The sequence below is a fragment of the Lactuca virosa genome, chromosome 2 (assembly GCF_052849685.1).
Source record: "Lactuca virosa cultivar CGN04683 chromosome 2, Lactuca_virosa_CGN04683_v6, whole genome shotgun sequence".
Taxonomy (NCBI): domain Eukaryota; kingdom Viridiplantae; phylum Streptophyta; class Magnoliopsida; order Asterales; family Asteraceae; genus Lactuca; species Lactuca virosa.
The window spans coordinates 61,624,520-61,696,608 of record NC_136427.1 but is presented as its reverse complement, the minus strand read 5'-3'; the positions used below and the strand labels follow the sequence as shown (position 1 = coordinate 61,696,608).

Sequence of the window (72,089 nt, the reverse complement as noted above, 5' to 3'; positions counted from 1 at the left end):
CTCTTTAAGTTTATCAATCAACAAATAATTTATTAATTTCAACAACCAAAAACAACCCTAATTACCCATTCCCATTATCCTCACCTTACGTTCCTAAAACAACAATCACAAGGGACCTATCCTAAGGATTTTGATTAGGGGTGACAACACTGCTTTCCTCAGCAATTTATGTCAAACAAGACAAGCTAACATAAAACAACCAATAAGGTAGCAACATTTCTTTCTTCAGCAATTTATGTCAAATAAGACAACCAATAGGGTGACAACATTGCTTTCCTCCGCAATTTATGTCAAATAAGGAAAACACCGGGGTGACAACATTGCTTTTCCTTAGCAATTTATGTCAAATAAACAACCAATAAGGTGACAACATTGCTTTCTTCAGCAATTTATGTCAAATAAGACCACCTGACATAAAACAATCAAAATGGTGACAACATTGCTTTCCTCAGCAATTTATGTCAAATAAAACAACCAACGCGGTGACAACACTGCTTTCCTTAGCAATTTATGTCAAATAGGCACGAAGTCACATCGTCGCCAAGGTTTACACAACAAGCACTAAGTCCATAGCTGCCAACATACTAAATCCATAGCTACCAACGTACATCTATACTGTACTAAATTCATAGCTACCAACGTACATCTGTACTGTACTAAATTCATAGCTACCAACGTACATCTATACTGTACTTTTATCCCTCATACTTTATCTACCCATGTTTTACCCAACATATTTGAAGATAAAATATTTATACATTTTAAATCATTTTAAACATGTATAAAACATTCATTCAACATCCATCTCAAATAAACAAACCACATATATACACATAGCACGTATTTTATATAAAATACTTCATATCTATGTGTAAGATGAAAGTGGCTACACACTCACCTGGTTTAATGAAAATCGGGCAACAATTCGTTTCCTAAAACGATCGTTTCTAATAAAACCGGAAGTTTTATTAAGAAACCGGGCTCTGCGAGGTTCGGGCTTTGAAACCAAAAAGATAAACTTTTCGGGTCTTCGGGCACTTCGGGGCGTATTCCGGGGGTGATAATCGATTACGGGGCTTCGGGGGACATCGAGATAGCCAAAATATTGAAAAAGGGGCCAAAATTGCCAATTTCCTAAAAGTAGCCGGGTAATCTCACAGGCCTTGTATTTATAGGCGAGGGTTCGGATCCGAAGCGAAGGGAAAAGGGCAGGTGGCTGCGAGGCTCGGACCAGGTGGCCGCAGGGCGAGGCTCGGTTCGGACAGGTGTGCGGTTCGGGTTGGGCGAACACCTCGGTGGAATCAGGAGCCAACACGCGGGTCGGGTCACGAGGATGCATGCAAGGATCACGTGACGTCTTCGGACACCTGTGGGACACACGTCGCTTCTCGGACGTGCCACGCAGCAGCTTCGGACACGTGGCCAGCTCCGAGCGAGGGTGACGTGGCACCACTACTCATGCGAAATTTCTCGAAAAATGTGTCCAATCTTATAAAACCCATAACTTTCTTATACGGGCTCCGTTTTTGACGTTCTTTATATGCACGCATAGAGAAAATTATGTTCTACAACTTTCGTTTAGACTTCGTCGGATAATTTTGATTTTTTTTTATATTATTATTTTTAACAGACCGGGACTGGTAAATCCGTTAAAAATTCATAACTTCTTATTCCGACGTCCGTTTTTGTCAGACTTTTTACCGTTGTGCTACTATTTACGAGGCCTTCGAATCTCGTTTAGTTCGTGTCGGCTAAAAATTATTCGGTCTAAAATTCGAGTTTTTTGCTGTCTACTACTAAGCTGAAACTTCGAAAAATCATAACTTCCTCATACGAAGTCAGATTTGGGCGTTCTTTTTATACATACTCTCGGTTTAACGAACACTACGAGTTTCGTTTAGATCACTAAGGCTAAAAAGTAGTTTATCAAAAACTCGCTTTTTACGACATTCGGCACCGTGTCGGTTTGTCGCGAAACTTCGACAGGTCATAACTTCTTCGTTATAACTCGGATTTCGGCATTCTTTATATATCCGTAATCCTTGTCACGACCACTGCAACTTTCTTAATAAATATCGACTTTATCTAATATTTATTTTCGACGTTCATTTTTAGTCTTAATTAATTAAACCCTAATAATTAAGCATAAAACACATAAAACACATAGTTTTTCACATAATTGCTTTTCATTTCCTCTAAATGAGTCACAAAGGTTAACCTAGACTATCATGTCTATATTAATGCCTAGCCTAGAAACACGGGCATTACAATTCTCTCCCCCTTAGAATGATTCCGTCCCCGGAATTACACATCAGCAAACAAATACGGGTAGCGACTCCTCATGTCACTCTCCGTTTTTCCCCAGGTGAGATTTGGCCTATTCGTATGTTTCCAACGCACAAGCACTAAATCGACCATCTTGCATCACAACTTTTTAGTCTTACGGTCAACGGTTGCCTCAGGTTCTTCAATTAACCTCTTGTTCTCATCCAACCTTAATTCAGAAATGGGAATTATGTCGTACACATCTCCCGTGAACTTCCTCAAATAACACACATGAAAGGTGTTATGAATACCCCCTAGTTCTTCTGGTAATTCTAGCTTGTAAGCTTGACTCCCTATCTTCTGAAGAACTTTAAACGGTCCAATAATCCTTGGACTCAACTTTCCCGAGCCATGTAACATACCTATATTAGTCGGACTCAATTTGATATGACCTCTAGGGTCGGAATAACAATCATCTTCTTCGTCATTACCGAAACGAAGGTAATGAAATACTCGAACAATAACGAAATCAATTTCTAGCTTCTTGGTAACCTTGTGACTTTCCTTGATCCAAGTATGAGTCTTGTGCTTCCGGTAGTATAGGCCTCTACTACCATTCACACCTACTCCTACTCGTCCCAAGTATTGTCTCACAGTTCTCCAAGTCACCATACAAGAATTTCACATAGTCATTCAATTCATCAGATGACAAAACCAGGGTTTATATTATTTCTTAAAATAATTACACAGAGGTCCGAGTTTACCCTATACTATGCCTCTAATACACCACAAGTTACTAACTGCATTGCTACTTTATATCTTGGCTTTGGGAATATAAGGTCCTTACTCCTGATCCCTTGTATTTCCATCTGCTTCATTAAGGATCGTTTGGAATGCCTTTGGTTTTGGTTTTAGTGGAAGATTAGGTATTGCTGCCTCTTTCTTCTTTGCGCAGTGTTTTGAAATGTGCCATTCCTCGTTACATCGATAGCACATCCTCTTGTTGGATGGACACTCGTTGGCATAATGCCCAGTCTTCCCACACTTGTAGCAGGTCACCTATTCGCTACCTTTCCTGAAGTGCTTCTTTTTGCACTTCTCGCAGCATTTTGCTTCGCCTTCTCCTCCTCCAGACTTCTAGAATTTTCTTTTCTCGTTGGACCCTGAAGTCCTTTCAAACTTTCTTTTCTCGCCAACTTCAATCTTGTTGGCGGCTCTTCCCTTAATCATATCTTCTACAGACTTGGCAGCCCAGATAGCTGCCTCCAAAGTAAGTGCCTGACGTACTGGCACCGCATACTCCCATGGAAGTCCCTTTGCGTACCTGTCAATTTTTGCCAGCTCATCTGGGACAATACGCAAAGCAAACTCCATTTTATCTGTGAAGTTATTTGTATACTCGTCAATGGTCATACTCCCCTTCTTCAATGTTAGAAATTGGTTTTCTAACTCAAGTACGTTTTAGGCCGAGCAGTACTTGTGCTTAAAGTGCACCGAGAACTCTGCCCATGTCATTTGCAGTGGCTCATTAGGGCTTAGGGTTTTCCCCAAAGTGTTCCACCAATGAGCAGCACTACCCCTGAACTGACGTACTGCAAATGTGGTCTGTAACTTGCCTTGGCAACCTCAAGTCATGAAAGCCAACTCCATTTCTGAGATCCAGTCCATTACTCCGACAGGATCTTCTTTTCCAGTGAAGGTCGATGGCTTGCAAGTCATAAAGTCCTTATACTTGCACCCATTTCTCTCCATTCTACCCTCGTGGTTATTTCTCCCAACCACAAGCGGTTCACTATGACCAACCGATCTGTTGTTGTTCCCTTCTTCAGATCGGTCGTCATTTAATTCACGTTGTTCAACAGGAACTAAAGGTTCATCCCTGTTGTTCAGCAACATTTTCCTCAATTCCTCCCTTTGTTCAGCCAACATGGTCTGAATCATAGTTCGCACTCCATCCATAGTGATGGGTTCTGGTGCAGCTCCTACTATAGGCACCTGTTCCACCACTTGGGGTTCTTGCCATTATAATCTATATGCCAAATTAGGTAAATTTTAAACCTTTGTCCATGACAGGTATTTAAATTCTCTTTATCACTCTGAAACGTTACATGTTAGTTCTAATATCGTAATCCTACGCTTAGAAACCTACACACATAAGGTTTCCAGACCCGGTCCGCAACAGATCATGGATCCGAACAAATAATGGCACATATGGTAAACATATAACATTTAGCACATAAAAGCATTTTAGGCATGTTTCCTAAAATAAACTAGTGCTTGTGTCTAAAATATGGTAGACACTCAACTCACAATCATCACTTAGCATTCTAGGTTTAAGTCTAGAAATCCTACAAATTCCTAATTCGCTTAAACTAATGCTCTGATACCAACTGTGACGTCCCCTAATTTCTCGGCCAGAAAAGACCGATTTAATTTATGCTTTTTAAAATAAAATCAGAGAAATCTTTTTAAAAGATGTTGCGGAATTGGTCCCCAAAACAAAACATGATAAAAGTTTGTCAAAACCTTTCTTTAAGAAATATATGAATTCCTTTTATATCAAAACCTAGGGATGTCATGTTCCGATACAGACCAAAAGCATAAACACGACATTATAAGCCCTACAACAGTTATTTATAACTACTGGCTTATAATCCAAAAATCACTCATCATCATCATCCGACTATGCTCGGGGTCAACTACCTGTAATATAAAAAGTTGAGTGGGTCAGGCTTGGAAGCCTGGTGAGCATATAGGGTTTTCAACCCACAATAAATAATAAACTCATTAAGTTTATCGATCAACAAATAATTTATTAATTTCATCAACCAAATACAACCCTAATTACCCATTCCCGTTATCCTCACCTTACGTCCCTAAAACAACTATCACAAGGGACCTAGCCTAAGGATTTTCTTTAGGGGTGACAACATTTCTTTCTTCAGCAATTTATGTCAAATAATCTATATGCCAAATTAGGTGAATATTAAACCTTTATCCACGACAGGTATTTAAATTCTCCTTATCACTCTGAAACGTTACATGTTAGTTCTAATATCGTAATCCTACGCTTAGAAACCTACACACATAAGGTTTCCAGATCTGGTCTGCAACAGACCATGGATCCGAATAAATAATGGCATATATGGCAAACATATAACATTTAGCACATAAAAGCATTTTAGGCATCTTTCCTAAAATAAACTAGTGCTTGTGTCTAAAATATGGTAGACACTCAACGCACAATCATCACTTAGCATTCTAGGTTTAAGTGTAGAAATCATACAAATTCCTAATTCGCTTAAACTAATGCTCTGATACCAACTGTGACATCCCCTAATTTCTCGGCTAGAAAAGACCGATTTAATTTATGCTTTTTAAAATAAAATCAGAGAAATCTTTTTAAAAGATGTTGCGGAATTGGTCCCCAAAACAAAACATGATAAAAGTTTGTCAAAACCTTTCTTTAAGAAATATATGAATTCCTTTTATATCAAAACCTAGGGATGAAAGTGACTACACACTCACCTGATTTAATGATATTTATACATTTTAAATCATTTTAAACATGTATAAAACATTCATTCAACATCCATCTCAAATAAACAAACAACATATGTACACATAGCACGTATTTTATATAAAATACTTCATATCTATGTGTAAGATGAAAGTGACTACACACTCACCTGATTTAATGAAAATCGGGCAGCAATTCGTTTCCTAAAACGATCGTTTCTAATAAAACCGGGAGTTTTATTGAGAAACCGGGCTCTACGAGGTTCGGTCTTCGAAACCGAAAAGATAAATTTTCCGGGTCTTCAGGCACTTCGGGGCGTATTCCGGGGGTTATAATCGATACCGGGGCTTCGGGGGACGTCGAGATAGCCAAAATATTGAAAAAGGGGCCAAAATTGCCAATTTCCTAAAAGTAGCCGGGTAATCTCGCAGGCCTTGTATTTATAGGCGAGGGTTCGGATCTGAAGCGAAGGGAAAAGGGCAGGTGGCTGCGAGGCTCAGACCAGGAGGCAGCAGGGCGAGGCTCGGTTCGGACAGGTGTACGGTTCCGATTGGGCCAACACCTCTGTCGAATCAGGAGCCAACACGTGGGTCGGGTCACGAGGATGCATGCAAGGATCACGTGACGTCTTCGGACACCTGTGCGACACGCGTCGCTTCTCGGACGTGCCACGCAGCAGCTTCGGACACGTGGCCAGCTCCGAGCGTGGGTGACGTGGCAGCACTATTCATGCGAAATTTCTCGAAAAATGTGCCCAATCTTGTAAATCCATAACTTTCTCATACGGACTCCGTTTTTGACGTTCTTTATACGCACACGTAGAGAAAATTATGCTCTACAACTTTTGTTTAGACTTCGTCGGAAAATTTTGAATTTATTTTTATATTATTATTTTTAACAGACCGGGACTGGTAAATCCGTTAAAAATTCATAACTTCTTCATCCGACGTCCGTTTTTGTCAGACTTTTTACCGTTGTGCTACTATTTACGAGACCTTCGATTCACGTTTAGGTCGTGTTGGCTAAAAATTACTCGATCAAAAATTCGAGTTTTTAGCTATCTACTACTAAGCTGAAACTTCGAAAAATCATAACTTCCTCATACGAAGTCAGATTTGGGCGTTCTTTTTATACATACTCTCGGTTTAACGAACACTACGAGTTTCGTTTAGATCACTAAGGCTAAAATGTAGTTTATCAAAAACTCACTTTTTACGACATTCGGCACCGTGCCGGTTTGTCGCGAAACTCCGACAGGTCATAACTTCTTCGTTATAACTCGGATTTCGGCATTCTTTATATATCCATAATCCTTGTCACAACCACTAAAACTTTCTTAATAAATATCGGCTTTATCTAATATTTATTTTCGACGTTCATTTTTAGTCTTAATAAATTAAATCCTAATAATTAAGCATAAAACACATAAAACACATAGTTTGTCACATAACTGCTTTTGAGTCACAAAGGTTAACCTAGACTATCATGTCAATATTAATGCCTAGCCTAGAAACACGGGCATTACATGTCATTTCTTCCTTGTAGTTAGTTGGTTCATCCAAATTTACCAATGTACTATAAGTGATAAATGTATCACCACCTGTAGTGATATGGAAACCATTTAACTCAGGTTGCAGTCTAGATCCAGTGGAACGCCTAAGCGGTAATGATTCGTCAACCGGTTCAAGATCAATGGTACTCCTACTATCCTCTTTGTTTGATTAGTGTCTAAGCCGATAACTATATTTGGTATGTACTTGACCCGACTTGGCATGGTCCATTTGGGTTGCACTTCACCGGAACAATTATTTATGGATAGTCTTTTGATAATAGTAAGTTTGTTATTTATATTAATATATTATAAGTTCTAATATATTAATATGGAATAATATTATTTAATTAGTATTGATCAAGAATTAATTTAGAATTAATTTAGTGATCAACAGGAACTAGTTAAATATGAACTCTTATATATAGATATGGAATGGGCCAAGTTCATTTAGGTTGGGCTAAGCTTTCATGGATAGTCCATGGAGTTTTTAACCCATGGATCCTATGGAAATGAAAGGTCATGGGTATTAGGGTTTACATGGATGAAACCCTATTACTCCATACTATATAAAGAGGTCATTGGCACTTGAAATTGCAACTAGTGTGTGAGTACAAAGGGTGGGCCAATTTCTAGAAGTGTTTTCTATTCTCTCAAGTTTTTCAAGTGTTTGTGGTGATTTGTGATTCCATTTGAGGCTTCCACACTATTGGGGCTAAGCTATTGAAGGTTCAAGACTACAAGCTCCATCAAAAGGTATATCATTCTACCAGATTCTTGTATTGTATATACTTCATATTATGCTAGTTAGGATGAAGCCTTGTAATATAGAATAATTGCATGTATAATAGAGAAAACATAGATCCAAGGTTTATAGGGTTGCATGTACACCATATGAGTGTTAGAATGCTCATAACCCATCAGTGGTATCAGAGCCTAGGCTTGTTTTCTTTTATACTTGACGCAAATTGCTGAAAATCGAAGTTTATATGCTATCTAGTCAGCTGACTCGACGAGTCCATTACGGGACTCGACGAGTCCATGCCTAAATTCATCCGACTTTTCGAGTTGGTTCATGCACTCGACGAGTTGGACCCCCTGACAGCATATCTTCGAGTTTTAAGGCTGGAATTGGTCTAGAATCATTACCACAAACTGTTTTGGACTTATAAACCTGTTTTTGATGTAGTAATGATAATGGTAAACCAATTTCAAAGTTCTTATCAAAATTTCAAGCTTTATGTGTGTTTATGTAATTCTTGAAATTGTTGATATGATTGTTCATACACTTATGAGTTTTGGTAGATCATAAGAATTATTTGCAAAAATTGTTTGTTAGTTAAATCTTGATCTAAATGTAATTTAATGGAGTCCATAATTTTTCCTCAAGTTATGGATTACCAAAAGTCATTTCTTTTAAAGATCCATTAAAATGCATAGGTTACAAAATTGAAGAGTTTTTATGTTTTATGAACTCCATAACTTGTCCTCAAGTTATGGATGTTCAAGAGTCTCTTCTTTAAATGTTTTAAAAACCTTAATTAAACTCATAAGTTATGAAAATCCAAAAGTTTTAGAATAGTTCAAAACTTGCCCTCAAGTTTTGGCATTTGTAAAGTCTCACACACACTTTAATTCCAAACCCTAGAGTTTTAAAAGTTAAAATTCAACCTGTATACTTTATAGTATTATAAGTTAATAATACATATACATATATATATATATATATATATATATATATATATATATATATATATAAGAGCAAGTCAGTCTTACCGTTAGTAGGCCTCATTCACGAAGCCGCTCTATAAGGGGGGTATAAGGTTGTTGCCTATAAAATGGTAGCTTAATGGGTGGCCACTCTCACCCACCGCTTCCTTGACTGGTGGAGGGTCGTTAGCCGAATGGGTAGGAAAAGGACTATAATTCTCCCTTCATTAAAAGTATTAATGATAGATACTAAGTAACTAAACTCTTATAAATTCCCAATCTTAGCTACTTAGGAAAATGTGAATTTGGTGCTAACCCATGAAATTACACTTTGCACTTTGCTTAAGTTGTTAGTGGAGCGAGTGTGGTTAACCGGCACACTAACCTAGATTTAACAAGGTAGGAAAAAGGTAACTTAATGTTTATCATAGGATCGGTTGAGCGCGTGTGGTTAACCGACACATCGATTAAGTGATAAATATTAAGTGTACCAAGTATATTTGCATGGTTATTCACACCTTGTTTTGTGATCCTCGACATCCCAATCACAAAACTTGAGAGGGCACAATTGAGATTGAAACATGCCATTGAAAAGTTCAATGAATCTCAAAAGATCTAGGAGTTTCAAATCTAGTTAAAACCTAATATTTCTATTTCGTTTTTCATGGTGGAAACTGGTGAATCATCATTCGCCTACCTTCAAATATTTTATGGCTTGGATGACGGCATCCCTCTTCCAAGTTATAAAAATATTGTGTTGGGTCCTAGCCTTAATATTTCATATTGAGTGTTATATTAAGGACTTAAATCAACTAACTTGAATATCTCCCATTGTAGATGTCTGGTTCAGACAACTATGATCTTCCCAAATCTTTTGGAACAAGTTTCCTAATGAAGATGATGTCCCGTGGTTGGCTCACGGAAATCATAATTCACTTCCTCCACCTCCTCCAATTATGTGTGCTCACATCATGAAGATGAAGCCACATATTGACAAGCCGGGAGAGTTAGGTGTCAAAGTATTGAGAAAGTTGGTTGTTCAATCACTTTCTAAGTCACATAGTGAGTTTCCTTGGGACTACTATGAAACAGACCATGACATGACCCTTAATGATCTTATCTATTTGCTTGGTGCTGCTGAATCAGCAATGATTTGGAGCACTGGTAAAGCAAATTTGATTAGAAGATCAACTTCCCAAACTTCCATGGACATTGACAATGGTCACATTGAAAATCCAGAAAAGCTTTGTCTTCCCAATGGAAAGGGATCGACCATAGTCAACTCGGTTGACCAAATGGAAAATAGAAAGGCTAAGTCTGAGACAGTCTCGTGTATTATTCCCAAAGAGTCCATATGCTTATATTGCCAAAGGAAGGGGCATTGGTTGCAAAGCTGCCCTATTACTTGAAAGATCATAAGGTTGGTCAAGTCAAAAAGTTTGACTCTACTTCAGGTAAGTCCACTATCTAACTCTATTAAGTTCCTATTTGGAGATTCTTATTATATGATATGACTGGGTCACATGTTGAAGTTTTAAGAATCAATGAAAGGATAGGAAGCTTAAAGAAGAGTAAGCTGATTCTGATAGCGTAGATGGATTTCGATCGCATGGTTCGGTGATCATAATTTTTGAGCTGATGCTTAAGAGTTGTGATAGATTGCTTAGGAATAGATAACAACATTGTTTCCATATGCATTTGCATTGTAAGGATAAGTTTTTCTGCAAGTTTTAAAATAAAAGAAAATTTTTGATTTTATTTATTTAAAGTAACCATACAATGACATTTCTGAAAAATTGTTGTTTATATGATTCCATTGATAGCAACATTGGAAAATGGATTTGATTATGTCGTTTGTGGAAGTGTCATAACTTACCAAATAAGGAAAGATTCTCATCAACCAAGTGAAGGACTAAGGTATCGAGTATACATATTTGTGCACTGGTCAAGTCTACCACCAAAGATCGATAAGACTATTCGTCATGATTTACTAAAGTTTAGTAAATATGGTTATACTTACAAGTTTAAGTATAATTCTGAAGCATTGGAAAAGTTTCGATGTATGGCAGAACGAATAAGAAGAATCAAATTTGGCAGAAAGATAAAAGTTTCTCAAATATGAAAAGATGGGAGAGTACTTTAGTATCATGTTTTCTGATCATCTTAATGATTGTGAGACCATATCACAATTCATCCTCTAGGGACATCTTAGTGCATTCTTATGGATAAGAAGAGGAGTCATGAATTGTTGAAGTGGTTAAATCAAGAAGATGAGTCATACCTCGTTCCAACAGAAGTCTTAGAGTCAGACTCCAAGATAGTAACTTGAGTGACACATCTTAAAGAAGTTTTATTAACACTTGTCAAATGTAAGAGTAAAATGTGTTCTACTCTTGTACATTTGAAATTGGTAAGTTGTGATGTTTTGTATAAAACAAACACCAACTAAGGCCAATTGTGTGAAGTGTTTGTCTTGATAAGAATCCGCACTATCTCTTGAATATTTGTTTTGTCAAGGAATGGTTCTTGGGAAGAGAGTCTTATATGTCAACAGGACAGTGGGAGTCTAAAGATCTTGAAAAAGCTTCAAGATCTAATCAAGAATAAAAACTTGTAGTTTATCACTAGCACACGACTTGAGGTTTATAACCTATCGTGTTGACATTTTCCATTTATGTGCCCATTCCAATTAAATTTGGCTTTGCATATGAGTTCTGAGAGTTCTCAATTGGTTGCATAACAACTTGGAAGCAATGGTAGGCCCTTGTGCTGCCAGGTGGCAAGAAGTAAAGACTGCACAAGTTCAGTCCATATGAGTTTCGATTTGTCACTAACATTATCTTGTGATTATGGTTTTGACAAATTCACATGGATAGGAACACATACACCATAAAATCTAAGTGTCATAAGGTTTCTCTCTGATTGATGAAAATGATATCAATTATGATATTTGCATTCTCAAAGTCGTTAGTGGAGCGTGTGTGGTTAACCGACACACTAACATGGACTTGTGAGAAGTGGCAAAGGCTTAAACAATTGAGACTATGACTATGACATCCCTTTTCATGGTTATGAAATTGTTTTAACACACATGTATGCTATCTAAGGAAAGGTGTGTGATTTTGATAAAGTTTTATCAAAGCATCTCGTATCAGGAATCTGAACTTTGGTAAGAAAGTCAATAAAGTATTGATTTCTAGAAGTCCAACTAATTTCTGAGTACATGTCAAAGCTAGTGGGAGAATAAGTGTTATGCTAATAATCATCATGTTAGTGGGAGCATGATAATTATGATAAGTGTTGCAAGTTAGCAATGTTAATTATAGAAAAACAAAAGTTCAATTGGGAAAAGTTTTTTTGCTATAATTAAGGGAGAGGAAATTATAATTCATTTCAATTATAAAAGCTTAGATTGACGTTTTAATCAAATTTATTCAAGTATATATATGAATGTTATGTTGGAATGGTTCAAAATAAGGAACTTCTATATATGGGAACATTATTTGAGTTCTAAAATTCGATTATGATTACAACATCCCTTGTCATAATCTGAATTGTGAGAACATGGCAAATAGAAATAGAAATATTATAGCAAAAGACTGGTCCAGTATCATGTCTTTATGTGAGACATCATGAATTGTGTCCCATATGCTTCGGATATAGGGTTGATTGCATGTGCTATAATATTCATCCTTTCTAAATTTTTCCAAATGCTCAGGGCATTAAGAGGGGAAAAGTCTAGAATTGGATATGACTAAAATGATTAAGCAATTGTCAAGGACAATATAAGGTTTACCAAAGATTGGTTGCTCAGGGAAAGTTGGAAGTATGGTGTAAATTTTTGGAGAGGACCATATTCACATATTCTGAAAAGAGGCAAGTCTTGTTCATAAGTGATAGTCAAAATGGGAATGTAGAAATATTCCCATAGGTGGAAGTTATTCATTAAATTTGTGTAAGAGTAGGAAACTTAATGCAAGAAGGATGTTCAAAGCAATGTACTTTGAATCAACTTCGTTTCCATGGAATGATCTCCATTGGAATACTCTGTAATGATTGTTGCCAAGTCTTTGTGACTTTGTGCATAATCATTACAAGAGGATCAGTGCATATAAGTTTAAAATGTAAGAAAGATTTCGATAAATAGCTGGAATTTGGAATTCTTGAATTTGCGGTAAGGATTTGGGATTGTGAAATGAGAATCATTGGAATTATGTTCAATCGATCTTTTTCACAAAGTAAAAGATCATAGACAAACTTAGTGTGCATACTTGGTGTATGGCATGACTATTGTTTGGATAAACATAGTGTGCATGCTTGGAGCATGTCATGACTATTGTTTTGATAAACATAGTGTGCATACTAATGTTTGGACAAACATAGTGTGCATATTTGGTGTATGGCATGACTATTGTTTGGATAAACATAGTGTGCATGCTTGGAGCATGGCATGACTATTGTTTTGATTCAAGTATAAAGTTGATAATTTGAAACAGTATGCAATGAATAATGTGTAATCAATATGGTGATAAATAAAAGGTGTTCTATTTATATTCATAATTTCTGAGACCATATTGGATTCGATTATTCTTGTGTTTCACTTTGCATGTTTTGACTTCCAGAATAACTAGGTTGTTCTTCCTGAATGACTAAGTTATTCAAACCATCCACAGTCGATAATACGTTGGAAGTAGGTATTAAGGAAAGACTATCATGAAGCTGGTTTGTAGATGTCCAAGGTAGTGGACATAGCAAGAGTTGCTACAACATTCATGAGTGCTCATAAGTTCTGAATATTGAATTAAAGCCATGCTCATTTGAATCACTTCATGGATTTTATCACGAGTAATCATGAGACGATAATATCTTATATTCTTCAAACCTAGAGATATGAGTTGTTGCCTATGAGTTGGTTATACATTGATTGTACAAAAACGCGTTGGTAATTCGATGTTATAAAACGTGCCTTTGTGTATGATTCAAAAAGTAGTAGAACAAGCATATGAGTCGAAGTTTATCCATTCCTTTTACCCTTAAAGGGATAAATGTGATATCTGTGGGCCCCTCGATGATTTAGTGATGACACCCCGAAGTGCTTGGCCAAGCCTGGACTGATTTGATTTGTTCAATTAGTCGGTCATCATAAATCGGAAATCGGGAAACAACAAATGGACAGAGAGAATGATTATAATCCATGTCTCAGTCCATATGATATCCAGAATGGAAGAATATATGATCCCTTATCTAATGGACGTGTCATTGATTTATTCAGAGTTCGACAGCGGCTTTAAGAGATACGATTGCTAGTCGGGTTTTCGAGTCATACACATTAATAGTTTTAGACGTATCCAAGTGGGAGACTATTGGATTAGTGTCTAAGCCCATAACTATATTTGGTATGTACTTGACCCGACTTGGCATGGTCCATTTGGGTTGCGCTTCACCGGAACAATTATTTATGGATAGTCTTTTGAGAATAGTAAGTTTATGATTTATATTAATATATTATAAGTTCTAATATATTAATATGGAATCATATTATTTAATTTGTATTGATCAAGAATTAATTTAGAATTAATTTAGTGATCAAAAGGAACTAGTTAAAAATGGACTCTTATATATAGATATGGAATGGGCCAAGTTCATTTAGGTTGGGCTAAGCTTTCATGGATAGTCCATGGAGTTTTTCACCCATGGATCCTATGGAAATGAAAGTTCATGGGTATTAGGTTTACATGAATGAAACCCTAATCCTCCATACTATATAAAGAGGTCATTGGCACTTGAAATTGGCACTAGTGTGTGAGTACAAAGGGTGGGCCAATTTCTAGAAGTGTTTTCTATTCTCTCAAGTTTTCCAAGTGTTTTGGTGATTTGTGATTCCATTTGAGGCTTCCATACTATTGGGGCTAAGCTCTTAAAGATTGAAGACTACAAGCTCCATCAAAAGGTATGTCATTCTACTAGATTCTTGTATTGTATATACTTCATATTATGCTAGTTAGGATGAAGTCTTGGAATATAGAATATTTGCATGTATAATTGAGAAAACATAGATCCAAGGTTTATAGGGTTGCATGTACACCATAGGAGTGTTAGAATGCTCATAACCCATCACTCTTTGCATATGAGCTCTCTCTCCCAATAGAATCTCCTTCATGCTACAAAGACCACGTTCTCACTAGGTCTGTAGAATAAATATCCAAATGGATTTTGTGGGTAGCCGATGAAAATACATCTCTCACTTTGAGGTTCAAGATTTTTGTGAGTCTCTCGTCTAAGAAAAGCTTCACAACCCCAAACCTTGATATGTGATAACAAGGGAACCTTCCCTGTCTACATCTCATGAGGTGTTTTGGCAACCTTCTTTGTTGGGACAAGATTAAGAATGTGGGTGGCAGTCTCTAAGGCATACCCCCAGAATAAGATTGTGAGTGAAGCTCGACTCGTCATGGAACGAACCATGTCCAACAAGGTTTTATTACGCCTCTCATCCACACCATTAATTTGTGGTGTCCTAGGAGGAGTGAATTGTGAAACTATTCCACATTTCTTGTGAAAGATATAGTATGCTCAAGAGTCATATTAAAATGATATTGCTAAATAACATATGATCCTAAGGATCACACTAACAAAAACTTTATACAAATGATTATTTATTAGAAATTGATTTTAATAAATATTCATAAACACTTATAATAATTGGGAAAATATTTATTTCAAGGAAATATTTAATTTACAATACAAGTAACAAATTAGTTCATATGGTATGAATATAATATGTCATGTACATCTTTTTGGACCTAATAACCTTTTGTCTTTTAGAAAAAAGACAAAGTTTATATCTTATAAACTTTGAGTTAATAAAATATAAACTCTTGACTTGTCTTTTCTTCTTGGAAACATGAGATGAAGAGAAAAGACATTTGCATTGGTATAATACAAAAGAATCAAACCTAGGAAGATGTGTTCATGACATAGGGGACAAAGTTATCTAATGGTTAATAACTCTTGGACCATAATTCCATTATAAATAAGAGGTGAGTGCTCTCATTTTTCTTCACTCCACTCTCCTTGGTGGAGAGCTCTCTCTTCTTCCCCATCTTCTCTCTAAAGTCTTGAACTTTGAAGAGTTTTTGTTGCTTGCATTCCCTCTTTAATTCATAATCTGGTTTTCGCTTAAAAGCTTAAGAGTTGTAAATAGCATTACATCAAGTTGGCACCTTGTTGGTGTCTCAAGGGTTTATCCTCACTCCATCAACTTCCAAGCCTCCCCTAGACGACTCAAAGTGCTTCAAAGGTTGTTACCACTTGTTACTTCTATGGTTGTGTTTTAAATCTTTTCTTCACTTGCAAGGTGATCCTTGGTGGGTGATAAAATGTTTATGTTATTTTAGAAAACTCAAGTCTTCCGTTTGGCATTATTTGTAGTTTTTGAAACAAGTTTTTTTTAAATAAAACCCAACAATTGGTATCAGAGCCACCTTGCATGTTTGGTTAAGATTTTTTGATTTATGGAAATCTTAGTTTTTGGAGAATATGGATAACTTGTTTTTGTATAAAACAAGTTCATACATATTTTCTTTGACAACTTTATAATTGTTATTTTATCTGACAAAACTTACATGCATTTTTGTCATTTAAAGTTTTCTTAGAAAAACGAAGGTTTTTTTATGTTTAAATGTATTTTAGAGTGCATAAACAAGCCTTGGACTATTTGTGTTGTTGTTTGTGTGATTTGGTTGAAAATGGTTTGTAATATTCGTTTATTCATAAAGTATGTAATAAAAGTAACTAGCTTTTATTCTTGTTACTTTTATGTAATATATTAGTTTTTAGACTAGATTTATTTTATGAAAAATGTAACAAGATGAAGATGGAAGCCATTTCTTGAAGAACCATAGAGACCCACGGTTTTATAAAGATTTTATAAAAGTTTATAACTTTTATAAAAGGTTTTATAAAATTACAATAAAGTTGGGTGTCAATGCAAGTGGGAGCTTGACGATCAGATGAAGAACAAGTTGTAATATTTGGTCCCCTTGTCCCTTAGGAAAGGACTTAACACTTTTGTGTTGGCTCACAAAAGTGTTATATAGTTTAAGGCTTGTTTATGTCAAATGCATGTTTGTGTTGTTTATTTTTCAAGTAAATATTTTGTGTGGTTGATAATTTAGTTTTCACAAACCCAAACTATTTTTTGGACAAAATAAACATCACATGGAGTTTGGATTTCAAAATGAAAAATATGGACATTAGATGTAACATATTTTAGCCATAAAATAAAAACTGGTTTTATAAAAATTGTTAATTATGGCAACTTTTGAAATATTGAATTATTGTCGTAAAAATCATGTTTTTATAACTTATTCAAACTCCAAAGTATTATTTAATGAAAGGAAGTTTTATTAAAGAATATTAAAACGGTTCTACATGGCTCAAACACAAACTTAATACTAGTTATTAATTTTGAAATTGAACCAAGCCGAAATATAAAAAAACTGGGTTTTTTATAAGAACCTTAAAAGTGATTTTTAGAAAATTGATACCATGAAATATTGGATGCATGCAATTGTCATGATATCACATGTTTTAAATAGAATAATAAAACATACAAATCCTTTTTTCAAAATGCATGTCTATGTCATCCAATTTTAGAAACATTTGCACGTCACTTGTATAATGCTAGTGGGATAAAGGATACGTAACCATTAGTATTATCTTTTGATGGCAAAAGTATTTTTGAGACATTGTGAGAGAACTTCATGCCATGAAAATGGAGGAGAATGGGAATATGAGCAGACATGTTCTCAAGATGAAAAGCTACATGGATCAATTGGGGAGATTGGGCTCTCCATATCCACAAGACTTGGCTACAGATATCATCCTGAACTCTTTGCCAAAGTCTTACAATGCTGTCATCATGAAATATAACATGAATGGGTGGGAGAAACCAATCTCTGAGTTGCACGGGATGCTAAAAACTGCAGAGAATAATATCCCAAGTAAAACTCCCCAAGTGCTCATGATTATGGAAGGAAAAGTCAAGAAGAACAAAGGAAAGAACTTCAAGGGAAAGCCACAAGCTGGCAAGGGCAAAGGGAAGAAAGCTCCTCAAAACCCACCACCCAAGAAGAAGGAAAAGGCTGCCAAAGATGACACATGATTTGATGTGGAGTTGTCGGGCATTCGAAAAGGAATTGTCCTAAGTACCTTGCAGAGTTGAAAAACAAGAAGGTCGGGGAAGGCCCTTCAGGTATATCCATTTTCATGATTGAAATGGGATTATTTACTTTTTCATCAAACACTTGGGCATTAGATACAAGTTGTGGAAGTCATATTTGTAATTCGTTACATGAGTTCAGAAAGAGTAGGGAACTGAAAGCAGAAGAGATGGTATTGCATGTGGGCAATGGAGCACGGGTTGCAGTCCAAGCAATACGACATTTTGATTTATGTTTACCATCTTGTCTGTATTTGACATTAGAAAACGTGTGTTTAATTACTTCTATTACTAGAAATATCATTTTAGTTTCACTTTTGAGAAATTCTTGTTACGATTTCAAATTTGTTGATGATAACATTCAGTCCTTCCTGAAAGGAATCTTCTATTTTGAGGCTAGACCAAAAAATGGAATTTATGAACAAAACCTAGATGACACCTAAAACAATAAGTCCCTTTATCATGTCAACACCAAAAGTCTCAAACCATATTTGAACCAGACATATCTATGGCATTGTCGCCTTGGACATATAAAAAAGAAACACATATCTCAACTCCAAAAGAGTGGACTTTTGGGGGGCAAATGACATAGAGTCATTTGACATATGTGAATCTTGTTTATGTGGCAAGATGACATAATCCCCTTTCTTTGTAACAAGTGAAAGGGCAAGTGCTGTATTAGGCATCATAAACACTGATGTATGTGGACCTTTTAAAACAATGTCTGGATATGGTGAGATATATTATAGCACCTTCACTGATGACTACAGTCCTTTTGGTTATGTGTATTTGATGAAACATAAACATGAAGCATTTGAAAAGTTTAAATTGTTTCAAAGTGAAGTTGAAAATCAACTCGACTAAACAATCAAAATCCTTCGTTCGGATAGAGGAGGCACGTACTTGAGCCAAGAGTTCCAAGACCATCTAAGGAGTTGTGGGATTATCTCACAACTCACTCCACCTAGAACACCACAGCTTAATGGTGTTTCTGAGAAGAGAAATCGGACCTTACTTGATATGGTTTGATCTATAATGAGTCGTAGTACAATTCCTTTATCTTTTTGGAGTTATGCTTTACAGACCGTAGCCCGTATCTTGAATATGGCACCAACTAAGAACGTAGAGAAAACTCCTTATGAGATGTGGTATGGAATACCTCCATCCCTATTTTATATGAAAGTTTGGGGATGCGAAGCTTATGTTAGACAATAGACTTCCAACAAACTTGAGCCTAGATCTACCAAATGCATCTTTGTAGGATATCCTAAAGATTGTTTGGGATATTAATTCTACATCCCTAGTGAGAATATGATCTTTATTTCACGAAAAGATGAATTCTTAGAAAGCAAGTTTCTAATGGATGAGGCAAGTGGGAGGCATGTGCAACTTGAAGAAGATCAAGAACCTCAACCCCGATGCATCTTTAGTTGGTACTAGTACTGAACAAGAGGTTGTTGAAGATAAAGAGATCACTATCCTTCAACCTACTGAAGCACTAGGCGTTTGCAGATCCGGTAGGATTCGTCATGAACCTGAGAGATATGGATTTCTCATTGACGAGTGCTTCGTAATGACGAATGCTGATTAGCCGGTCAACTACCAGTATGCAATGACAGATCCTGAATCTACCAAATGCCTTGAAGCCATGAACGTTGAGATGCAATCCATGAGAGAAAATCAAGTATGGTACTTGGTTGATCTTCCTCCCAATAGCAAGACTGTTGGAAGTAAGTGGGTCTTCAAGAATAAGATTGACATGGATGGCAACTTACACACATTCAAAGCAAGATTGGTTGCTAAAGGATTCACTCAAACTCATGGGGTTAATTATGATTAAAACTTTTCAGCAGTTGCTATGATTAAATCAGTTAGGATACTATTTGCCATAGTTTCATCTTAAGACTATGAGATATGGAGAATGGATGTCAAAACCGCTTTTCTAAATGGAGATCAGCCTGAAGTTTTTGTCGACCAAAAGCATCCTAATAAAGTGTGTAAGTTCAAGAGATGCATTTATGGGTTAAAGCAAGCATCTCGTAACTGGAATCATCGTTTCGATGATGAAATCACAAAGTGTGGTTTTATTAGAAATGAAGATGAATCTTGTGTTTACATGAAAACTAGTGGGAGATCGGTGACATTCTTGGTCCTATATGTGGATGACATACTAATCATCGGAGATCTCATTCCAACTTTAAAAAGTGTAAAGTCTTGGCTAGAAGGGTGTTTCTTAATGAAGGACCTAGGCGAGACACAATCCATTCTTGGAATCAAAATCTATATAGATAGATCAATACGATTAATAGGTCTAAGCCAAGGTACATATATTGAGAAAGTATTGAAACAGTTCAACATGGAAAAAATCTAAGAGAGGATTTGTACCCATGGCACATGGCACTGTACTAAGTTCATCTCAATGTCTAGCACAAAGGCTGAGCTAGACAAGATGAAAGATATTCCATATGATTCTGTAATTGGATCCATCATGTATGCTATGAATTGTACAAGACCTAATCTTGCTTATGCTATGAGCATGGTAAGCAAGTTCCAAAAAAATCCAATGGAGAGTCATTGGAGAGCTGTGAAGAACATCCTAAAGTATTTACGAAGAACTAAGGATTTGTTCCTCGTCTATGGAGGCGTGGAAGAAAGCTTAAGTGTAAAATGCTACACTGATGGTTCCTTCACAAATGATCGAGATGATTGCAAATCGCAATCATGATATGTGTTCATTATCAATGGGAGTGCGGTATCTTGGAAAAGCTCCAAGCAAAGTGTTGTTGCACAATCCACTATAGAGTCAGAATACATTGCTGCTTTTGAAGCTGCACAAGAGGCTACCTGGATGAAGAAATTCACTGGGGATCTAGGGGTAGTCCCTACCATTCAGGACCCCTTATACATTTTATGTGATAATGAGTGTACTATTTCTTTGGCAAAAGAACCCCGAGAACACAAGAAGACCAGGCATATTAGCCGCAGAATCAACTTCATCCGGTATAAAGTTGAAGAAGGAGAAATTAGTATTCGCAAAGTTCACACCGATCAAAATTTGGCGGACCCTTTCATGAATCTTCTTCCTCAAGCAAACTTTGATGGACATGCTCGAGGAATAGGACAACGCTATTCTAGTGATTGGATTTGATCTATGTATTAGTATTGAATATTGGAACATTATATAACATCATCTATTGTAATGACTATGATATATATGGCATATGATCTTTTCATTAAATATTTGTTGTGTTCTTTATTAACATGTTTAATCTTTGAGTGAATTTATTCACTCTTAAACTCCACAGTCAGTTTTTATTGTGGGAGAAATAATGAAATAAGACTAATATGAAATAGGATGGTTGACAAAGCATTGTAACCAGTTTCATAGATACTTACAAGAGAATAAGTATTGGAGTGACCCGTTCAAGATCACTTCATGGATCACTGTCATGAATGATACTTGATAAAAGGTAATATATGTATATCCTTAACACCTGAGATACATATTTGGGACTTGAGTTTGGGGAACGTTATGCTTGGATGTAGTCAAAAACTGTTCTTTTGTTAAGCAGTTATAAAAGCTATTATCAGGCGTGATGTAAACCATGCAAGAGGCGTATGTAGTCAAGATGGGATTTGTTCCTCTTATTCGTTGAGAGTTAGATATCTAAGGCCTGATGTAAAGTTGAACACTTGCGTGAGATTGACTGCGATCGATATCTCATTCAACATGATGTATGTAGTAAAGGGATAACTGATAAACTTACCTTACTCACAAATTGTAGCCTTGGGGGCTTCCGGGGAATTGGGCGTTGATGGAATGACACTATATCATATGTTGTTGGGGGCAGTGAAATGTTGCTAGACGTTCACCACTGTCTATATCAGTTTGATATGAGTCTTGTGCAAGTGGGAGATTGAAAGATCTAGTATGCTCAACAGTCATATTAAAATGATATTGCTAAATAACGTATGATCCTACGGGTCACACTAACAACAACTTGATACAAATGATTATTTATTAGAACTTGATTTTAATAAATATTCATAAACTCTTATAATAATTGGGAAAACATTTATTTCAAGGAAATATTTATTTTACAATACAAGTAATAAATTATTTCATATGGTATGAATATAATATGTCATGTACATCTTTTTGGACCTAATGAAGCTTTTGTCTTTTAGCAAAAATACAAAGTTTATATCTTATAAACTTTGATTTTATAAAATATAAACTCTTGACTTGTCTTTTCTTCTTGGAAACATGAGATGAAGAGAAAATACATTTGCATTGGTATAATGAAAAAGAATCAAACCTAGGAATATGTGTTCATGACATAGGGGACAAAGTTGTCTAATGGTTAATAACTCTTGGACCATAATTCCATTATAAATAAAAGGTGAGTGCACTCATTTTTCTTCACTCCATTCTCCTTGGCTGAGAGCTCTCTCTTCTTCCCCATCTTCTCTCTAAAGTCTTGAACTTTGAAGATTTTTTGTTTCTTGCATTCCGTTTTAAGTCATAATCTTGTTTTGGCTTAAAAGCTTAAGAGTTGTAACTAGCATTACATCAAGTTGGCACATTGTTGGTGTCTCAAGGGTTCATTCTCACTCCATCAACTTCCAAGCCTCCCCTAAAGGACTAAAAGTGCTTCAAAGGTTGTTACCACTTCTTACTTCTATGGTTGTGTTTTAAATCTTTCCTTTACTTGCATGATGATCCTTGGTGGGTGATAAAATGTTTATGTTATTTTATAAAATTCAAGTCTTCTGTTTGCCATTATTTGTAGTTTTTGAAACTATTTTTTTTTAAATAAAACCCAACACCTTGAGGTAGTCATGGAATTCGATACTAAGATACTCACCGCCTCTATCGGATCTAAGAATCTTTATCTTCCTGCCCAATTGATTCTCGACTTCTTGTTTAAACTCTTTGAACTTTTCAAAGGTTTCTGACTTATGATTGATTAAATAGATATAACCATATCTACTATAATCACCAGTAAAAGTCACATAGAATCGATTTGCGTACCTTGTGGTGGATCTGAAGGGTCCACACACATCTGTGGGTATGTGTGACATCCCCTAATTTCTCGGCCAGAAAAGACCGATTTAATTTATGGTTTTAAAATAAAGTCAGAGTAATCCTTTTAAAAGTTGTTGCGGAATTTGTCCCCAAAACAAAACATGATAAAATTTATCAAAACCTTTCTTTAGGAAATATATATTTTCATTTCATATCAAAACCTCGGGATGTCATGTTCCGATACAGATCAAAAGCATAAGCAAGACATTATAAGCCTTACAACAATTATTTACAACTAATGGCCTATAATCCAAAAATCTCTCATCATTATCGGACTATGCTCGGGGTCCACTACATGTAACATAAAAAGCTGAGTGGGTCAGGCTTGGGAGCCTGGTGAGCATATAGGGTTTTCAACCCACAATAATAATAAACTTATTAAGGTCATCAATCAACAATAACCCTGAGTACCCATTCCCGTTATCCTCACTTTACGTCCCTAAACACCTATCACAAGGGACCTAGCCTAAGGATTATCATCGGGATGGACACTACTGCTAAGGGGACTCCTCAGCCATACATGTCCTAAAAGCAACCATGAGGGGGATGGAATACACCAATGAACATATAGTTTACCAACACCTACAAGTTGTGAACCTGCTAGTGTTCTACTGGACTGTCTAGAAATGTCCGTGGTCGTCATCTATATTCTGCTAGATGACTACAACAACAACAACAAAAACAACAACATCGAGGCCTCTCATCATTTTAACACACATCGACTATTTCGTCTACACATGCTTTACCCAACATATTTGTAGATAAAATACATATACAGTTTAAAACTTGTATAAAACATCTATTCAACAGTCACCTCAAATAAACAATTAATATAATTACACATAGCACGTATTTTATAGAAAATACGTCATATCTATGTGTAAGATGAAAGTGACTACACACTCACTTGATTTAATGATAATCGGGCAGCACTTCGTTTCCTAAAACAATCGTTTCTAATAAAACCGAGAGTTTTATTGAGAAACCGGGCTCTGCGAGGGTTTGGCTTCAAAACCGAAAAGATAAATTTTTTCGGGTCTTCGGGCACTTCGGAACGTATTTTGGGTGTTTGGTATAATACCGGGGCTTTGGGGGAAGTTGGAATGGAAGAAATATGAGTTTAAGGGTGTAAAATGGCAATTTTCCAAATTATCCCCGGGAAGTCTCGCACCCTTCTATTTATAGGGTGAGGCTTCAGACCGAGGGGGGCAGGTGGCAGCAGCAGCGAAGGGCAGGTGGATCCAGATGGCTCGCATGCGAGGCTCCAGGTGGTTCATGCGAGGCTCGGACACGCTAAGGGGCACGCGTCGCTCCGCGGTTGGACCGACGCTTCGGATGCGAGGGAGTGCAACACGTGTTGCCAGCTGCTCGGATGACTCATCAGATCGGAACACGGGGCGGACACGGGGCGAGATTCAGACGAGGGTGACGTGGCCAAAGTTGGGCCATGCGAAATTCCTCGGTTTTCGTGTTTTTCTCGATTTTTAAACCAAAACTTCTAAAATCCATAACTTTCGTATATGGGCTTCGGTTTTGATGTTCTTTATATGCACGTGTAGGTAAAATTATGCTCTACAACTTTCGTTTAGACTTCGTCGGCTAATTTTGACTTTAATTTTAATATTATTATTTTTAACAGACCGGGACAGGAAATCCGTTAAAAATTCATAACTTCTTCATCTGACGTCCGTTTTCGTCTGTCTTTTTACCGTTGTACTACTATTAACTAGCCCTTCGATTCTTGTTTAGGTTCTGTCGGCTAAAAATCACTCGATCTAAAATTCGAGTTTTTAGCTGTCTACTACTAAGCTGAAACTTAGAAAAATCATAACTTCCTCATACGAAGTCACATTTGGGCATTGTTTTTATACATACTCTCGGTTTAACGAACACTACGACTTTCATTTAGATCACCAAGGCTAAAAAGTAGTTTATCAAAAACTCACTTTTTACCTCATTCGGCGCCGTGCCGGTTTTGTCGCGAAACTTCGACAGGTCAAAACTTCTTCGTTATAACTCGGATTTCGGCATCTTTATATATCTGGAATCCTTGCCACGACCACTACAACTTTCTTAATAGATATCGGCTTTATCTAATATTTATTTTCGACGCTTATTTTATTCTTAATTAATTAATTCCTAATAATTAAGCATAAAACACATAATTCACATAATATTCACATAATTCCTCTTTATTTCTTCAAAATGAGTTATAAGGATTGACCTAGAATATTACATCATCATTAATGCCTATCTTAGAAACACGAGCGTTACAGTATGAGATCCAACAAACCTTCACCTCTTTCACAAGATCCATTGAAAGATGATTTTGTCATCTTACCCAACAGACAAGATTCGCATGTATCATCTGAACTTAGGTCAAAAGATTACAACACTCCATCATTTTGGAGTTAGGCAATGCATTTCTTGTTGACATGTCCAAGAAGAAAATGCCACAAGCATGATTTGTCTAAACCATTAGATAAATCAATTTGAAAAACACTATTTGCTAAATTGTCTACAATCATCACAGTTTCATACACACCATCACAAGGTAAAGCTTCAAAATAAAAAGACACCATCTTTATAAGCAGAAATAGAACCATTTCTGACGAGTACCAATAATTTATTAAATCTAATCCTAACCCACTAGTAACAACTAAGCCATAAACTACAATCATGGTGATAGGTGAAGATCGTGTATTCCCCATTATTAAGTCCATCCTTCCATGCTCCACATCCTCACTTCTTTTTAGCCCCTGCAAATCAGAACAAATGTAAAATCCGCATCTTGTATTAAGGACCCAAGAACGAGAAAATGATGAGTTATTAGATAAAATAGTGTAAATTCCTACCGAGGTTGGCTTTAGCTTGCCATCATTGATATCTTGCAAGTATTTTGGGCAGCTTCGTTTCTAATTCCCTTTGTAGTTGCAGTAGAAGCAAGTGGCCTCTTTACGATCAGAGATAGGTGGAGCATCAGAAATGAATTTTCCTTTGGGTCCATTGCTAAATCACCCAACATGAGATTTTCCTTTCCATTTTTTCTTAGGAGGACCTTTCTTCTTTTTCCCTTTCCCTTGATCTATGGCCAGAACTGGAGTAGTAGTAGGAGTGGAGGCAACACCCTTTCCCTTCATTAGCGCTTCAGCTGTTCGCAGGAGGTTCTGTAGTTGAGACAAGGTTGTCTCATTGTTGTTCAAATGATAAGTCAAAATGAACAGATCATAACAACTACGTAGAGAGTGCAAGACTATATCAATAGCCAGTTCATCATCAAAGTTCACATTGAGCTTGATCAACCTATCCATGTATCGTTGCATCCTATTTACATAGTTGCTCACAGACTCTCCATCCTTCATTTTGCTTGTTATGAGAGACTTTACGACCTCATACTTTTCTTGAGGAGCTAACTCATGGTAATTTTTCATAAGGTTCTTGATCATCTCGTACGACCAGTAATCCTCATAGTGTCTCTGCAAATCAGGAGTCATTGCGACCACCATGATGCAAGCCACTTTTGTTGCATCATTGTATTGTTTCTTGTAGGTAACCATTTTTCATGAGTGGCCTTCTCTTTGTCGATCTCATCGAATGGTCTCTCAAGGACATACTCTTTGTCCTCAATATAAAGGGCCATCTTTATGTTGCGCATCCAGTCATTATAGTTGGTGCCATCCAATTGCACCTTAGAACAAATGTTCAACAAGGAAATGATGTTATTGTTGTTGGAGGAGGAGAAATCAGAAGCATTAGTTGGAGTAGACATCTGAAAAAGAAGATAGTTTGAGTTAGATAAGGATAATCCTCAATATAACACCCAAAATGAAATATTAAGGCTAGGATCCAACTAGATAATTCACAACTTAGAAAAGGGATGTTGTAATCTAATTGTATATTATATAAAGGTAGGTAAATAACGATTTACCAATTCCACCACAAGAAAACAAAATTTGAACGAATTACGTTTTAATGAAATTCCTAGATCGGTTGAGATTCATTGAAACTATTCAATGGCATGTTTAATCTCTATTATGCTATTCCATTTGTGACTGGGATACCGAGGATCACAAAAAAGATGTGAATAACCATGCAAATTAGTTTGGTACTCTCGATGTCATTTATCATCTCATTTTAATGTGCCGGTTAACCACACGCGCTCCATTAATCAATGATAATTTTTGAGACACCCAATTTCCACTCTTTATTAGTCCTTATTTGTGTGTCGGTTCACCCCATACGCTCCACTAACAACTTATAAAGTGCAATGTGCAGTTTCATGGGTAAGCACACAAATTCACATTTTTCCTAAAGTAACTAAGATTGGGATTTAAATAAAATAGTTTAATTACTTTTTAATCAAGGATTAATTCATTATACTTATTAATGAGAATTAATTTTGTCCTATCAAACCCATTCGGCTAACGACCCTCCACTAATCAAGAAAGCGGTGGGTGAGAGTGGAAACCCATTCAACTACCATTTTATAGGTAGTTTCCTTATACCGCCTTATAGACCTTATAGACTAGCTTTGTGAATGATGCGTACTAGCGGTTCGACTAACTTAATCTTATACATATAGTAATTTATTAAACTTTTTAATTCTACATATCGTATAAGGTGTGTTTTAAAACTTTTCAAAATACTAGGTTTAAACTTTAAATTTCAAAAATTAAGAAAGATTTTAATTTAAATTTAAAATTAAACCAAATGATTTAATAATCATTTATTAATTAAACTTTTAATTAATTTTATTAAATCAGTTGATGATTATCCAATTAAATTAATCAAAATAATTTAAACATAATCCTTCCCCCTAAATTTCGAAAAAAATGGGTAGGGATAATCTAATTTTATAATTATCCTATTTAACTAGATAAACTGATAATTACTAAAAATAAGGAAAACCTATCAATACCTATCAATTTTCGAAATTAGTGACTTGGGGAGGAAGGTAAGGATTTCAATCCTTACCTTGTTTTTGAAATCTTGAGGGGCAAGAAACCCCTATTCAAAATCGAAACTTGTAGGGCAAGGTAAGGGTTCCAACCCTTACCAAAATTTTGAAAATTAGGGCCTAAGAAACCCTAATTTTGAAACCCTTTTCCAAGAGGGTTTAATTTCCATGAACCCTAATTGATCAATTCATCTATTGCAATTAATTAAACAGAAAACAAGCCAAGGCTCTGATACGACTGATGGGTTTTATGTAAAACAAATAAAATCTTCAATGTGCATGCAACCCTAATTTTGATCTATATTTTCTCTTATTGAATATAAAACTATAAACATCAAATAAGAACCCTAATTATACGTAGGCATTTTCTAAATCTAGAAACAAAGAAAGAAAACATACATTTTGATCCTTTGGAAGCAAGCGCCATAATTGTCGTGCCTACAGTTGTTCACACCCAAGCTAGGAGTCAACATGAGGAGGATTGTGGGGGAATGGAATTTTGGTTTTCTCTTGAGGAAGGAGTGGCCAAAATTATGAGGGTTTAGGCTCATTATATAGGTGAGGTAGCTTAGAGCCAAACTTAGGGTTTTAGGAGGAAACCCTAATCCCTTTGCTTGGTGACCAAGCAACTCATGAGCCTCCATCCTAGAGCCCTCAGATGAAAATTCTATACCCTTGCTATATGTGTCCATCCAAACTCTTAGAATGAGGTTCTAGAGCCCTTTCCTTCTACTATCAATAAATTGCGAAACAGCCCCTGTACTTTTAATTAAATTAATTAATCCCAAAATTAAATCTAATTAAAGTCTGATTAATTATTAGTTAAATAATATGATTTATAATTAATATATTATTTTTATAATACTTTAATAAATTAATTATTTCAATTTATTAATCAAATAGTAAATTAACCTCTCTCTCTCCAAAAATCGGTCTTTCCAATTGATAGGTTTGAGGGCAATCGAAAAGTACTATGCTACTATCAATTCAAGTATATATCAATTATAATTAATGAAAGATCTAGTATGATCAAGAATCATATTAAAGTGATATTGCTAATTAACATATGATACTAATGGGTCACACTAACAACAAGTTGATATAATTGATTATTTATTAGAAATTGATTTTAATAAATATTCAATAAACTCTTATAATTAATTGGAAATTATTTATTTCATGAAAATAATAATTTTCATTAGCAAGTAACATAACGTATATCATATCGTATGATTTATTAAGTCATGTACATTATTTTGGACTAGAAAGATATTTGTCTTTTAGCCAAAAGACGAAATTTATATTTTATAAAAGAGTTTACAAAATTTATAAACTTCATGGCTTTTTTTTTATAAAAGATGAGAGGGAACAAAACACATGGCCTTTTGATTTGTTTAATCAAAAGTAAGACATGTCTTAAAGTATGGGGGAACACTTAGACTTTATGGGACATGATGTGCTTAAAGTGCTAAGGAATTAAGGATAAAGAATTAGCTTTATCAAGGCTTCAAAGCCTTTCATTTTGGCTATGCCAAGAACAAAGTTGCTCCTTATTTCTCTCATTCTTCTCACTTTAAATGTTAGAGTTTACTTGCACATGCTCTCTTGAAGTTCATAATTTGGTTATGAACTTTAAGCTTAAGAGCTTAAGAGTTTTACAAGACTAGCTTCTTAAATCAAGTTGGATTATTGTTGGTGTCTCAAAGGTTCCACATTCTTCATCAACTTCCAAGCCTCCCAAGAGGACCCAAAGAACAACAAAAGTTGTTATTTATTCATACTTTCTTTGGTTGGTGTTTAAATTTTTCTATAACTTGCAAGATGATCCTTGGTGGGTATAAAATGTTTATGTTATGTTCGAAATATAAAATCTTCCGTTTGCCATGATATGAGTTTTTAGAAACTATTTTTGAACTAAAACCCAATCATTGGTATCAGAGCCACCTCGTAAGTTTGGTTAGATTTTTTGATTTTTGGAAATCTTAGTTTTTGGAGAATATGGATAACTTGTTTTTGAATAAAAATAAGTTCATACATATTTTCTATGACAACTTTATAATTGTTATTTTTTTTATGTGACAAAAGATTCATGCATCTTTTGTTATTTAAAGTTGTCTTAAAAAAACAAAGGTTGTTTAATGTGTATGTTAATGTGTATGATGTGCATAAACTAGCCAAGGACCATTGTGTTTGTTGTGTTGGTTGTTTTATAAAATGGTTGTAATAATTTATTTATTCATATGGTGTGTAATAAAATAAATAGAGTATTTTTCTTGATTTTTTTTATAAGCAATAAATTAGTTGTTAGAAATAATTTATTTGTACAAAAATGTAACAAGAAATGAAGTTGGAACCAATTTTTGAAGACAAAAGTGCAATTTTCGAGTCTAAAATGTGTGCATGATTTTCAGTGACAGTTTCTGAGAAGTGTCACTAATGCTATTTACAAAGGGTTGTTGGACTTTTAGCTACAGTTGCTGAATTTTGCCTTCAAGAAGTTTTTCTAATCCTTTGCAAGCAATTGGTGTTTACTCAAGTGGAAGCTTCTTCAACAACATTACAAGAAGATTTTTGGTCCCTTTAAATGTCCCTTTAGGAATGGAGTTGACATATTTTGTGTTGGCACACAAAAAATGTCATTAGTTGGCTATGTCTATGCACATATGTTTTTATGCATGTTTGTGTTGTTTATTTTATTCAATTATTATATTATGTGTGGTTGATAAATTAGTTCACATGCTAAAATAATTTTGGACAAAATAAACATCACATGGAGTTTGGTTTTCAAAATTATACCTAAGATGTAACAAGTTATTGTTTTAAAATAAAATATGGTTTTATAAAAACGTTAATAACGGCAATTTTTGAAATACTCAATTATAAGTTTTAAAATGGTGATTTTTGTAACTTATACAAACTCCAAATATATAAGTAATAAAAGGAAGTTTTATTAAAGATATAAAAGGTTCAAATGCACTCAAACTTGATACCTGTTATTAAAATTGAATCGCGTCAAATTATATAAAAACTAGCTTTTTATATAGAACCTTAAAATTGATTTTCTTTTTGACAATTGGTACCATGGTTTATTATAGGCATGTAATAACAATGATATCATATGTTTTTAAACTAGAATTATAAAACATAAAAGACCTTTTTTTTACAAACCTCGAATCTATGTAATCCTTTTGAAGAACACTCGCACATCTCTTGTATGCACTAGTGGGATAAAGGATACCTAACCGCTTAGTGTTGTCTTTTGATGACCGGCGTGTCTTCACGATTTCTATAACCAAGTTATAGGTCGATTACACATGTTTTTCAAATTGGACGATTTGATCAGAAATTTTTTGTGATAAATGATACATAAGCAAGAGAGTTCTGTGGCATAGATGGGATCAAACATGTCTAATTAAATTTTTTATTAGTGACCCCATAAATCTAGGAATTATATAGCAAAATATAATTGATAATAGATATCTACCGGGTTGGATTCAAATGAATGGGATAACGCATACCTAACCATTTATTTGTTTTGCAACTTTGATCCTAGACTTTGATAATTATTTTTTTTGGAAACTAAAAGGGTATTAATTATTGAAGATTAAATATTGAAATAGTAAATGATTTTTGTTAAAATTTTGTAGTTAAATAATCCATTCTGATTATCATGAATTGTCATTTTCTTTAATGGCTTAATAAAACAATAACATTCACTAGATACAACTTCAATGAATGGGTTCATATCTTAAGAGACAATCTCATGAGAGATATGAAATTGTATACACTTAAAGGTCCTAGTTCTAAACTATTTTCTTTGAGCAGTAAGTCTGAACATGATACCTAGTAAGGCATCACTGTGATGTTGGGTATGTCTCTAAAATCAAACTAGGAAATATGCAAGGCCAAAAGAATCACCTTGTGTGATCCAGGAGACCCATGTTTTATGGACTGAACACCTGTATGCCCAAGAAATCTACTAAAGCCCACATAGATGGATCTTGTTTCATTTGTGGATGTTGCGCCATGAGGGAGTGAAGTTGCGCCACGAGGTTGATGTTGTGCTATCTCTAACTTGCTCCAAACCACCTTTTGGAAGATCCGTTCCTTGTTACTTGATATGTTCCTTTGTTTGATGATCCATTTCTTTCTCATAAGATCTGTTCCTTTATCACATGATCCATGAACCCAAGTGCTCCATTTTTTATCTAAGTGCTCCAAATGCTCCACGAGCATGATCCAAATGCTTTAGTCACATTTAATAAAATCATTTCTCTCTCTATCTCTCTCTCTCTCTCTCTCTCTCTCTCTCTCCCCTAATATCAGTTCTAGCTAGTCTAGGTCATAAGGGCAACCCAAAAAACACTTTGCTTCTATTTTCAAGTTTATACAAATTTAATTATGAACTTAGATACCTTAATCCAATAGTCTCCTACTTGGATAAGTCAATAACTACATTTGCAAGTATAACCAAACAGCAAAGAGTGCTTTCCAAATCCATAACTGAGCTCATATTCAAATCAAACTTTAGCCCTAGGATAAGTGATCAGATATTCCTTCGTTCTTCGAGATATCATATGAACAGAGTCATGGATTAAATGATCAACCTTAGGTTCATTAGTTCTGTGTCCCGATTTCCCGATTTGTGATCAAATTCATACTACAAAATTGAACACATCAATTCAGTCCGGACCAGGCCTCGTTCTTATAGATCAACTCAAATCACTGAGGGCCCAAAGATATCGCTTTTCCTTATTCAAGCAAATGGAACAAATTACATTGACTATATAGTTATATCTTTTACTCACCAAATCATACATGAAATAACCCTTTATAACATCCAGTTACGAGATGCATTTGAGCAACCTAATGCACAACTGGTTCGCAAACTATAAGCTATATATCTCTGTTTTAAGAATAGTAGATATTATCATATTACAATTACTTGTGATTGAATCCATGAAGTAATATCTAAGATTGGGTTTATCCAATACTTAAAATCTCCATTTTTTAAGTACTCATAAAAATTGTAGCAATCCCATGCAATGTCCAATCTCTATGGACAATCTACGATCGATTCATGATAGTCTTGATTCACTACTTACTTCCAAAAGTATGAGAAACTATGGAATTTCAATAATAAAATTATTCAGGACGTAAAACATGCAAATTGAAACACAATAATAAACTAATTGCCTATGGTATCAAACCTTTTGATTATAAATAAATCTCTATTGTTTAATCACCATAACAATTACAATTTTGTTCATTGTATATTTTTTGGTGTAATCAACTAACAACTCGAATTAAGTAATATCAGTCATGCCATGTTCTAAACACACATACTATGCCTTTATATGGTCCTTCCTTTGTGAACATATCGACTGGACATTACTCCAATGATGCTCATTTCATAATTACTAATTCTCTTTGATATCTAAGATGTAGTGGAATTTCTTCTTTACATGCATTGTCCTTCTGAGATATCGAGGTTCTAAAGTCATAGAAATTGAGCCTTCGATATTACAGAATGTTCCACTCGAACTCAAGGCATACTCCTTTAACACTTCTATTGCATTAAACTTTCCAACTCACATGTATTTATAATCAAATCTTATTATGGAAACATTTCCATGTTCCCATATGACCACCAATTCTGAACAAGAATCATATTAATCCAAAATGTGTCACTATTGTCCTTCCGAAACAATACCATAGTTCGAACTGTCCACAAGAAACCAATCTTCAGCAAACCTCAGAATGTTCGTGACAATTTATTTAATAAATCTAGTGATCACTTAAAATTCTAGTCGTTTTTCTCATAATGATTAGAGCATTTGAAAAATAAGAATAAGCGAATATTATGGCATATGTAATCGATCCTCTATTCGAAGCATATAGGACTCGACTGATTATATCTTATATAAGGATTTGATATATGTTCAATCTCTTGCTATAATAATTTCCATATAGAGTCTTCTATGTTGAACATTTCAATACACTATTGATATATGATTTTGACTAACTTCTATTAAATATACGATCTAAACCATTAGATTCGTAACGAGGTATGAGTGCCCTCTCCCTTAACTCCATTATAGCGAAATAGTTCCTAACTTTTGCAACTTGCAAACTAGAGACATTGTTCCCTATGAATAGTAATGTCAACATGCAATACCAACATAACAATTATGCTCCCACTAGCTTTGACATGTACTCAGAAATCAACTAGACTTCTAGAAATCAATACCCTTTGACTTTCTCATGGAAGTGCAGATTCCTATTCTACGATGCTTCGTGAAGCCTCTAGTTGGGCTTCTTAAGCTTATGCACTCTATCTAGATAATGTATGTGTTCAAACCCTTTCAATATGTGATAAACATATCTCCTAAAACTTTTAACATATCCTTACCATTTTGCACAATTCGAAATATAAAGAGGGATGCCGTAATCATATTGTAAATTCGAGAATGAAATTGATACAACCATTATTCGTATCGATCTTTATCATGTCCTTAAAATGTACTAGAAAAAGTGTTTCCTCATAACCATTTTCATGAATTAGAGTGAAACCTTTTGCCACCTAGTTTCAAAGGTCCATACATTCCCATTTATGTAGAACCTTCATTTTCAACCTACGGCCATAAGACAAGGTTTAGGACAAACCAAAATCACATTTAGATCTCCTTCATGTACCGAACTTCGTTATTTTTCATTTCTTGCTTTCTGGCAGCTCAAAGCCCACTAGTGCTTCAATTCCTGTTAGCAGCTCACTCGTACTGATTAGTGTACCTTCACTAACCAACACACCTTTATTTTGCATTTAAATGAAAAACATATAACTCATAAGAATTACCAACTTAACTGGAAGAGCATAGAAATAAGAATGTATCAATAAAGACAACAAGTTTTCAATATGACTCCCACTGGCTTCTTGACACATAATTTTTTTTCTCAAGAATTATTTTTTGACGAGCTAAAACAAATATGTGAAAGTTTATGCAGATTCCTGACATGATAACACTCTTTAGAATTGGATTCAGTTCATCTTTTGTTTCTTGACTGCCAAAAAACATCATAAATCCAATTCTTAATGTACTTGAACGAGAAAGCATTCTTACTCCACATATTACGAGGTGTTATCACCCTTTTTAGTTTTAAATGAATTTTAAGATATGATTTAGAGTTACTAGATGATATCTCTACAACTCGATTGGGAATGAAGTATGACTCATCTCTTGATCGAGCCATATCATACAATATACGATACCTCTTCTTAGTTATGCAATTACACTAAGATGATCATAAAACATGATACTAAAGTACTCTCCTTTCCTTTCAGACTGGAGAATCTTTTATCTTTCTTCCTAATGCACACTTTTATTAGTTATGCTATTCATTGAATATTTTCAAAGTATTAGAATTATGCTTCATCCTATAAACACAACCATATTTACTGAAACATCAATAAATCATGATGAATAGAGTTATCATCCCTTGCGGTGGATCTGAAGAGTTCATAATAACATGTACAAGATCCATTAATCCATCACTTTCCTCACAGAAACATGTGAAAAAAGACTCTTTCATAATTTCTCTAATGAACAAAAATCTCATGCATCATCAAATTCGAATTGTATGACTCTAAGTTTTTATCTAATTGAAACTTGGTGATGAGACTTCCTTTCACTTGGTCAAATTTGACAATACTACAAGCATGGTATTATAAGAATCACATTCATAGCTAATATTGCTATTATTTGAAACACACTCATCAATTCCATTGCAAGTAACTACAAAATAAGATAACAAAACTTCATTTTATTGATAAAAGAAAATTGAAACTTGTCCTTATAATGCATAAAAGAAAACTATGTTTCTAGACATCTCCAATGAGTAATATCGGACTATTAAAGCTATCCTAACTCATTTTTAGTAGCTCAAAATTATGACCATCGAACCTGCAGCAAGTTTCCATTTATCACGATCAGATTTAGCTACATTTTCTCAAGCTTCATTCTTTCTCTTAGATCATTTAATACCATCAAAATGTGATCATCACATCATGTATTAAGAGTCTATGAATAGGAACTTATAAAAAATAGAGTTAGATAATGGATGTACCTGAAGTAGAGTCACATCACTTGACTTTACTATCTCTAAGATCTTTTAGGTATTTTGAGCATCTTCATTTCCAATGTCCCTTCAATTGGCAATAAAAAAATGGACTCATTGGGGTTAACACATGTAATGATCTCAGAACGAGCCTTTCTCTTTACCATAGAATCAAATTGTTTAACCTTAGCCGATCCTTTTCCATTGGGAAGATAAACTTTTTCTTGGTTACCATTGTAAATGTCCAATGAATTCTTGGGATTATGTAGAAGAATTTTAGAAGAGATTAATCGAGTATGGGAATCAAAATCAGAGTATGAATGAACACGAGAAGTAAATAAGGTCTGGTTTAAGCTCTCATTATTTCCAATGAACACGAGTATAAATGATAATAGAAACTGGGAAAAACTCTATCATCTACTCTATGTTCAGCTCCTATTTATAGGGGGCTGAAAGTATAAAAAAAGATACTAAGGCTAGACATTCACGCTTCGTATAAACTGATGCCTTAGTAAAATACATAATGAACATATGAAAAAGACAATTACAAAAATTCGACATAGTACAATAAAATTCGACCCTACAATCTCCCCCTTTGTAATTATGTCGAAATTCTCAATTCGTGAGAATCTGTGCAACAAAATTCATCATCCTTCGTATCTCAGAATACCATCTAATAACCTTCCTCAAAGCCACCTTGTCACCATCATTGTTCTTCTTGCAATTATTTATACGAACAATAAAGTTCGTATATTGAGAAGTAGTATATCTTTCGATCTATGAAGTCTGGAACAAAAATCTCTTTGCTTTACCATTCTTGTCTTTTCCCACAAATACCATCCCAAAAGGTTTTAACGAAATATCCCCATCAACATACTTCTTTAATTCAGCTTGAGTCTTCGGTAATTCCATTGCAACATTCACTTCCTTTCCCATTGCTGATGCTAATTCCACATCAGTCAATGCCAGACAATCATAGTAATTGTCTATGAAGATTTTGATATGCCCAAGACCAAGCCACAAAACGTCTTTATCAGTCCCCTGAAGTTGTGAAACATCTATGTCTTTCAGAATCAATGCAACTTGAATCAGATCATTCAAGTTTATTAAAGGGAAATCAGCAACAGAAAAATCACAGACTTGGTTGTTCACTCTTACAACATGATACCGAAAGTTCTGTATCATATTCTTGAACATTACATCCTTCTTTATGCTGATAACTTTCTTAATCTTCATCAACGACCAAATCTCTTCCGGTTCTTTTCCAATGACTACATGAAACCTAAGTTTCATATGAATGTAATCATCCTCATTGTCAAACTTCTCCATAATCTTATATTGAGCCATTATAAACATCATTTCGTTTATTGGAAAATCAAGCTGACTCATATCAGTGTTAGTGATAGAGTAGTTTTTCTTTGGCTTCTTCTCAAAAGCATGCATATGATTTTAAGCAACCCTTGCTTCAATGTTTTCATAACTGTACAACTTCTTCGGATCTCCCTTTTCTATACCAGGTGGATCATTTTCACGGAGTCTCACTATGCTTTGAATTTGCCTTTGCTTCACCATTTCAGGTTCAATTTCAGCCTTTTTCTCTTCATTATACTTTTCAACCACAATAACTTTTCCTTTATCTCTATCACCTTCTGAGACTTTTGGTTTTGCCGAACTTGAACTTCCTCCTTCAGTTGGCGCATTAAACACAATCCCCTTCAGAATGGGTCTTGTTATTGTTTTGATTGCTTCAGTTGTATTCGCCTTTGAAACTATTGGAATTGTGACTTGAGTAGAAACAACCTTCGTTACTTCACCAGTAGTAGTAACAATCTTCTCAATCTTCTTTAGTTTATCAACCACTTTTATAACTTTCGAAGGTTTGCTTTTTTGAACTTTCTTTTCTCCCCCTTGCACCCCTGTGACAACAGGTGGGGCACCAGTTGGTAACATGTGAGCAAACTTCGAAATGGGAGCCACAACCTTCTGAATAGCCTGATCCAACGAATGTAATTTCTGAGTTAAAAACTCAGGAGTTAACAAAGACGTAGGAGCTGGCTTCGACACTAACTCCTTTAATTCCCCAAGCATAACACCCATCTTCTCAAACTGCTGAGCATCAGCTTTATCCTTTGCATCAAACTTCGGAGCTAAAGCTTGATACCATTCAACAACGGTTCGTACAGCAGCAGCAATAGTATCAACATTGGACTGAAGTGTTGAATAATTGGAAATCAGCTCCTGTAATTCTTTGGAAACCTCAGCCTTCAACTCCTCAATCTTCCTATTCACATCTTCCCGAACAGTCTTCACATCTTTAACAAAAAGAACATGTCGTTCTTTTGTTGTCAAACGAACATCCATGAGTTCAGAGTTAAACGAATCCGACTGAGCATTGACCCACAACTAGTTATTCTTATCCATAACATCCATCTGTTTTTGCATGCGATGCTCCACAGCTTTGAGCATCACATTTAATTCAATGCCAGACACTGAGTTCTTTACTCCTGAATCGGCTATTGAAGAATGGCATTGAGTTTTCGATTTAGGATCTTGAACTGCTTACCAGACATCAACATATGATCTAGTATATCTTATTCTTCTAAATCGAAATGAAGATCATCAAATGTACCTCCGAAACCTCCTCCATCTGTTTCATCATCAGAAGTTGGTTTTGGTGGATCGGTGGATAGTGATGGTGGAAACAGGTGTAATAAATGGTCGAAAGTTGGTGAAGTAGTGGTAGTGGAAACAGGTGTAATAAATGATAGTAATGAAACAAAGGAACTGGTAATAGGTTCAGGATTACCTTGAGAAGCAAGAGGAACACTCACCACAATATGCACATATGTATTAGATACGTTTGCAATAATTGGTGAAATTGGAACCTTTTCAGGATTAGGTTGAGATACAACAACATCGATTGGAACTGTGGTTGTTGGAGTCGAAACAGCTTCAAGAATAATTTGTTGGGATACCTTCGGAGAATTCGTACCCAAAGGAGATTCTGGAACAACCTCACTATCGGATGATTCTTCTCGAACAATCATCTTTCGTTTCTTCCTCTTCATGTTTATATGCTTCGCTACATCCTCAACTCTTCGCTTTTTGGAAGATGGGGAAACAGGAGCAGGTATTTCACAAACTTTTACCCCTTGGCGATTAAGCTGAGGTTTACGAACAGTGGGATACTGATCTTTTGATGAAGTTCGTTTCTGATATGTAAATGTCCATAACCGTATGAACACCTCTGATTTCGAAGGGATGAATTCCTTCGAAGATTTAGGAACTACGTTCTCCTGAGGCTTCTCCGTTTCACTTGGAATCTTCTTAGGAGACTTTGTCTTTGATTGTTTCTTGGGACTTTCGTGAACAACATCCTATTCATGAACCTTCTTTGATTTCTTCGACTTCTTAGATGACCCTTCATCACTAGTTTTTAGCAAGACTCCAGTTTCGATTGAAGGATTAATATGTTGCAAGTATGCCACCAACACTGAATTTGTGGGATCAACCTTCTTCAACATCCCATCAGGTTTTCGAGCAACATTTGGGAATTCATCTGAATCATCTGCAACTTGCTTTGGAAAGTGATACTTTGTGAATTCTGCCATAGCCTCATCAGCAGGAACTGGAATACCTTCTTTTTCATACACATACTGAAGAACCAGGCTCCAGTAACGTGCACACGAAATTCCTTTCACCACATTCGTGTTTTCCAAACTCTTTCCAAAGTTGTGTAGCATAATCAACATTTTGATCATAATACAAACTTGCTACCATACCATAAAGTTCCATTCACCCCTTATCCATCCCTACACTTCGCGCAGTTAAGCAACGAAGGTATATCCCAAACAAAAAATTCCATATGCACGGAAGACCAGATTTCTTGAAATCACTGATCTTAACTAGTGGTGGTTGATGAACCATCTCGTTAAACATGAACATCACTTGATCAGCAGTAGGTTTGAAGAATGGAGGGGAATTTGGAATTACCAAGATTTGAGTAAACATCTTCTTCGAGAGACGAATTCGCTTTTCATTCGCCAGATTGAAGGTGATCAGATCAGTGGCTTTGCTGTAAGAAGCAGTGGAACCAGCCATAGAGAGCCATGACAATGGAACTGCAAAAGCATTGAACATTGCAGTTGCAAGACCTGAATGTTTAAGAGCAACAATCAACATCTTGAGTTTTTCTGGATACAGTGACACATCTCCTTCAACCTGATAGTTGGTACTTTGGATCTTTATCAGTGGTTGAGAAACAACTTCTTCAGTAGTGTAATTTGGATCAGCCGCCATTGATTAGGGTTTTTAGAGCTTCTTGAAGAACAGAGAAAATTAGGGCTTTTTGAACTTCTGGAAATTTGAATGCGTAATTGTAAAAGGAGAGTAGGATTTCCTTTTATATGTAACCCCTAATGAATTCCAAAAGTTTTCTGGAAAGAGTACCCCACGCCTGTCCTTGAAAGTCGTGCACAACTAGTCGTTAAACGCACCACGTCAGATAAAGTTCCTTGAAACTCGGGCCACGTTGCCAAACCGTCACATAAGACTGTTCGTTAGTACCAATTGGATAAGATCGAAAACCTTCGGCATGGAGGTTAGGCTCTTTCATCTTTAGGATTAAAGATGTAGTCATTTGCCAGACTTTCGAAATCATCAGCCTGAGTTGGTTATACTCAGAACCTCAAGGATTTCGTGAGTGGAGTGTGCCAAAGAAAGAAGATAAAAAGCAAACTAACGAAAAGTTAGGATCTGTGATGTCGAAAAATAAAATTTCGACACAAAGGCAGATAAACCTCGGGCAAAGGTTGGTTCGTTAATTATCAAGATAGACAATCAACAGCTTTTGTATGTTCCCATGAATTACAATCGAATCCTTATAGAGAAGTATCGAAGGGCTTCTTTTTCAAGGCTTCGTGGGTGGCTTAAAAATTTTGTTACATATCAACCTAAACATAAGGTAAGTAACTGTAACCGAAATTTCTTGTTTGACCAGTGTAGTCAGTGACAAGTATGCTTTGGATTAATTTGAAAGTAACTTCGAATGACAAATGAAACTCACCCGAAAATCATATTCAAGAAAAAAATTTGAGCTGGATCCTGTTGGGTAACAAATATCGTGGGTTTCAACAATTTAATCAAGATCACGCAAAAGAATTGAATATGATTTGGAGTTTCGAAAATTTGGTACTGAAACAAATGTTTCGTGAAAGCTGGAACGTAGTTCCCCGTCAATTCCTTAAAAGTTTAGAAAATTGGGTTTCACTTTCATCACGGCCTCATGATTCAAGATCATAAATACAGAGTTTTGATATGCCTAAGTCATGATTGGTTTAATCAATGACCTCTTGGACATATGTCATTGTGTGTGAGATGTGTTATAAGTTTCAGATGAAAAAGATTGTTTCACGAATTCAATTGTACCTCTGTTATTCTTGGACTAAACAGAAAACTCTTAACTCATGTGAGAAGAGTTAGGTAGCTCAGTAGACTAACGTGAATGCAAGCCAGATTGGGAAGAAATTTTCGTAGTGAAAATTTTCATTAAGGTTTTCGTAATCACACATTGAGTCAATAGAGGCTTGGTTCGACATGCTGCAGCATGCTTCTAGGGATATTCTAACTACTACAAAGTTCTCGAAATTTTACCTTACCCTAGAAACGCAAGCATGACCCTTGTAAAATTTTCGTGAAATCTGCACATAGAAAGAAATAACAAAGTACAAAAATAACAAAAATCTTTTTGGTATTTTATGTTTTTGAAAAGAACGAAAATATTTTTGTGTTTTTAAGTTTTTCGAAAATTAAAACAAATAACAAAAGAAAATTTGTTGGAATTTTTGATTTTTCGAAAAGAATACAAACAAACGAAAATATTTTTGGTTTTTCCAATTTTTCGAAATTAAAAACTAAACGAAAACTTAAAAATGTACCAAACAAACTAAACTTTTATTTCCCAAAAGTCGAAAACGAAGCGTGTCGAAGCGCTGAACGTGAACAGTAACCTCTGAATGGTTGATATTGTTAGCCTCTAAATGAATCAGAATTACCTATGAATCGACAGTTTTGCATAACACTTCATTATCATTCTTTCGAATTCAATCCTAGAACAGAACTTGCTTCGATCATTCCCAATCCTGTCAAAATTCGAACAAATGATTTTTCATCCAATTCTTTTGTAAAAATATCAGCAAACTGATCAGTTGTTTTTACAAACTGAACTTCAATATTGTCATCTCCCACATTGTCACACCCCAAAACCGGAACAGCGGAATACGTTCTGGGGGGGAGGACGTCATGTATAGTATCATAACAATGCATAATAGTAAAGACAAACAACAACATCCATTGCATTAAGATAATAATTGTAATACAAGCGTGTTCTGTACAGTTTGTAAGACACCAAAAGTATAATCAAAATAAAAGATGAGTCTTGTATGTGCTCCATCTTCTAAAAAGCTTCATTTGTACCTGTCTACTGATGACCTGAGAATACAAGTTATTTTGAAAGAGTTTATCAGCATAAAGCTGGTGAGTTCATAAGTATTTAGTGTCATTGCTTGTATAAAAATGTTTACAACAATGTAGTATAATAGCTGATATCAATGTTTGACAATAGTATACTCCTTAGAAAATCCTATATTTTCCAGTAAAAGTAGTCTTCTACCAAGACCCGTTTGTTTGCATGTTTGATCCTTTGAAAATGTAAAAGTTTTCCCCAGTGAAACTATCAGTAAGAAAATATAGTTTTGGACTTTATTCATGTTAAGTAATTGGGAAAATAAGGTTTTACCCCAACAGTGGCATTGCCGGCTAAATGAAATAAAATGCAGACTCCAGGTAGTATTAAATGTACAATACACCTCGGGGGGCCTGTTTGGCCTTAAATTCTTAATGTGTAATTAAAGGTTTGAATGTGAACTCGTATGTAACCATGCTGATTGACGATCGAATAACTGATGACCCTCCGACTCATCTGTAATGATGTGACATTTTGTCACCCCTTGGCCTTTCGGCTGGGACTGTAGCTAGCAGTCGGGATGTGGGAGTGTCTGTCCTGTATAGATCTATACACACAATGCCCGCTCTCCCTCCAGGAGACTCTGGTTACACGGTGATACCACGGTGAAGTGTCGTATCGAGAAGTAGTATGTCACATTCTAATTATAGTTTATACTCTTTGTATATTGTATAATGTATTTTTTGGTATAATGTATAGAGTGTTCTCTTGTATAGTATATAGTATTCTCTTTGTATAGTATTTAGCATGTATTGACTCATAACTGTACTGACTCTGGTAGGTGTCATTGTAATAGTAGTAATCCTTAACTATACCTATTATAGTTAAATAGTAATGTTGGTTGCATGCCTTTGATACACAAAGGTACTGAACTGAAGTGAAGACTTTTGTATCCAACACAAATATATATGATATATAACTAAGAATTCAACGACAATCGGACAAATAACGGGATACCCTAAGTCCAAAACCAAACATGGAACAGGAAATAAGGTGGGCTATCAATCCTAAGTCCTTCAAGTCTTACTTATATAAATATATTAGTATAGATATGGGTTTGTAAATAAAGCAAGTTTAAAAGAGTTTGAAAACAGTTTTGGCATTTAAATAGTTTGATAAAAGGTTTGAAACACTTGAAAATCCAAAGTTTGATGGTAATTTGAAAGCAGTAGCAAATCTTGTAGTCTCTTCTAGTTATTAATCACATGTGATTGATACAATAACTATAACAGTTTAACTTGTATCCCCCCCATAAAAGCATTTAAAATCATTTAAAAGGTTGATTTAGGGGTATGAACTCACCTACAGTAAGTAACTCAAATGAAAAGTCGATGCAGGATCGCCGGGTGTCAATTGCAATCTTGAGCACAAACGAATCCTATTTTCCATGTAATAACACTTATATGAATACACTAGTAGATATAACCACTAATGGTGATAGAGACGTGTCTTAAGGACATAAAAACACTTAGAATTAAGTGTTACCAACTCATATGGTTGCACATAAGGAGTGTATGGCCCTATATTGGGGTGTAAGGCCTCAAAAGCATGGGTTTTATGTGTGTGCGACCAGAGTGTGCGGCCAAAAGTGTGTGCGGCCGCATACTCACTATGGAGTGTGTCAAATATGTGTTTCCAAGCCTTTGGGATGTTCTAGTGAAGGTGTTTTGACCATTTCTTAACCGGATTGGGAGTTTGTTCTCATTTTGGACCTTAAAAGGGTGTGTGCGGTTGCACATGGCGTGTGCGGCCATGTGTGTGTGGCCAGGCCTATGTGCGGTCGTACACACTCCTACAAATGTGTCCAAATCGATTTTCCAAGGCTTTGTGATGATCCTAAGAAGGTGTTTTGGTCGATGCTAAGCTTGGATGAGTGTTTAAGCCCATTTTAGGACCAAAAGATGTGTGTGCGGTCACACATGATGTATGTGCGGCCGTACACACATGAAGATCATCTAAAATGATGATTTCATGGATCAAGCTCAAGGAAAAGGCTTTCGAATGTGTTGTAGTAAGGATCTAAGGGTGTTTACTTACTTGTTTTGATGATTGGAGAGGAAAACTTGAAGAACTCTTGAGAGAGAATGTTCAAACTTGAAGGAGTGTGAAAAAGGGTGTAAGGTTGACTTAGGGTCCTTTATATAGGCTGAAGAGTGAGGCTAGGAGGGTGTGCGGCTGGCTGTGTGCGGCTGGCTGGCCGCACACTCGGGTGTGCGGCCGCACACACCTTGTTGGGTGTGTTTGGCTCGATTTAGAGATGCTACACACATCCTCACCCATCCTAAGACTCATATCTAAGTTATACTAAGCCTCAAGCACTCATATAGACCCAAAACTTCATTATAAAATAGCGAGACGAGGCTAACTTTAATGAAAATGAAGAATGTATAAGTTATAAATTTCGGGTCGTCACACACATGATCTTTAATAAGATGATAACGAAAAGAAATATGTTTGGTTTTCGAATGTTGTACTGGATTGTGACAAATGCGTATAGCACTTCGTGAGTCACAATACAATGGAATCTTTTTCATATTAATGGCATAATCACGCAATTGACTCTAGATCCAAATAATTTGCGAAGTGCAAGCGGCAGCTGCAACATACTCAGCTTCAGCAGTAGAAATTGCAACATAAGTTTGCTTTTTCGATTGCCAACTTACAAGCGTCTCATCTAACAATTGACATCCTCTACTTGTACCTTTTCGATCAAGTGTACACCCTCCCAGATCTGCATCTGAAAAAGCTTGAACGAAAAATCCTGATTTCGCAGGATACCGTAATACTAACGAAGTTGTCCCCTTGAGATAACGAAAAATGTTTTTCACTGCAATCATGTGTGGTTCTCTTGGATTTGCTTGATACCTAGCACAATTACATACGGAAAACATGATATCAGGTCTACTTGCAGTAAGATAAAGCAATGAACCTATCATGCTCCTGTATAAAGTAAGATCAACCGCAGGTGTATCTAATTAAGGATTTAGCCTCGTTCCAACCGCCATTGGTACTCTTAACTTCGTGCTATTCTTCATTCCAAATTTTTCGAGCAAATTCTTTGTATATTTTTCTTGATTGATGAAAATTCCTTCTCTGCTTTGATGAATGTTTAAACCAAGAAAATTATTGATTTTACCCATCATGCTCATTTCGAATTGGCTTTTCATCAAATTTTCGAATTCACTAGACAAAGCAGGGTCAGTAGAGCCAAAAATAATATCATCGACATAAATTTGAACACGCATTAGATGATTCCCAACTTTATTTCGAAATAATGTGGGGTCAACTGATCCTTGTTTAAATTTCGATTGTTTTAAGAAAGTGGTAAGAGTTGCATACCATGCTCTTGGTGCTTGTTTTAACCCATATACTACTTTAGTGGCTTTGTGGATTGAAGGATTCGGAAAATTTGGTTCCTCTGGAATAAACTTTGCAGTTTTTGTGGATTTATCATGCACAACTGTGTGATGGTCTGCAAACTTTCGAACATTTTCAAATTTTCGACCATTTTCAAATTTTCGATCATTTTTAAATTTTTGACCATTTTCGAATTTTCGAACATTGTCAAATTTTCGAATATTCTCAAATTTTCGATCATTGTTAAATTTTAGAACATTCTCAAAAGTTCGATTTGTTCTATTTGATGAAAATTGGTTTTGTTTGTTTTTTGGTTTTGAAAAGGATGAATTTGGAGTTGAAAACTTTGGTTGATTTTGTGATTGAAAATTCTTTTGTTGCACATTTGTTTGAAAATTCTTTGAAGATGTTGATTTTGAAGATTTTTCAGTATCAGACAAAATTGGTTGAGCGGGATTTTCCTTTTTATCTGAACAAGTTGAAATCTTTTTGTTCACTGATTTAGGCAACTCATTTTCAGACATTTTCTTGGTTGGTAAGTTTGACTTCTTTTAATTGGACACAACTTGCCAAAAAATTCTTTTTCGTGCCTGTCTTTTTGAAATTCCTTTTTCTTTCGAAAATTTTTCAACAAGATCCTTAAATTCTTGTGAATTAAGTTTCACATTTTCATTTGTTTCATTAGATTCTTGTTTCAAAACCTCTTTTGTAATTTGTTGTTTATCAACCCATTTTCTTTGTGGTTTTTGTCTTTGAAAAACACACAAATTCTTTGTTAGATTGTTTTCGACTGTGCTTTGGTTTGAAAAGAATCCTTCGTCTGATGTTTTCTTGTTATCTTCTTCGACCATTTTGTTGAATTCAGGTTTGATGTTATCAACATTTCTAGTAGTGACAAACACTTGATTTGGAAATACAACATCATCTGTGCACTTAAAATTTGGATACACAACAATATTTGTTTCCAAATAATGAGCTCCTTTGTCAGATACGATTTTGTAAAAATTTTCAGTGCCTCCATACACTTGATCAACAACCACCCTTGGAATGGATGTTTCATTCAAAACATTCTTTTCTGGCTCAGAATTGGTCAAATCATTCTTAACTTTTTCTTTGTTCTCATCATCACTACTATCGGTTTGACTGTCTCTTACACTCACATTATCAAAGTCACACACTTTCAAAGTAGAGGGTCTATCAGTGTCGTCCTTAACCATCGAATCATCACAAATTTCTTTACCTTTTGACTTGGATGTGATATTAATGACAGATAACTGAGAACAATTGATACTTTCCTCCTCCTCAATTTCACTGATTTCGCTAAAACTATCAGAATTATCATCGACATCAGCGAAATTTGATTGAGGGTCAAGTTTTGAATTCTTAGTTCTTTTTAAAATTTTGATTTGTTCACTTTTGGTCAAAGTATCATTCACTATCTCAACAAGTTCATCTGCATTCAAATATTCGTCTATCTTAACAATACCATAAGCAAATCGATTATCAGGCACTTTATCGAATTCTGCTATAGTTTTCTCACAATCATAGGACAAACTATCAACTTTCCCTCTTTTGAAAACAAGAAAAGGCAACAATTTCCTATGTTGTTCTTTGCTAATGTCAGATGAATGATGCAGTGAAGTTAATTTCGCATATAATCGCTTTGTAGAATTACAGTAAATGTTTCTTTGTGCGAGTAACATTCGAACATCTTTGTCTAGATTTTACCTATCATTTTTGACATTGTTCAATTGTAATTCCAAATACTCTACCCTGCTTCTTTTTTTAAAGAGTTCCAAATACTCTAGATTTTACCTATCTTTGTCTAGATTTTAGCAACTGGATGTTCAGTTTCTTAGCTTCATTACTAGCAGACACCAGAATTGTATCAAAGTAAGCAACAGTATCATCAAATGCAATTATTTCAGAATCATAAGCTTGTAAAGGAATGTTAAAAGACTGAAGAATAGCATGTACCTTGTTTGTTATTGGTGATTTGTCTCTAGATTTGGTCATGAAACAGCGACCAGTCACTTTTTCGTCCTCATCCTCATCAAACTTTGTGAACATAGCACCATGCGTAGGATTACGCATCTCTTCATCGTCAGATCCAGAAGACCAGATCTGATAAGCGCCATCCTCCTCATCCTCGCCTTGAGCAACCAAAGATAACCCTTTAGCACGTACTTCTTCCAATCTCTCAACATAATAAGCTTCGTCCTTGGCCCTATTCTTTTTCTCCTCTTTCTTACGAAGCATACAATCATTAGCCAAATGATTTGCCCCGTTGCAATAATGACAGTCAATTTCCGAATCTCCCTTAAGCTTCTTCTCAACTTTGGCTTCAGCTGCTTTCACATCATTCTTCTCAAATTTCTTATTCTCCTCACCCCCAGACTTATTCACGAAACTTCCTTTCACATCACTCTATTTCGCCTTAGGATTAAAAGGTTTCTTGAAAATTTTTTTAACTTGGTTGTTCGAGTAAAAAGCAACCGCTTCATCATTAGAATTCATTATGAAGCCCTCTTCATCAGAAACATCTTTCTCAACAGTTTCTTTCTCAGACACCTTCGAAACTAAAGCTAACGGACCACCCAAACTTAGTTTCGACTCTTCAGCCATATCATTCACTTCACTTTCGTGAGTTTTCAACTGATCCTACACATCATTCAGAGATGAAGTACCGAAGCTTTGTTGATTCTTCACCATCATGCTAACACTCCTCCACTCCTTATGAAGTCCCATCACAAAAGTGAGATTGAACTCCATTGATGTCCTTATGATTCCATAACGATTGCACCTATAGATTAGTTCTTTAAGACGATCATAATAAACTTCAATCATTTCACTCTCCTTTTGTTTGAACTCTTTCATCTCCACAAGACATTGTTTAACAGAGTTGATCTTCATTTTCTCGCTCCCCTGATACTTTTCCTTAAGAGTATTCCAGATATCTTTTGCAGTTTTACAACCACAGATGTAATTATAAACAACAGGTAGCAAAGCACCTCTCAATTCCATCAAACAACGCTTTTCATTGTTCTTCATCCTTGTGAGTTGATCAGAAACTGCAGGTGCTATTCCAGATGATCCAATATGTTGAACATTCGATGGAGGTTGAGCGATTCCAGTTATGCAGCTCCAGAGTTCCTCGTCCAATCCGTTCAAGTAATCCTCCATTCGATCAGCCCACTGATCATAGTACTCCGGAATCAACATAGGAATCTTCGTAGAAGATCCTAACAGATGAGAAAATGAAATCATTGTGTTCATATTGAAATTCGCCAGTAACGTACGGATGAGATTTTTCAGAAAAACTTGAAGAAACTTGAAATTGAATGACTGAAATGATCAGAAACTCAAAGACGATTACTCGATTACACAATTCAAACGCAGAATCAAATCAAAACTGAAGATCAGAGATGATTTTCAGAATCAAACAGTGCGGAAACTTTTAAGACAAACTCGTGGCTCAAAAACTAGTTATTCAATTGAAAATTAGATCTTAGCCGTATAGATTCCTACTTTGATACCATTTGTAGAAGAATTATAGAAGAGATTAATCGAGTATGAGAATCAAAATCAGAGTATGAATGAACACTAGAAGTAAATAAGGTCTGGTTTAAGCTCTCATTACTTCCAATGAACACGAGTACAAATGATAATAGAAACTGGGAAAAACTCCATCATCTACTCTATGTTCAGCTCCTATTTATAGGAGGCTGAAAGTATAAAAAATATACAAAGGCTATACATTCATGCTTCGTATAAACTGATGCCTTAGTAAAATACATAATTAACATATGAAAAAGACAATTACACAGATTCGACATATTACAATAAAATTCGACCCTACATATTATATCCTTCAAGCATTTGTGCTTTAGTTGTACTCTTAAGCATTTATGCTTCTACAGTTATCAACATCTCAGTCAGATCATTTAGGGTCACATCGAGATTCCTCATACGATGTTTCCAACAAACCGACCATATGACTTAGGAATTGAGATAAGAACCAAATCATTGGCTTGATCCTTCAGAAATTAACCATTCTTCCCAGTTTGTCATTTTCATTTTCAAAACATGCGCACACACATAATTTGCATCATTGTGTTTATATGCCAATATGGATTGAGTAGCTTCATATCTTTCAACTTGAGGAAAAAGTGATGTTGGGAGAGTGATAAGACGAGGAGGTGGAAAAGTTGAAGAGAGATGATGTCCAATTCCACCATTACCTAAGGAAGGGAAGACAATTTTACCATTACTTAATTGTGAAAGACCATCTCCAGAAGATTGAGGAAAACCATTTCCATAAGAACGAGGACGACCATTTCTATCCTCATAAGACATCTAAAAGTGGGAAAAGAAAGAATTAACGTTAGTTGATTTTAATCCTTAATTATTAATCCAAAATTTAAATTAATGTGATCCATATTTTAGATTCAAATTTTGAAGAAGGATGTCGTAATCAAATTCGAATCTATTTTAGGTAGGTAAGGCTTTTACCAATTTCAATCTTATGAAACTCCTAGATCTTTTGAGATTCATTGAATCTTATCAATGGGATGTTTAATCTCGGATTATGCTCTCACTTTTGTGACTGGGATGCCAAGGATAAAAAATGAGATGTGAATGACCATGCAAACCCGCTTGACAATCTCGAGGTCATTTATCATCTCACATTGATGTGTCGGTTAACCACACACGCTCCTTCAACAACAATAATCTTTGAGTTGTGCCATCATTTCAACTTTATAGTCCGACATTAGTGTGCCGGTTAACCATTCACGCTCTACTAACGACTCATAAAGACACGATGTGTGTTTTCATGGATTAGCATACTTTTCATATTTTTCCTAAAGTAACTAGAGTGAGATTTTAAAAAGAATGTTCTAGTACTTTATAGGTTATACTTTTAATCTGATTATGTCATATCGAACCCGTTCATCTAACTACCCTCCACTACACAAGAGATTAGTGTGTGAAAAAGACACCTATTCAACAATCATTTTATAGGCTATTTTCTTATACCCTCTTTGTAGCATGGTTTCGTGAATGAGGCTTAGTATTGATTCGACTGATTTTTCTTATACATATAGTAATGAAACTTTTAATAATATATGTGAGGTGTTTTCTAAAACCTTTTAAAACACAAGTTTTGAACATTAATTATATGAATTAAACATTTATTTAATTAATATTAAACCATTTATGATTAATCTTTATCTTTTAATTAAACAATTAATTAAATTAATTTAATCATTTGAGTAATTCAATAATTCAAAGATTTAGGTTTTTAGATTACCAAGTTAAATAGTCAAATTTTACAACATTAAAATAGTATTGACTAAGGTAATTATCCTAATCAATTTGAATTAATCAAGCAAAAATTCGTTGAACAGGAGATCCCCACGACGTGGCAGAGAGCTGCCCACGTTGTGACAGAAAGAAAAAACTTGGATCATAAGAACCTCACGATGAGGCAGAGAGATGGCTACGACACGGAGCTGTGCCAGAATGATGATTTTGGCAAACTCCAATCAGTTTTGTTCAAGTTCAACTAATGCACTATCAATTGTTGCACAGCCAAAAGCTTTGATACCACTAATGGGTTTTACATGTAACAATACGGAATAACCCTTATACTCTTAAAGGTACATGCAACCTATTCGATCTATGTCATAACACTATTGTAACAACATACTATTGAACAACAAGAACCCTAACCTTATGTAAAATTGAACATTAATATTAAAGCATGAAATATGACATCATTTAGTAATAATAACAAAATACAAAAAGTAAAAAAATTGACCATTGTTTTCTTTTGGTGATACATAATTGTTAAAATCATCGTTGTATATTACTTTTTACAACATGTTTTTTCTAATTGTTGTGGCTATTTATTACCTTTTACTGACATTCGTTTATGGTAAATCATGATATATGATATTATTTAGTCATATTAGGAAAACTTATACAGAAAAAATGTGACCATTGTATGCATTTGATAATACATAATTGTTAAAACCATCACATTTTTCTAAAAGGTGTGGCTATTTGTTATTCCTTATCCATATTTAATTTTGTAATCATAGTCCTAATTAACATTCAGTCACACTTATGAATGGAATGTGACAATATTAACATATTGCAAATAAATATTTTAGGAGTGTTTAATAGTAAAAAAAATAATATTAATCGTTAATCCAAGTTAGATAGTATACAAAAATGTTGTAATCAAAATATATATACCGTAAATTCAAACGGAATATGAAATATAAGTCATAAACTGAAATTTAGATTACTTCTTTGACTTATTAACACTCTTTCTTGTCGTAAAATGGAAACCATTGGTTCATGACCCTTGTCGTGCATTCGAATATACAAGAACTATGTAATTAAGACAAATATTTGCAGTTTTTGTTCCACCACCCTCAATCCATCTTCATATATACTAATTCAGTAATGATCTCTTGCTTTGAATATACGACCATGCTCCGATAGGAATTTAAAACCTAACAAACTCATATGCCCTTCATTTCAAATTAAAAGATAATGATTTTATTTTTCTGCATTTTACTTATGTAATTGTAAATAATACGAAAGTTACAGTTACTTGCCAACAATAGTATTTCCCTTACATCCTAAATCAAAAGAACAAGAAAAGGAAAAAAAGATCACTTGGAACAATCTTTTGTTGAGAATCAAGCTTGACATTGATATATGAATATCAAATTGCCATAACACGAGACATGTGTCCCTTTAGAGGGATAACACGTATTCTTAATAACTTACACTCCGATAAACCTTCTTTATCTTCAACTACATGCACAACAGAATATTAATGATATGAACTTAGGTGTTTTGAAAAGTCTTTGCATTAAATGACAATGAGAACTTCCAGACTTACAATTATAGTTATTTTCAATCCCTTAAAAAGGTTTATTAGTTGATAAAAGAGACTTGGATTATGATGTGAAATCAACAAAATCGGAACCACCTAATATACAACCCTACAATAAATAAATATTTTTAATAATATTAAAGAAAGTAGGCTTACCATGCTAATTATATATTAATCAAGTACAAACTAACCTGTCCTTTAAAAGAGTATGTAGAAGATTCCATCATTTTACAGATTTGAGCCGTATCAAAAAAATAACCTTTCCTTTAAAAGAGTTTGTAGAAGAAAGTAGGCTTACCATCGATACTGCAGATGATGATTAGCAAAGTCAAGTATTGTTAATACTTCTAACATCGATACTCATTATATCTCAAATTAAGAATCATTTCAAGCTTTGGTGAAGAAAAAAAATAAGCAATGAATTTGGTGTTATCCATATCAAAACTGTTGACCTACCATTATCAAAAATTAAGAAATTTTAGCTAAACTTAATCAAAACCCATTTGTATTTTCATAAATAGCATTACTCTCGTATTCTAGAAAGTAAAAATATGGTACAACTAAACACAAAAACGTACCCATCAACTATGGAAACAACGCCTAATTCTGTTTAAAGTTGTCTCATCTTTGATAAAAAAAAAGTTAAAGAACATATTAAAATTATAAGTCAAAATTCGATAAAGCACAAATAGAATTAGATGAAACTTAGAGAATTGAGAGAAAAGACTTATACAGAAAAAATGTGACCATTTATGTAGATTCAGAAAGCTCAATATGTTTGTTTTGGGAGAAAGATTCAGTCTTTAGAACTTAGGTAAATTATGGATCCCTAAGTGGCATAGTTTTTGAAATTTCATAGTGGTGGTGCTTCAGGTATATACTTCCATGTTTCAAGGTACCTGAGCTAGAGATACATGGTAGTGCACTCAAAGCAGGAAGTGGAAACGACTTGCGAGGTTGATCGATAATGAGTTGTGAGGCTAGGCGTCGACGATTTGGAGGCTACAGTCAGCGATGACGGTGTAGACTAGGGATTTAGGGAATTAGTAGGAACATTGGGACTTGGGATTAGAGGTTAGTAAAAGGCTAAGGTGAAATTAAAAATTATAAAGTTTTTTAATCTCTGTCCATAGAAATTAAACATAGGCGTTTTATTCAAAAATAGGATATAAGAAACTACGAGTTTAGCAATGGAAGCATTAAAATTTGAATAACATTAAAACCGTTTTATACCCACGAAGGATCATTTTGCAAACATGGAAATATTAAAACAACCATAGAAGGAAAAAGAACCATAACCTTTGAAGACTTTGATTCTTCTCGAGAGGTTGGATGTTGATGAAGATGGTGAAAACTCCAAAGTAGAAGCTCTCTATATGTATCCACCAAGAAAGAGTAAAACCACCAAAAGATGCTAGTCTTCACTTGTATAATATACTTGTTAAGCCTTAAAGAACTTATACCATATAACTATTAAAGGAGTTGCAACTAAATCACTCAAAAGCACACAACAATTTGCATGATATGGAGAGGGAATGTAGCTAGAAAGCTACAACTTTCACGAGAGAAAAAAGAGAGAAGTATTGAAAAAACTAGTTGGTTTTTGATCCTTACTCTTCTTTATATACTTACATGCATGAAGTAAATTCGATCCCTTTATTAAATGCGCAAGTAGGGTTATCTAAGAAATAATGGGGTGAAATACTTTTCAAAACAAGCAACAATCCCATCGCATTAAGGGATCTACAGATTTAAGAGAAAACATGGGGGGTTTTTTGTGTCTTTCACTCAAGATTATAACTAACTTATGTACCGTTTACATATATAAACCGATTTTGTATAAATGGAATTCAATAGGTCCAAAAAGATGCACACAAGTTATAATTTCATACCTTATTATTAAATGTGACTTGAGTAGTTGGAGCATTCACATGGAGAATTTAAGTTCAATGGAGTACTTGGAACTCAATGGAGCACTTGGACTTCATGGGGAATATGAAAGAGGAACGGATCATGTGACAAGGGAATAGATCATGTAACAAAGGAATGGATCATGCGACAAAGGAACAAACCATCATAAATGGAGAATAGAGAACCTAATAAAGGAATGGAGCATCTAAGAAGGTTATGGAGCACCTGAGAAAGTAATGGAACATCTAAGAAGGGAATGGGGCACCTGAGAAGGTAATGGAGCATCCTTGATGAGCCATGAATGAAGGATGTGCCATTTTGGAGAAGGTGCGCCATTAGTGAAGGAGGATGCGTCATGTTGAATATGATGCACCAGTTTTGAAGGAGAATGTGCCACCTTGAAGCTAGATGGGCCATGTTGAAGGAAGATGCGCCACCTTAAGCACAAGGTGTGCTATTCTTGCACAAGGTGCACCACTGTGTCATGGAGTACACCAGAGTATTGACGTGTTGTTGAAGCATGGATGCACCACTCATGATCATGATGTGCCATTTGTGCATTATGATGCACCATTAGGTGGCTTGATGCGCCACACATGTTCCTGGTGTACCATATATGTTCCTAATGAGCCATGATATCCCTTGATGAACCACAAATTCAATAAAGTCCGCTATGATGCTCAAGATTGTTCAGGGATACTCAGATGTTGATAATGCTCAAGGATTATTTCATCATGCACCACCATGATGGTTGATGAGCCATGATGGTCTTAGTGTGCGACTCTTGGAACATGAAAAGCCACTATGGATCATGACGTTCCATCATGTGTGTTGTTGGTGCCCATGCAATGTAAATAAAGGATAAATGTTCCAGAAGCTTCTGCATGGTGGATTGTGATTGGTTGACACCATTCACGGGCCTTTAGGCCAATGGGCTTAGCCCATTGGGGTTTTAGGTCTAATCCCTTCACTATAAAAAGGGATATCTGCTAAGTCATCTGGTGGTGTCTTTTTTGTATCCTTAGTGAGTAGATCGAATCTCTGCTGGGTGAACATGTAATCTTTGTTTGAGAACTTTGTAAATAAAGAATACTCCCCTCCAACCCATGGACGTATGTCACCTTGACCGAACAATGTAACTATTATGTCTTTGTGTGCTTTAAGTTTTTGTGTGATATCTGCATTACTTCCTAACAAGGGTCATTAGAACTTGTCAAGTGGCATCAAATTTCTTTTGAGCCTTGACAAGTATCGTCTGGTTTTCCCTAAAAAGTGGTATTAGAGCTACGGTTGGTGTTCTATTGAGTGAAGATGGCATCTCACAAATTCTATTTGGAGAAGTTCAATGGTTAGAATGATTTCACTTTGTGGAAGGTGAAGATGAAGGCTCTTCTGGTTCAACAAGGATGTGCAACGACGTTGGAGGTAGAAGCAAAACCGCCAAAGGATTCGGCTGGTGAAAGGAAGGTGGATATTATGGCAAGAGTACATATTGCTATTCTGTTGAGTTTGACAGACGAAGTACTAAGAGAGGTTGTGGATCAAAAGAGTGCATATGGGCTTTGGGACAAATTATGTGACAAATATCAAAATAATTCTATGACTAATGGGTTGTATCTGTAGCAACATTTGTATACTTTTATGATGTATGAAAGTACCCAAGTGAATGATCATTTAAATAACTTCAATCGCATCATCTTGAATCTACAAGGGGTTGATGTAAAGACTAAAGATGAAGATCAAACACTTATCATGTAATGCCCACCACCGAATTCTTATGATAATTTCATTGATACCATTTTGTATGGTAGGACAACAATCACTATTAATGATGTGAAGGATTCTATGTGTCCATGGAACTAAAAAGAAAAGTTTCAATTGGAGAAGAAGTTTCTAGTTCCAGTTTGTTCGTATGCAGAGGAAGAACAACAAATAGTGGTGGAATTAACAGAGGGAAGTCAAGTTCCAAGTATAAAGCCAACATCAAATGTTATAACTGCAAGGAAAATGGGAACTTTAGAAGAGATTGTCTATTACTAAAGAAAGGGTATAATGATGTTGAATCAAACATCAACAATGATGATGTGGTTCAAAGAAATTCCGATGAAGGGGATGATGGTGAAGTTTTGACTATATGTACAACTAGTTCTGTTGAGGCTTACGTCTTCGATATTGGAGCATCCTATCACATGATGTACAATCACAACTGGTTTGACTACTTTAAATAGTGGAATGACACAATCAAATTGGGTGATTATTGGATGATCACGGGAAAGGGCTGTGGCATAATGCAGATCAAGATGCACAATGATATGGTCAAAAAAACTAGATTGTTGGTTCGTCTCGAAGTTTAGAATGAATCTGATTTCTCTTGGAACTTTTGCGAAAGATGGATTGAAGTATTCTTGAGGGGTGACTGGGTAAGAGTCTCCAAGGGTGCTCTTGCAGATATGAAGGAAAAAATGAATCCTCAAAGAATTTATATATTGGAACACTCTACGGTTAGAGGAACGATAATTGTATCCCAATCCTTGGATCATTATGATGATGAAAAAAAGTTGTGGCATTATACGTTGTGACATGTGAGCGATAAGGGGTTGTTTGGTGGAGATGCAACATGAAATGCTAAACCCGGTGAAGCCAGTGTTTAAGAGATACAACACATGGTGAAGCTTAGTTTTTTTCAACACTCAAGCAAGGAACTCCTCGAGTGTGATCACTCAGATCTATGGAATCCCTTTCATGTGAAGTCACATGGTGGATGTCAATACTTTGTGAGTTTTATCGATGATTACTCAAGGAACACCTGGGTGTACCATCTGAAGACGAAGGACGATGGCAAAGTGTTTGGGAAGTTGAAGGGGTGGAAGACTACGGTTAAACAGCATACCAGGAACCAAGTCAAGTCACTCAAAATAGAAAATGGGTTGCAGTTATGCAAGCCTTCATTTGACAACTTTTACAAAAAAAAAGGTATAGTAAGGCATTGCACTGTATGAATAACACCACAACAAAGCGGAGTAGCTGAACAGATGAACCAAACATGGTGGAGCATACTTAGTGCATGCAATAATCTAGTTATTTATCAGATCATTTCTGGGCAGAAGCAGTCAACACTACTTGATATCTTGTGAATAGATCTTCATCAACTTTAACTAATTGTAATGTTCCTAAATATGTGAGGTCTCGGAAACCCTATAATAATTATGGGTTATGAATGTTTGGATGCCCTGATTACGCTCGTGTGAATGATGGCAAACTGGAGCCGAGGGCAATAAAGTGCATATATCTAGGATATGTATATGGACAGAAAAGCCATCGTCTGTGGTGTATAGAATATGGAAAGACTCTAAAATTCATTATTAACAGAGTTTGGAACAAAACCCTCACACAATTTTGTGATAAATAAGGAACAACAGGGTGGAAATCATAGACGTGAGGAATCCCTTCAACTACCCATGGAAGAAGTGTCTGGTGATGTTAATGCCAAGAAAGACAATTTGAAGAAGCTTTTGGATACTGAGCTTGTGATGAACAATTTAGGAGCTGAAAAGAAGATAAAAAGGATGGATATTTGAAGGGATAAAAGAGCAGGATGGTTATACATTTCTCACTACATTGAGAAAGTATTGTAGTTGTTCTATCGTGATCAGTCCAAACGTGTTGGTACTTCTTTGGCGGTTTGAGGCAACCAGGGAAATCTCATTAGGAAGTGTTCAAGTGGATCTTGAAACACTTGAAGGGAACACTTTATGTTTGCCTGGCATATGGTACTAAATACAAAATTGTTTGGATCGGTTGACTCAGACCATGAAGGTGATCTGGAGATAAGAAGATCATAGGTGATTGGTCTCGTTCAGAGTCTTGTTTTGAATGTGAAGAAACCTATCATATTCTATTAAATGTTATACATTCAAAATTATGGTGCCAAGGAGAATCTGGAACATGTGATGACAAGCACATTGCCCAGAGAGAAGTTCAAGCTTTGCTTGGACTTAGTTGATGTTCAAAAGTGGCAAGCCCCTTCAGGGATTGATGACAGGAAGGGAGATGAAGTTATTATTTAAGGCGGAGTTTAGAGGATTTTCAAGCCAAGGTGGAGATTTTTAAAGTGACTTAAGTATTTGGAGCATTCACATGGAGCATTTGAGTTCAATGGAATACTTGGAACTCAATGGAGCATTTGGAGTTCATGGAGCATGTGAAAAGGAATAAATCATGTGAAAAGGGAATGGATCATGTAACAAAGGGAGAATGAAGCACGTAAGAAAGGAATGCAACATCTAAGAAAGTTGTGGAGCATCTCAGAAGGGAATGGAGTACCTGAGAAGTGAATAGAAAATCCTTAATGAGCCATGAAGCAAGGATACATCATTTTTTAGAAAGTGCACCAATGGTAAAGTAGGATGTGTCATGTTGAAGAGAATACGCCACTTTTGAAGGAGGATGGGCCACCTTGAAGCTAGATGCACAATGTTGAAGGAAGATGCGCCACCTTGGGCATAAGGTGTGCCATTGAAACACAAGGTGCACCATCTTGGTACAAGGTGCACCACTCTAGTGTTCCATGGTGTACTCTGGAGTATTGAGGTGTTGCTGAAGCATGGATGCTCCATGAATGATCATGATGCACCATTTATACATCATGATGTGCCAGTAGGTGGCTTGATGCCCCACACATGTTCCTGGTGTGCCATATGTGTTCCTAATGAGACATGATATCCCTTGATGAGCCACGTATGCTATGAAGTCCTTTATTATGATCAAGATTGTTCAAGGTTGCTCATATGTTGATGATGCTCCAGTATTATTGCATGATGTACCACCATGATGGTTGATGAGCCATGGTGATCTTGATGTGCCACTCTTGCATCATGATGAGAAACTATGGATCATGATGCTCCACCATGTGGGTTGCTGATGCTCATGAAATGTAAATCAAGGATGAATGTTCCAGAAGCTGCTGCATGGTGGATTATGATCAGTTGATTCCAGTCATGGGCCTATGGGCCAATGGGCTTGGCTCATTAGGGTTTTAGGTATGATCCTTCACTATAAAAGGGATGCCTGCTAAGTCATTTGGTTGTGTCATTTTTATATCTTTACTGAGTAGGTCAAGTCTCTGTTAGTTGTACTTGTAATACCTATTTGAGAACATTGTAAATAAATAATACTCCCCTCCTCCCCGTGGACATAGGTCCCCTTGACCGAACCACGTAAATATTGTCTTTATGTGCTTTTTGTTTTGTGTGTTATCTGTATTACTTCCTAACAAAGGTCATCCAAACTTTCCAAGTGGCATCAGATTTTTTCAGAGTCTTGACAAGTATTGTCTGGTTTTCCCTAACACTTATCAATTACTAATTGTTTTTTTTTTCTGTAAAATATTATTTCCATAAATAATATGTAACAAATGATAAAAATAGGTCAACGTCCGTCGGTCAAACCACCGTGAACCCCCTTGTAATAGGACCTACTGTGTAACATTCCTTATTTTAATGCAAATAAAGTTATCACGCTTTCAATTGCATGCGAAATACATTTCTTATATCTAATTTATGTTGATCGTTAATGAACGAAAAACAATACAAAAAAATAAACACTATTTAATGCATTAAAAATGAAATTTATGTATTAATTATACTTATGTGGGATAAATACTCTAGATTGACAGAGCACGTGAACACGACAACATGTATATAAAAAATGTCGAAAATGGAGAGCGTATGCAAAAGATCCGTCTATTTTAAGAAAAAAAATAATAACTGATTTTTTTCCTGAAACGAAAACCGAAGTGCTTCAATTGGATACCTGTACACCTTGTTAGGTAATTCTGAAAATGTTTTTGAACTCAAACTAAGACCAGATATTTGATTTCATTATCAGAATATTTTTCACTCTGAGTTATGTCACTTTTGCGAAAAGCGTAAATCGCGAAAGTTATAAAATATAACGGAATTGTAACTTCGAACCCTTTTTAAACATAGTATTGTCGTTCATTTGAAAATTTCAATTTCAGTTTTGGAGTCAGCACATTCAGAAAAATTTCTTAAAATCAGAAATTGGGCACGTTTTTCGAGACGACAAGTAGCATAAGGAGAAGGGGTGAATATGTAACATTTTTTTTCTATAAATAGCAAGCAATTGCTTCATATTTCTTTTCTGAAACTCCTCCTTTCCCTCCTCTCTCCCCTCTCTCAGTTCTCTCTCTTTTTCTCAAGCATCGACCACCACCGACGACAAGGTCCGACCACCAGCGACCACTCTCCTTCGTCCCTACCATCGTGCACCGCCGCACCTCGCCACCTGCTGCCACCAACTGCCCTCTGGCAGTCCCTCCTCCAGCAAGCAGTATCTCTAGCGAGCCAAAACAACTCTGGCAGCCAAGAATATTCGTCGAAAACCCCCGATCGCAGCCGTCAACCACCTCTAACAGTCTAATATCCGTCCCACTAAAGACCGCCTTCGGAACACCACTTTTTCGACCATCTTTTTATCAAACCACTGATTTTTGGAAAAATTTTGGCGAGCCTCCGGGAATTTTTTCGGCTACCACGAATACTCTTTCCGACATGTATCGACACAATCTACGATCTTGTGAAGTCGTTTTGATCCAAAAGTGTGTCGGTTAAGAACTCAGTAATTACAAGTCAAATCCTGGTTTCCGATCCGAACAATTTTCTGACGAAGCCGAATACTTTTCCCAACTCATTTTTGATATATCTACTACCTTTAATTGTCGTTTACAGAAAACAAGGTGTCGTTCGTGAAACCCCGAGTTGTGGTTCAGATCCCGGTATCCGATCTGAACAAAACAATGATAAAGCACACTACGAAAGTGAGTTCTACGACCCCTTTTAATGTTTTTATGTTTTGGATGGAGAATACATGTGAAAAACGTCTTTTTGTTTATATAAACTTGTTATTATCAGTCTAAAGTTTATATAATTGGATTTTATGTTATATATATATATATATATATATATATATATATATATATATATAGAGAGAGAGAGAGAGAGAGATAGGTTCAAGTATTCTAATTAATTATTGTGCGGATGCAAGAATGATTGTGTACCAATCAAAATTAAATAATTTAATAAATTAATAAGGGTAATTTAGTAATTTGATTAATAACTTCCACAAATACTTCCTATAATCATGGTATTGGTAGGATTGACTTTTAACCTAATTACTCCTCATTTATATCTAAAGTCGTTTCCCACTTTCTCCAAAAACCAAATCTTGGCCACCGACCACAACCACCGATTTGGCGTCGTATGGATCGGCGACAGCGCTCTCAGCCATGGGAAATTGGAACCCCAGCGTCATCGACCTCTACCCTCATATATTTTTTGGGTGGATTTATTTCTCAAAAAACTAGTGGTTTCATCTTTGTTTTCAGTTGATCGATTCTCATGCTGCTTATCATTTCAATCGATTTATTCAGCGACGATGGTAGTGAGGTATCTTTAACATACATACTCATTCTCTATCTTGATTTTTACGATTTGTTTTCCTCAATTTTAATCCCCGTTTTGTAGATGGTGTCTCCAACGAGTTGAAATCCTTGGGAAAAGTCCCCTTTTATCAAAATTCTCTTCCTATCGATTCTTTCTACGTCGTCATCCTCTACTTAACCTAGAAATCGAATTTCAGATGTTGATGATATTTAAGATTACATTCCAGATTAAGAAACGCAACATCGATATATGTCACCTTCTTCTCACATGGCCACCCCTTACTTTGTCAAAACCCTAATCCACCTTGAATGATTTTGAGCTAGTTCTTGTCATTTTGAGTGTTATTTGAGCCTTTTGAAGCTTGTGGAAGAGGAAGAAGATAGAGGGCTCAAAGGGGAAGAAGTAGATCCATGAGCTACACTCCGTTTACTGCATTTTCTGGTAATCAAATCCCTAACTTGATCTTTCTTCTCTTAGATCTATTTGTTTGCATTTTATGAAGGATTTGGTTCAAGAACCTTGGCCTTGGGATTGGGACGTCCCAAGTGATGTACATCTCAGATCTGGGGTCTAGGAAGGGTTCCATGGCATGAAGGTGTAAAATTTATGACCATGGAGACCCCATCCAAGATTATATGCAAGAACATGGCCTTTTTAGCCCTAAAAGACCATGCATGGGAGGAAAGCCCGCGACTTTACGTGTCCCACAGATGATAAGAGCCTAGATCTAGTATATTGTGCCTTGGTTTAGGGTATTATGGCTTGTGAACCAAGATTTATGTCTTAAAGAAGTTAGGGTTTGGGTTAAACCCATTAGGAAGGGCTAAGGACGGTTAAAGTTGGAAACTTTACCCTTAAGAGTGTATTTCCAGTATGTAGATGAAGTTTGGAACATAGGTCTGAATGGTAGGAGTTTAATCCATTGAGAAGGCTCAATCAGAGGAACTCGGCGAGTCCAGGGAAGGACTCGACGAATTGAAGCGTGTTGTCCCATTTATTATGACAGCAGGAACTCGACGAGTCTGTTAAGGGACTCGTCGAGTTGACTCAGTTGACCACGAGTTTAAGCATTCATGGACTCGCCGGGTTGGGAGATAACTCAACGAGTTGGGTTGACTGGGAGTTGACTTTGACATTGACTTTCACTGGGGATAAAATGGTAATTTTACCCAAAGGAGTATTAGCAGATTCTGATTAAGTGTTATTATGGAATTGATAGTCGGAGAGTCGCCGGAACAGCAGACAGGGATTCCTCACTCGATTTTTCAGTAGTCAGTTTTACGAGGTGAGTTTCCTTCAATAGGAACGGGTCTACGACACCAAGGTCGGCCCGTATATGTGATTTGTTAGTAGTTGAGTGTGGGCGGGGCCCAAATCTCATAGCAGCCTAGAGTGGGCGGGGCCCGATTCTTATAGTATTAATTGAGTATAGATTTGTGATTGTTGGTAGATATACTTGTTGTCTGTGTGATACTTGTATGCATGTTAGTAGTGGAGTGTGGACGGGGCCCAAATCTCCTTGACAGAGGAGTGTGGGCGGGGCCCGAATCTCCTAGACAGCGGATTGTGGATAGGGCCCGAATCTCCTAGACAACGGAGTGTGGGCGGGACCCGTATCTCCATGAGAGTGGGTAGGGCTCGTATCTACTAGTTGCATGATATTTGTGTGGTATGTGGTAGTTTGGGAGCTCACTAAGCTTCGTGCTTACAATTTCCAGTTTTGGTTTCAGGTACTTCCACTAGCAAGGGAAAGGGCTCGGGATGATCACATGTCACACACCACAGTTTTAGCCTGGGATTGTTTAGACTATGATATTTTGTCATATGATTTGATACAGTTTTTGACATGATGTTTGAGATACATGATTCTTCATTTCCTTCTTTATGATGATGGATGATTTATGGGTTTTACTAATGGTTTAAAAAAGAAATTTTTTTGGTCTGTAACTTTTGGGATGTTTCAAGTTGGTATCAGAGCCTTGGTTTGAGGGATTCAGGCACACTCTCGGGTGTGTTCGAACTCAAACTAAGGAATTGGTATGAAAATTTTTATAAGAAAATCATTTTTAGAAAAAGAACTTTGACAAAGAGAAAATAATTTTGAAAAGAGAAAAGAACTTTGAAAAAGAGAAAGGGGTGTCGTGTATGCAATCAACCGAGCTCAAGTAAGTACTCCCAAATTACCCATACAAGTTAATGTTATGTTACGTGTATCAGCTTTATGACAATTGCATGCTAGTTTAGGACTAAGGATCTAGGAAGGATGCCTTATTTTCCTGTTATATGTATCTCAGCTTTATGAACTGCATGGTAGTACAGATTTGTCAGGGATAGCCTGAGAGAGATATGCTTGATTATGTGTACTCGATGCTCGAATGTTGCTTGATTTGTGCTTTTAGGAGTTCTAGTTATCTTTTACTAACTAATAAACAAATATGTTAAGTTACATATTACAAGGACTAAATAATTTCAGAAGGTTAGGTTTAGCCTTATTTCGCAGCTCTTGTTTGATTCTAACCGTTGCAGGGAAGAACCTCTCATTCGAATGTGATATGTAATAGTATTTACGAGCTAGTTAGGTGAGATAGTAGGGACTTCTTATGCAGCTGATGGCGGAGAGTGGGTTGGTGATTACCCTACGGCAAGCTTAGGATGATTTTAGCATGAGACCAACAGTAGTAGTTGAAGGGACTTGGTGGAGTCGAGGAAGTTCTTGACGAAAGTACGGATAGATGTGGAAGGTAGCATGGGCCCGTACTACTGAAAACAGAGGATCCGTACCTGAATCAAGGAAGGCTGAGATGAGTCCAAGAAACTTGTAGTATGTTAGATCCCTCGAGATATGATGAGTATACTAATATTATGGTGTTTTTTCAGTATGGTGGTTCTACGCACTAGGCCAGTGGGCACTTCAGGCAGTGGTGAGGGATCAGGCTCAGGCTTTGGAGCCGGGCAGTTGGATGAGCAGACGAGGGAGTTTATTTCGTCTGAGGTTACATGCAGCATTCTAGAGAAGACTCTTATGATCTTTGGATCGGTCAAGGAGGGTATTTTAGAGCTTCTGGATGAGAAGTTGAGTGCTTTCCGTACGGAGATAGCAGGCCATGATGGGGTCGCGCACACTTACCTTCCGGGAGTTCAGAGTATGTGGAGCTCCCGACTATCATGGGGCTCGGGACCCCATTGCTAGCAGCAGGTGGTTGGCTGATGTCGCCAAAACATGTCGCACCAGTAGATGTCTCGAGGGGGACAAGGTTAGGCTTGCGTCCTGTCTTCTGAAGGACAGGGCACGTGACTGGTGGGAGGAGGTTGGGAGAGCCATTGGTGATGATACAATGCTAGATGCGAATACCTGGGGTGATTTCATGACCAGGTTCAGGGTCGAGTTCGCACCTGTTATTGAGGTGCAACAACTTTCTAGGGAGTTCCAGGATCTCCAGCAGATGACAGAGACAGTGGCGGAGATTACCGCCAAGTTCAGGGAGAGAGTCCTTCTCATTCCACAGTACGTGCTCGACGAGGAGATGAAAAAGCTCGATACCATGAGATGCTGAGGAGTGATATTAGACAGTTTGTGAGCCAGTCCAGCTGCAAGACGCTGGAGGATGTGATAGCGAGGGCTTATGAGAGGGAGATTGATTTGGAGATGGAGAGGAAGAGGAAGACAGAGGCAGTGTCTGGCACGGAGGGCTCGGGCAAAAAGCCCAAGGTTGATTCCCGATGGAAGGGCCAGCAGGGTCGAGGCCGCTGTGGCAAGTGCGGCAAGGGGCATGAGGGGCCGTGTAGGGCGCGTAGTTCGGGCTGCTTCAAGTGCAGCCGAACTGGACATGTCAACAGGGATTGTACTGCTACTACCACCACCACTACAACATCTGATCTGATTTGCTTGCATTGCAATCATAGGGGACACAAGAAGTCCCAGTGTCCGAGTCTAGCATCAGTAGGACAGGTGGTGGCGCCCACTCCTACCACTATGAGGATTACAGACGTCCGTCAGGTCCGGGCAGAGGCGCCAGCGGCGAAGAGCAGAGCCTTCCAGTTGACAGTAGAGGAGGCACGTACAGCCCTTGATGTGGTTACGGTATCGTTCTTAGTGAAGGACATATCAACTATGGTATTGTTTGATTCAGGGGCTACCCAATCTTTTATGTCGATCGCACTTAGCAAGCGATTTAGTAGAGCTCCGAGGGAGCTGGATTGCCCACTTGATGTAGAGATAGCCAATGATAGGACCGTCAGGGTTGCAAGGGTTCATAGAGGATGTATGCTACAATTATTCGATCAGCAGTTTTCAGTGGATCTGGTTCCTATTCCCCTACGTGGGAATAAGGTTATAGTGGGTATGGATTGGTTGAGCTCCAATGGGGAAGTGATTTATTGCGAGCAACAGCTAGTGAGCGTTCGTACTCCTAGTGAGGGAGAGCTAGTGATTCGGGGTGAGAGGCTACATCGCGGTCCGATTTTATGTTCAGCGGCGAGGGCGAGGCGCCACTTTCAGCAGGGTTGCACAGGATACGTCGCCTATGTCATGGATACCCTAGATATGTTGGGTTTTTGTATACTACAACATCCTATCGTGCACATACAACCCTAAAATCTTTGGATCTATGTTTTCTCTAATTATACATGTAATATTGTTTCCAAAGCTTTAAGCCTACAACTAGTTACAATATGACAATTTGAACAATTCAAAAAGTTAGATGATTTCCCTCTTATTAAGACTTGTAGTTATTGGCCATTGAAAGCATTAGCACCTCAAGTGTGATGCCTCTAATGTGTCACAAACACTATATGCAAGAGGAGGCTTGAGAGAATAAGTTATCATGCACAATTTCGTTCCTCACTCTCTAAGAATGAATTAGGCAACGATTTTGGCTCCAAGGGGGTCTTTATATAGTGTTGCAAAGGTTAGGGTTTCATCCATGAAACCCTAAAGCTCCATGACCTTCCATATCCCTTAGGCTCCATGGGTAAAAGCTCCATGAACTATCCATGAACTACTTAGCCCATCCTAATGGATCATTGGACACCACTATAAGAATGGTTGATTTACATAATCAATCCCCATATATTTAATTAGTCTCTTTCGACCAAAAAATTAATTCCAAATTAATTCTTGATCAATACTAATTAAATAATATGATTTCTCAATTAATATATTATACTTATAATATATTAATAAATCACCAATAACCTTATTCTCAAAAGTCCATCCTATCAAATTGTACTGGTGAAGGCAACCCAAAAGGACCATGCTACTATTGGGTCAAGTACATACCATTTATAGTTATGGGCTTAGACACCAAATCCAATAGTCTCCCACTTTGATAAGTCTAATAACTATAACTAGAAGTACAACTTCAAGAACCGATTAGGAATCGTAAGCTTTCAAAAGCCGCTGTCGAACTCTGACCTAGTCAGTGACTATCCTTAGATAAGTGATCATATATCCCTCTGTTCTACAAGATATTAGCTGGAAAAATACATGGAACAATGTGTTACTTGTTGTCCAGCAGTATGTTTCCCGATTTCCGATTAGTTTAACATAGAACATAATTGAACACATCAATTTAGTTCTAACCGGGCCCGACACATAAGTCAAAACATTTCATCGAGGGGCCCAAGATATTGCTTTTAATCCTCTTTCAATAAAAGGAATAGATAAACTTCAACATTATAGGCTTGTACTAACCACTCGTTAAATCATGAACAACGATACATTTTATAACATCAAGTTACTGATGCGTTTTCGTATCATCAATGCACGAGCAATTCGTAGTCAACAAATCATATATCTTGGTTGAAGATTATATGATATTATCATCCCACAATCACTTGTGATAAATTCCATGAAGTGATTCAGGTAAGTACGGTTTGATCCACTGCTTAAATCTTATTTCACAAGCACTCATGAATGGTGTAGCAGACTTTTTCTATGTCTAACACACATCTACAAGCAAACTCATGACAGTCTTGCTTCATACATACTTCCAAAGTATGATCGACTGTGGATAATTTGAACAATCTTATTATTCGGGAAGTCAAAACATGAAAAGTGAAACACAAGAATAATACTTAATCCTATATGGCCCCAAAACTTTTGAGTGTAAATAAAACACCTTTTATTTAATCACCCTATTGATTACTCATTTTTCATTGTACAATTTTTTGAATTATCAACTATATACTTGAATTAAACCAATAGTTATCCCATGCTCCAATCATGCACACTATTTTTATCTATGATCCTTTCTTTGTGAAATAGATCAATTGAAAACATTTCAATGATGCTCATTTCACAATTCCAAATCCCCATAGTAAGTGTAAGAATCCCAAATTCTTGTCTTTTACTATAATCTGTTTGATTCTAAACTTAAATGCAATAATCCTTTCGTAATGTCAATGTATAAAGTCACAAAACTATGCCAGTAACTTTACAAAGTATTCCCTTTAGACATTGGTTATTGAACCAATTCTATGGAAGCGAAGTCTCATATTCAAAGTACGTTCCTTTGAACATCCTTCTTGCATTAAGGTTTCCAATCTTACACAGATTTTACGATTAACTTCCACTTATGGAACATTTCCATAATCCCATATGACTAATACTTCTGAACAAGAGTTACCTCTTTCTCAGAACCTGTCAATATGGACCTTCCAATACTTATACTTCCAACTGTCCATAAGCAACCAATCTTTGGTAAACCTCAGATTGTCCTCGACAATTACTTAACCATTTTAGTCATATCCAGTTCTGCTCCTTTTTCCCTCTTAATGCCTAGGCATTTGGAAAATTCAGAACACGTAAATATTATAACATATGTAATCAATCCTATACCCGAAGCATACGGGATACGATTCATTATGTGTCACATAAAGACATGATCCTTGACCAGTCTTTTGCTATAATGTTTTTATTTTCCATGTTCTCACATTTCGAACTATGAAGAGGGATGCTGTAATCATAATTCTTGAGAATGCAATTAACATTTCCATACATAGAATTTCCTTAAGTTGAACCATTCCAACATAACATTCATATATATATATATATATATATATATATATATATATATATATACACACTTGACTAAATTTGAGTAAAAACTCAACTTTTCAAACCCTGCATCTTCGCAAATTGAAACTTTTGTTTTCTATAATTAACATTGCTAACTTGCAACACTTACCATAATAATCATGCTCCCACTAACATGATAATCATATCTTTACCAGCATAACACTTATGCTCACACTAGCTTTGACATGTACCCATAAATCAGCTGGACTTCTAGAAATCAATACTTATTGAATTTCTTACCAAAGTTTAGATTTCTGATACTCGGTGCTTTGATAAGTCTATACCAGACTTCTCAAGCCCATACACCTTTTAGATTAAATAGCACAAGTGTGTGTTTGAACTTTTCAGAACTTAACCTAATAAGTACCGAATGTTCAAACTGTTCGCCATTTCTCACAATTCGAACTATGAAAAGGGATGTCGTCATCATAAACGAATTTGAGAATGCAACTATCACAATTGCTAACTCTAATCCTTTAAAATCTACTTAGTGAAAGCGTTTCCTCCCAATCATTTTCATGAATTGGAGAGAAACCTTATGACACTTAGATTTAATGGTGTATGTGTTCCTATCCATATAAATCTATCATTTTTAACCATTATCCCAAGATAGGGTTTATGACAAATCCAAACTCATATGGACTGAACTTGTTTAATCTTAGTTTCTTGCCATCTGGTAGCACAAGGGCCTACCATGTCTTCCAAGTTGTTTAACATCTCACCCTTATAGATCAATGTACCTTCCATTAATTAAGGTGCTTTGCCTTATGCAAACCAATGAGAAATCATACAACTCACCTGCATATTTAACTTTGATTGGAATGGGCACGGAAACAAGAATATGTCAACACGATAGGTTATAAACCTCAAGTCGTGTGCTAGTGTTAACTAACAGTTTTATTCTTGATTAGTACTTGAAATTATTCAAAAATCTTAAGACTCCCACTGACCTCTTGACATATAAGATTCATTTTGTCAAGGAACACTACTTGACAAACAAATATTCAAGAGTTGGTGCGGTTTCTTATCTAGACTAACACTTCTAACAATTGGTCTCAGTTGGTCTTTGTTTTATCGAAAACATCACATCTTACCAATTTCAAATGTACAATAGTAAGAAACATTTTACTCTACATTTGATAAGTGTTATAAACCTTTCTTAAGATTATGTCACTCAAGTTCAATCTTGGAGTACAAATCTAAGATTTCATTTTGGAACTAAGTATGATTCATCTATTTGATTTAACCATTCCAACAACTCACGATTCCTCTTCTTAGTCATACAAATGCACTAACATGTCCTTAGAGGATCAATTGTGATATGGTTTTCAATAATCATTAAGATAATCATAAAACATGATACTAAAGTACGCTCCCATCTTTTCAGATTGAAGAAACTTTTATCCTTATGCCTAATTTGATTCTTCTTATTCGTCCTCCTATACATTGAAACCCTTCCAATGATTCAGAATTATACTTAAACTTGTAAATATAACCATATTTACTAAACTTTAGTAAATCATGACTAATAGTCTTATCGATCTTTGTGGTGGACCTAACCAGCACACAACCAAGTGCACCAGCTCTCCCAGTCCTTCACTTGACTCACATCTTCATGTGAACAATGAATTAGTCTTAATTTTCCAAAGATGAAAATTCTCATTCATCATATAATACAAGTTGAATAATTCCAAGTTTCTATCCAATTGAAACTTGGGTGATGAGAATCTTTCCTTATTTGGTCAATTTGACAGTACCACAAACGAAAGAATCAAATCCACTTTCCAATGTTGCCATCAATGGAAACACATAATCAACAATTTTTCACAAATGCCATTGTAAGGATACTTTTAAAATAAGATAAAAACAATTTTTTTTTCTTTATTTATAAAACTGCAGAAAACTTGTCCTTACAATGCAAATACAAGTGAAAACTATGTTGTTATCTATTACTAAGCAATTTATCATAACTCTTTAAGCAGTAGCTCATAAATCTGATCACCGAACCATGCAATCGAAATTCATTTCTTCGCGATTAGACTCAGCATACTCTTCCTTTAAGCTTCCTTTGTTTCTATAAAACATCAAAATGCAATCTTTTCACATCATGTATTAAGAATCAATCATTAGGAACTTAATAAAGTTAGATAGGGGACTTATCTGAAGTATAGTCAAATATTTTAACTTTACCATTTCGTAGATCTCTCAGGTAGTCAGGGCAACTTCGCTTCTAATGTCCCTTCAAATGGAAATAGAAACAAATGGCTTTAGGAAGTAGATCGACTTTGCTTTACCAGTGCGCCAAATCATTTATGATTTAGTAGCAACAAGCAAATATGTAAAATCATTAAGGGTCATTTCGTGGTCTGTCATATAGTAGTCCTTTAAAACTCACTATATGACTCACAGAGTGACT

At 35.9% G+C, this 72,089-nt stretch overlaps 2 protein-coding genes across 2 annotated transcripts; one reads left to right on the top strand and one right to left on the bottom strand.

Annotated features, from left to right (window-relative positions):
- Window positions 1-20,686: 20,686 nt before the first annotated feature.
- Window positions 20,687-20,992, top strand: LOC145157451 (secreted RxLR effector protein 161-like). Its single transcript, XM_079076489.1, has one exon. It carries the CDS (start codon window positions 20,687-20,689, stop codon window positions 20,990-20,992), a length of 306 nt encoding a protein of 101 aa, XP_078932615.1.
- A 5,378-nt stretch (window positions 20,993-26,370) lies between these two features.
- LOC145157450 (uncharacterized) lies at window positions 26,371-26,913 on the bottom strand. Its single transcript, XM_079076488.1, has one exon. The coding sequence runs from the start codon at window positions 26,911-26,913 to the stop codon at window positions 26,371-26,373; it is 543 nt and encodes a 180-aa protein (XP_078932614.1).
- Between the last annotated feature and the right edge of the window lie 45,176 nt (window positions 26,914-72,089).

Coding starts and splice junctions, on each gene's coding strand:
- LOC145157451 (XM_079076489.1), top strand. CDS start 20,687: ATGTCTAGCACAAAGGCTGAGCTAGACAAGATGAAAGATATTCCATAT.
- LOC145157450 (XM_079076488.1), bottom strand. CDS start 26,913: ATGGTTACCTACAAGAAACAATACAATGATGCAACAAAAGTGGCTTGC.